The sequence below is a fragment of the Miscanthus floridulus genome, chromosome 18, assembly GCF_019320115.1.
Source record: "Miscanthus floridulus cultivar M001 chromosome 18, ASM1932011v1, whole genome shotgun sequence".
In the NCBI taxonomy this organism is placed as follows: domain Eukaryota; kingdom Viridiplantae; phylum Streptophyta; class Magnoliopsida; order Poales; family Poaceae; genus Miscanthus; species Miscanthus floridulus.
In genome coordinates, this window is record NC_089597.1 from 131735495 (window position 1) to 131807583 (window position 72089).

Sequence of the window (72089 nt, forward strand, 5' to 3'; positions counted from 1 at the left end):
GGATCACCCCGTGGAAGGGAGAGCCCGCTGGGCGGAGTTCCCTTCGGGGGATGCGCATGGCATCGAGGGTGCCGACGTAGAGGATGTTGAGGTCGTTGCCTCCATCCATCAGCACCTTAGTGAGGTGCTTCTTATGGACGATGGGGTCGACGATGAGCGGGTAGCGTCTCGGTCTCATGACATGTGAGGGGTGGTCTCTCTGAACGAAGGTGATCGGAGATTCTGACTAGCTAAGGAAGGAGGGGACGGCCATCTTGGTGGTGTATGCCTCCCTATAGCGTACCTTGTGCTGGCGCTTGGAGCAGATGGCCTCGGATCCACCGAAGATCATGATGCATTCCTCGAGGTCGGGGAAGTTGTCCCCGTCCTTGCCTATCGCTCCCCCTTTCTTGGCTGCCGCCTCCTTCTTTTGGCCCGTCGGCCTGTCATAGGAAACATTTGAGGAGCTCACAGTCCTTGTAGAGGTGTTTGACAGGGTAGGCGTGGTTGGTGCACGGGCTATCCATGAGCTTGTTGAAGTGGTTAGGCAGGCCCTGCTAGGGCTGTTTGCCCGTGCGATCAGCTGCGGTGACCAACATGGTGTTGTCCGATAGGCGCCGGTCCTTTTTGTTCTTATTGCCCCTCTGCGTGGAGGGGCCATCATCTTGGTCGTCGCGCTTGGCCTTGCCTTTATCCCGGCCTCCGTTGAAGACCGCTCCGATCACTTCCTCGCCAGAGGCAAGGTTCGTGGCAACGTTGAGCAGGTCATGGGTGGTACGGGGCTTCAGGTAGCCAAGTTTGTGGATTAGGGACTCGCATGTCATCCCAGAGAGGAATGCACTGATGACGTCTATGTCGATGACATCAGGGAGGGAGTTGCATCGTTGGGAGAACCTGCAGATGTAATCCCTCAAGGACTCGCTGGGCTCCTGCTGGTAGCTCTTGAGGTCCCAGGAGTTCCCAGGACGGACATATGTCCCCTGGAAGTTTCCGACAAATATCCTCTTGAGGTCCACCCAGTCATGGATGCTGTCGTGCGGGAGGAATTTGAGCCATGCTCTAACATGTTCCCCTACTCAGATGGGGAGATACTGAATGATGAAAAGGTCATCATCCACCCCTCGGCTCAGTAGGCGAGCCAGAAATCTTCGAGCCATATATCGGGGGTCGTCTCCCCGATGTACTTAGCGATGTTGGTGGGTGGTCGGAAGCGCTGCGGGAACGGTGCTCTCTAGATACGCTGACTAAAGGCCCGTGGTCCTGGGCCCTCAGGGCTAGGACTCTGGTCATCTGGCCGGCGACCATGCCTGGAGCGTGTTTCACCGCTCCCCTCGATGGTTTGGCCGGGACCCATGTCGCCTGCCCTTACCGCCGCCCGGTGGATGTCATCATCATGCTAGGCGTGATGTTGGTTGTTGATGACGCTGCGAGCGTCTTGGTGCGAACCGGGCCGCTCGTGTACTGGCGGTCAGTGCAGGGTAGGCGCCAGGTCGGACCATGGCATAGCTGTTGCCTCCCGAGCCACGCTTGGCGGCTGTAGCAGTGAGCGGATGGAGCGATCCGTCTGGTGCGTCCCCACTCCCCCAGTGGGGAGAGAGGGCATGTGTCGGAGTCATGATGTGGAGCTTTCCGCCTATTGAATGGCGACGACTTCTACCAACACCCGAAGGTTCCGGTAGACCGCCCCCTCCTGGGGGTCGATAGGCTTAGGAATGCCGCGCAGAAGCATTGCAGCGGCGGTGTTCTAACTAGCCCGAGCGAACTATGGGGGTCGTTCCCCTTGTTTATGATGTCGCGCTGGACCTAGCGGGCGTGACCCTGAGCACCGCCGGCCGGGTCATCCTCATGGGGCGCAACGTGCTGTACCGAGCGCGCTGGCGCAGGCTGGTTCTACCACCATTGTCGTAGCTCCTCGGCGTGCTCTTGCGCAAGCGCGAGGGCCCCCGCACATGGGTTCAGGGGGTGTGAGTCTGTGCAGACTCTGCAAGTACCGACGGCTGTCTTGGAGAGTCCGCCATAGCGCACTCCTGGGACGGTCTGTGGCTAGGTGCCACGTCGCCGATGCTGGAGCCGTCGCTCTCTACCTCGTCATCCAGGAGTTTGTGGAAAGTGGTGGGAGGATAGCTCGCCATTCCCATGAATTCGGATGTCAGAGGGGGCGGTGCCAGCGTCCTTCGGAGCCCCCGAGCGCACGTGTCTATGGGGGATGCGAGGCTATAGGGGAACCGGTCGTACAGTGTTTGTGGTGTAGACAAAATGGTCCCCCCGGATAATCGGCGGGAGATAGTAAATAGAGAGTGAATAACAGTATGTACAGTACTCATAGCGGGGTTTGAGCAGAGAGTTTGCTCGGAATGAAGCGTGGGCGCCTCGTCGTTGAAGTCGTCGTGTGTCCCGGAGCCGATGGAGGGCGCCCCTCCGACAGGCGCCGGAATGAGTGCCTCCTCACGAAGGTGTAGTACATCGAGTCGGTCGGTGACGAAGTCCAGGATTCTGAAGGGGAAGGCCTGGGATGGCTTGAAGACGAGTGGAACCCACATCCCAACAGGTGGGAGCGCGGGAAACTCCAGTAAGCCAAAGCGAGTTGTATCGCTTGAGCTCGCCATGGCAAAGGTGGTGGAAAAGTGGGCCATCCGATGACCAAAAGTGTTGAACGTACAACGTCTTCCCCACGGAGGGCGCCAACTGTCGGTGCAGAAAGTGACCAACATATAAATATTTATAGTTTTGCCATACGTTGTGATCGGAGGTGGCCTAGCACTCAATGACACAGGGTTTATACTAGTTCAAGCAACGTGCCCTACGTCTAGTTTGAGTCGGTCGGTGACTTTATTCCTGAGCCCAGGTGCTCAAAGTTTGCAGTCCGGTCAGACTCTGGTCAGAGGGGCCAAGAGTGACGGGAGCTCTGCTATGTGCTAAGTGAACTTGACCGATATGAATGAATCGAGTTGTGTTGGAGAGAGCGCATCCCCTTTTACAGATGAAGGGGATGGTCCTTACAAGAGAGAGAGTACGTGTGCCAAGTCTTGTTGCCCACACCGTCCTTAAGAGAGAGAGAGAGAGATGATTGTAGGCACCCATAACACTGTTGATATCACTGTTGAATGTTAGATGCATGTGGGAGGTTGCGTCGTCCTCTTCCGGCATAGTAGACGTCGACGCCTGCCACACTGTTGATTCCCAGAGGCATGCAAGGGGTTTTACCATGTTCGTCTGATATGGTAAATACCGACGCCCATGACACTGTTGATGCCCAGAGGCATGTGGGGGAGCCTTACCGTATTTATCTTGGTATGGGAGTTGATGGCGCCTACAACACTATAGGGGAAAATGTCAGCACCCACAACAATGCTTGGGTTCTGTCATGCCAAAGAGGTCACAGAGTACTGTTCTACAGATGTATATGGTATGGTCCCTGGTATTGTGGTTTGACTTGTGTGCCCTGCCTTACTTTTTCTGTCTGTTTCCTGGTCCTTACCGAACGAGCGTCCCCGGTCGGTTGGTCCTAGTCGGCTCTGATTGCGTCAGTCGGAGAGGAGTAGTGAGCAGGGGTTCACCACATTCCTGGTCGGAGATGCGGGTCGGAGACGCAAGTGGTGTTTTGGCCAGGCCTTCCGGTCGGAGAGGCCATCCGGAGGTGGGCTGGAGAATGAAGCGAGCGCTCTGGTCGGAGAGGCGGGCCGGAGTCAGAAGCGGGCACCGTTCCTACTCGGCCAGGCCGTCTGGTCGGTGATTGGATCGCCCTTCTGGCCTGTCGTTTAGGTACTTGGGCCGGCCCATGAGTTGCTCGTTGTTTGCAACGTTGTCCGCTGGGCCGAGCCTTTGTTGGGATGCCGGTCTGTGAGGGACCCCGGGTTTATGAACCCGACAGGTATCATCATGCTTAGCACCACCAAGGGCAACATCGCCGAGGAGGCGGCGGCGGCAGACTCGGTAGTGGTTCAGGTTGCGGAGGAGACAGGCTCTTCTTCCACGGAGGTGGAGGACGAGGAGGAGGCATATGTTGGTGCGGCGGCACAGGACGCGGAGGCCATAGTCGATGTGGAGGAGGCTGATGGAGTTGCCGCCGCCGCCGACAGTCCGATCACGATGAGTTGGACGGAATACGTCGTGGCCTACAAGAGGCTATCCGAGTCCGAGATCAATTACATCCTGTCTCGGCCACGGAAGCCCTTCGAGTCCACGCCTGTGTACAAGGACATGGTCGCCAACAGCTCCACGACCAAGGAGGACCTCAAGCACGAGGCCACGGAGCACGAGTCCGCGGATGACACCTTATCCGAGGTGCAGGAAAGGGTGCGCCGGGAGTACGCGGAGAAGGGGTTCGTCGTGGTGGACGACGACATGATCGCCGAGAGGCTCGAATTGGAGCAACATTTCAAGGAAACATGGGCAGCGATGTTCTCTAAGCTCGGTCTGGATGATACTATGTTCGCCGAGGAGTGAGTCAGAGTGACCAAGATGATAACATCCTCCCCAAAAACAAGGAACAGAAGCCAGATGTGGAGGTTTCTATGTAATCTATCTACCCAGTTGGGGTGATTACAGACTATCTATCTTTATTTGTGTCTCTGTCTATCTTCGTCCTGTTCGTTTGGCTTATATGTCGTATTTTTTCAGTCAACGAACATTATTTTTCTCTCATAATGAATCAGCCAACGGTACTTTCAGCCATGGCTTATCAATCAAGTGAACGGGGTATTTATTAGCAACTATGGAGTATGACTCAATGAGCAGTACATATCGCATACGAGACATGCTTTTGTTGATTCATATGATGTTTGCAAGGTCTCATGCTCACCGATCATGAACGTTTGATATATCAATCTATGGTGGTTATTTGTGTACGGTCCTCTATTTATTTTTGAACGAACGGCTGTCCTCTATTTACAACACAATGCACAGTTCAGTTCTTCAATTAAAGATGTCTAGTAGTAAGCTTACACAGGATTTTATTCAGACGTGCTGCTAGAGAAACAGAGATGAAGTTCTGGTACTCGTACTGCAGCCAATTTAATACTCTGGTCTGAAATTCTGGTACTCGTACTGTAGCCAATTTAATATTCTGGTCTTTCAAGCAACAACCTGTTTGTTTGGCTGTGGCTTGTCGTAAACGATCGTAAATTTCTAGCTGAAACAGTATTTTTCTCTCATATAAACCAGCCAGCAGTACTTCTTCACGAACCAGCAACGATACAAACCAGCCAACCAAACAGGCTCCATCTCGGAAAGAGTACTGTCGGGGACCTAATACCGGGGTACCCCAGAAGGTGGAACCAATAACCATCGAACGTTAAAAACTTCTAGACGCATAAGAGCGTTGTTTCACCCCTAACTGGAATGATAGGAGCTTGGTTCCATCTCGCCCGACGCCCTTGGGGCGGGCTCGGTCTTGCCCGAGGGCCGAGGATTAGTCTCTGTCTCGCCCGACGCCTTTTCGGCGGGCTCGATCTCGCCCGAGGGCCGAGGGATAGACTCCGACTCGCCTGACACCTTTGAGGTGGCTCTGCCTCGCCCGAGGGCTCAGGGCTAGTCTCCGTCTCACCCGACGCCTTTAGGGCGGGCTCGGTCTCGCCCGAGGGCTGAGGGATAAATTCTGCCTCACCCGACCCCGGAGGGGCAGGGTCGGTCTCGCCCAGGAGATAGGGATTGGTCTCCGTTTTGCCCGATGGCAAGGAACGAGCCTCACCCTGCTCCATATCTAAAGATTGGATTCATCTTACCTGACCACTTCTCCCTGTTCCCTCAAAATGATAGAGACAGGGCAAGACAAGACGTTCGGGTCAACCGTGGCTCCAAGAACCATACCCTGCGCCCTGGCATGAAAAGTACTGCCAGAGGATGACGGGACGGGTGCTTTAGACCCTTCCGGGCGCCGCAGGGCCCGAAAGGTTGTACAGTTGCGTGCTCCTCACCCTATAGAATTGTAGGCGCCGCCTTCAGCCCTGGGACACGGAACCCGACGAAGATATACGACAACCGCTACACTCCAGAAGAAGATTTGCTATCTCCACGAACGACGGGAATTCCGTCACCACGCTATGGACCCGAGGGAGCGGCGCCCGCTTCCCGACCCCTCAGGTCCAAAGTCAGAAGGGCTTGACCTCAGCGTTACTCCGGACCCCGACCCCTCGACCCTCCGACGAAGACTCACAGGAACCAGAAGGCGTGCGGAGCAAGGCTGGGAAAGGCTAATAAGTCAAAACCACTGTACTACAGCCCATACCCTGTGCAGGGCAGCATTCTGTAATCAACCTGACACTCTACAGGGACATCGACAGTGTTGTAGGCACTTATCTTCCTTAGCACTCATCAGAATGAAGGACCAGGCCGGGTAGACGTGAGCCACAAGATTAGATAAAGCCCTCATCCTTGTAAAGCCAGCCCCTTGATCTATAAAAGGGGATGCGCTTCTCCCATAAACGAGAGACCAAACAAGACCGCGCACAGATACGCACAGTCAAGCTGCTACGAAGCTCTTGACCTCCTTTCAACCCTTCCATCAGAGACTTGGGACCAGTCCCTCTCTCGATCGTTTGTACCCCTTACTACAGACCGTTCACGGTGCTAATAACACGAGCAGCAATAAACTAGACGTAGGGACATTCGACCTGAACCAGTATAAATCTTGTGTTCTTTAGCGCACCATCCGAGCCTAACGCGCATTACTATAAATTTACTTGCCGGTGCTTGTACAAAACACCGACAGTTGGCGCGCTAGGTAGGGGAGCTTGCGCGTTCCAAATCAGGCCTCGGATGGCCACCCACGCAACCACCTGGGCCCCAGGCGCACACGTGCGTTTCAGCGACCTAGATTTCATCATCACACTAGGGGGAGAGCTGGCGCTGACTCACTCAGTCGCCCCATCTCTCCCTTCCATCAACCTCAGCCGCCTTAGGCTTGAGGGCCCGCCGGGCAACTCCCTGGGAGTCCAGCCATCAAGGGAGGCCTCTCACAACGCCACCCTATGTCCGGAAGGGTCCATACGGAGCACCCCGACAGCGTTTTCGTTCGGTCTCCGCAACGCTGCGGCGACCGTTGGCCGCCTTCTGGCGCTACGTATGGTTCAGTCACCCACGGACATCGAGTTTGTGGGGGCGATTGAGCATGATACGGAGACCCTCTACGGGCTCCTCAACGAGGAGCTAGGATCGTTCTCCAGCTTGGATTCTAGTAGGGGGAGCCACCACCCTTCCCGGGAATGCTTCATGATGCAGACCCCTGAGGGTCACGTCGAAAGTGTCTCCGAGGAAGGGGTCACCCCCACAAACAACCCTGACGGCGGATCCGGGGAAGAGATGGCCGCCCCATCTCGCCTAAGGATGGAGCAGCTGAGGGCCTACCAGCAAGAGATCGATGAGGCCGGGCAAGGGCTCGTCCGGGAGTACGCGGACATCAATCGCGAGATTGAACGCCGCAAAGACGGAGGGCGTGCGCGCGCCACGGCCCGCACCGTACTCCAAAGGATCCTCACCGACGATGGGGCCCTTCGTCACTTTGCCCGAGCCAGTCAGAACATCACCGCAGCAATCGCCCTACTGCATGGCCTTCCGGAGGCCGGGACGTCCGAGGATCGCCGTGCCCGCCGAGAAATTTGCACGTTGCTCGAGCGGGCGGCGGCACAGCAGGCGGAAAGTTCGTTGTCCCGACGACGTGAACCCGACACCAGCCAGTGCGCGCCCTCAGTGCATCCCACCAAGGACGTGTCCGTCCACCAAACACCGCCAGGCAGTAGGCAGCCCTCCACCGTCCCAGTACATCAACGCCTCGGCCGTGACCGCGACGTACGCAGCATCATCGACGCTCGGAGACGCGCCCACGGCGACGATGGAGAAGCAGCATGCCGCGGCTACCATCCCCGATGTGGCGGACGCTACGACAGCAACGAGGACCGAAGCCCGAGCCCTAGCCTACCAGGCCCTCAGGCATTCGGCCGACACATCCTCAACGCTGTGTTCCCCCTAAGGTATCGACCGCCTACCAACATTCCTAAATATTCTAGCGAAACAAATCCCGGGCTTTGGCTCGAAGACTATTGGCTTGCATGTCAGGCCGGTGGTGCGAGTGATGACAATTTCATTATTCGCAATCTCCCGCTGTTCTTGGCCGATTCGGCGCGAGCATGGCTGGAGCACCTACCGTCCAATGCTATTCAGAGTTGGGCAGATCTGATGGAGATCTTCGTGGGCAACTTCCAGGGCACGTACAAATGCCCTGGAAACCCATGGGACCTAAAGAACTGCCGCCAGAAGGCTGATGAAACCCTCCACGGGTACATCCGGCGCTTCTCTCGACAGTGCAACGAGCTCCCGAACGTCGCTGATGCCGACGTGATAGGAGCCTTTCTGTTCGGGACGACCTGCGAATCGCTGGTCCACAAGCTAGGACACAGGGGCCTGCAGACTACCAAGGAACTCCTGGACATCGCCACTAGTCACACCTCTAGAGAGGAGGCGGTCGAAGCCATCTTTGATCGCTCCGACGGAAAGACAAGGCGGGACGAGGACGCCGGTGAAGGCGCCTCCAACCGTCCCGCCAAAGGGAAAAATAAGAAGCAACGGCGCGACAACTCGCTCATGGCCGCTGCTGACCGCAAAGGTGACCGGAAGCCCACGGAGGGCACTCCGAACCACTTCGAGAAAATGCTCGAGGGGCCATGCCCGAACCACGCCTTCCCGGCCAAGCATCTATACAAGGAATGTGGCCTTATGCGCAAATACTTGGCCGGGGGCCTTAACAAGGGGGAGCAGGGGAAGGAGCCTGTTCCCACCACTGATGACACAGAGGAGAAGGACGACACCTTCCCAATGCCGACCGGCGCCCTCATGATCTTCGGAGGATCAACGACCTACGACTCCAGGCGCCGCCAGAAGGTCGCGTGTCGTGAGGTCTATACCGCCGGACCGGCCACGCCAGCCTTTCTTCGGTGGTCGGAATCCACCATAACCTTTGACCGGACCGACCATCCGGATGCCATCCCACACCCGGGAAGGTACCTGCTTGTCATCGATCCGATCGTCGGTCCAAAGCGGCTCACCAAAGTACTGATGGATGGGGGCAGCGGCCTCAACATCATGTACGCCAAGACGCTCGACGAGATGGGCGTCGACCGAATGAACCTCCGTCCCATCCGAGCACCTTTCCATGGTGTCATGCCTGGTAGGCAAGCCGTGCCACTAGGGTAGATCGACCTACCCGTCACTTTTGGGGATCGGTCCAATTACCGGACTGAGACCCTCACCTTCGATGTAGTGGGGTTCCCGGGGACTTTCCACGCCATCCTGGGGCGACCATGCTACGCGAAGTTCATGGCCGTACCCAATTATACGTACCTAAAGCTGAAGATACCGGGCCCCCGTGGGGTCATCACCATCGGCACCTCCTTCCAGCACGCTTACGAGTGTGAGGTCGAATGCTACGGACACGTATCCACAGTCATCGCCTCCGAAGAGCTCGCCACCCTCAGGGATGAGGTCATTGAAGGGACACCCGACGCAAAGAGGTCGTCCGGATCGTTCGAATCGGCAGAAGGCTCTAGGGAGGTCCTCTTGGATCCCAGCAGCTCCGAGGGCAAAAAAGTCCGTATCGGGACCGCGCTCTCCTCCGAATAGGAAAGTGCGCTCATCGACTTCCTCCGCGCCAACAAAGATATCTTTGCGTGGAAACCCTCGGATATGTCGGGCATCCCGAGGGAGGTCACCGAGCATACTCTCCAGATCCTCCCGGGCTCCAAGCCGGTGAAACAACGCCTGCGCTGCTTCGACGAGGAGAAACGCAGGGCCATCGGCGAGGAGATAGCCAAACTACTGGCCGCAGGATTCATTAAGGAAGTATACCACCCTGAGTGGTTAGCAAATCCTGTTCTTGTCTGAAAAAAGAGCGGGAAATGGAGAATGTGTGTTGATTATACCGGCCTCAACAAAGCGTGTCCAAAGGATCCGTTTCCTTTGCCACAAATAGACCAAATAGTCGATTCCACCTCGGGGTGCGAAACCCTCTGCTTCCTTGACGCGTACTCCGACTACCATCAAATCGTGATGAAAGAGTCTGACCAGTTCACGACATCTTTTATCACTCCCTTCGAATCGTTTTGCTACATTTCAATGCCATTCGGTCTGAAGAATGCTGGGGCAATGTACTAGCGCTGTATGCTTAATTGCTTCGGAGACCTCATCGGGTGAACCGTTGAGGCCTATGTCGACGACATCGTAGTCAAATCCAAGCGAGCTGACCACCTTGTCGCCGACCTTGAACAAACCTTTGCGAAACTCTGGGCAAACGACATCAAACTCAATCCCGAAAAATGTGTTTTTGGGGTCCTGAGGGGCATGCTGCTCGGCTTCATCGTCTCCGAGCGTGGCATCGAAGCCAACCCGGAGAAAATATCAGCCATCACAAGGATGGGCCTGATCCAAAACATAAAGGGGGTTCAGCGGATCACAGGGTGCCTTGCCGCCCTCAGCCGATTCATTTCACGCCTCGGCGAACGAGGACACCCCCTTTATCGACTCCTGAAGAAAACTGACCGCTTCGAGTGGACAGCCGAGGCTCAGGAGGCGCTTGACATGGTTAAACGATTTTTAACTAAACCACCGGTCCTAGTTCCTCCATGCAACGGAGAATCCCTCCTACTGTATATATCGGCCACCACCCAAGTGGTTAGCTCCGCCATAATAGTAGAGTGAGAGGAAGAGGGGCACGCCTTCCGGGTGCAGCGCCCTATATATTTCATCAGCGAGGTGTTATCCGACTCCAAAACCCGCTACTCCCAAATCCAGAAACTCCTCTACACCATCCTCATCACCAAAAGGAAGCTACACCACTACTTCGAGTCACACCCCGTGACAGTAGTGACGTTGTTCCCCCTCGGCAAGGTCATCCGTAGCCATGATGCTACGGGAAGAACCGCAAAGTGGGCACTCGAGCTGATGGATCAGGGCATTTCTTATGCCCCCCGAACGGCGATCAAATCTCAGGCACTAGCTGACTTTATCGTGGAGTGGACCGAGGTCCAGATGCCACCAGCAGCCGTCGATCAAGAGTACTGGACAATGTACTTCGACGGATCGCTGATGAAGAAGGGCACCGGAGCAGGACTAGTCTTTGTATCCCCCCTCGGGGTCCACATGAGGTACATGGTTCGGCTTCATTTCCCCTCATCAAACAATACTGTAGAATACGAAGCGCTCATCAACGGCCACGAATCGCCATCAAGCTGGGCATCCGACGCCTCGACGTCAGGGGTGACTCTTAGCTGGTCGTCAACCAGGTCATGAAAGAGTCATGCTGCCACGACACCAAGATGGAGGCATACTGTCAAGAGGTCCAACGTCTGGAGGACAAATTCGATGGCCTCGAACTCAATCACATCCCCAGGCGCCTCAACGAAGCGACCGACACGCTCACAAAAGCAGCATCCGGCCGAGAGCCAGTCCCAACAGGCGTCTTTGCCAGTGATCAACACAAACCCTCGGTACGCTATGTGGGGTCAGAACGAGCCGACGATGGCCCTTCTAGTTCGACCCCAGGGGCCAATCCGCCAACTGCTCCGCCCAACCCCGAGGTCATGGAGCTTGAAGAGGGCCCAGCAGTGGAGTCTGACCCTCCCGATGACTAGAGAACGCTTTACCTCGACTACCTCCTCCACGACATACTACCGGTAGACAAGACGGAAGCCCGACGGCTCGCACGACGCGCCAAGTCCTTCGTTCTTGTAGAGGGTGAACTCTACAAACAAAGTCACATCGGAATTCTGCAACTCTGTATCCCTAGCGAACAGGGAAAACTCCTGCTGGGCAACATCCATGGTGGAGTATGCGGTCATCATGCTGCACCAAGAACCTTGGTTGGGAATGCATTCTGACAAGGTTTCTACTGGCCCACCGCAGTAGCCGATGCCGAGCAAATTGTATGCACCTGCGAAGGGTGCCAGTACTACGCTCAGCAAACACACCTCCCGGCCCAGGCTCTCCAGATGATCCCCATCACGTGGCCCTTTGTGGTCTGGGGGCTCAACCTGGTTGGGCCACTCAAAAAGGCACCCGGGGGCTTTACCCACCTACTTGTCACCATAGACAAGTTTACAAAATGGATTGAAGCTCGACCAATATCCATGATCAAATCCGAGCAAGCTGTGCTGTTCTTCCTCGACATCATCCATCGCTTTGGAGTACCGAACTCCATCATCACAGACAATGGCACGTAGTTCACCAGTAGGAAATTCGTTTGATTATGGGATGAACAACACATCCGGATCGATTGGGCAGCCGTCGCACACCCCCGGATGAACGGGCAGGTCGAGCGCGCAAACGGCATGCTTCTTCAAGGCCTCAAACCCAGAATTTTCAACCGGCTGAACAAGTTCGGCGCACGCTGGCTCGCTGAGCTCCCGGCCGTGCTCTAGAGCCTGAGGACAACTCCTAGCCGAGCCACCGGCTACACACCCTTCTTCATGGTCTACGGTTCCGAGGCCATTCTCCCAACGGACCTCGACTATGGAGCACCAAGAATCAGAGCATACGACGAACAGGGAGCCGAGGCATCTCACCAAGACACCATGGACCAGCTGGATGAAGCCCGCGACATCGCCCTCCTCCGTTCAGCTAAGTACCAGCAAGCGTTGCGGCGGTACCACAGCCGACGGGTGAGGGGTCGAGCCTTCAACGTCGGAGACCTCGTCCTCTGTCTTGTGCAGAGCAACAAGGACCGCCACAAACTCTCCATGCCCTAGGAAGGGCCCTATGTCGTTGTGGAAGTACTTCGCCCAGGCGCCTACCGGTTAAAAACCATCAACGGTGAGGTCTTCACCAACGCCTGGAACATTGAGCAGCTACGTCGTTTTTATCCTTAAAATAAGCATACACTCTTCCTTATCAGTTTTTGTCATAATAAAACCCCGATCCTTAGTGACTTCCGACCCCTGCAAATCGCGAGGGGTCAGACCTCACTCGAGGGCTGGCATGTGGTCATAACATGTGACATATGTAATACAACTATTACGCTTGCAAAAACCTCCTGTGTTATATTTGCAAACATTCGCTAAGCTTTCCACTCTTCTCATAAATAACTCCTAAGGGCTAAGATTTTGGGAACAAATTCTGAATACAACTAGTAGGACTGCGGGAGACCTGCGCCCCAGCGGCTGCAACCTCTTTGCTTACCAGCTCATATCAGAATTGGTTCGCCCACGTTCTTAGTTTCTTACAACTTAGATTGTGAGAAGGGTCGGAGGACACTAAAACCGTTTCTACAAAAAGAGAGAAAGTTATGAAACTACTTGCCATAGGCAATAGATGAAGATTTGTTCATTTTTTGCGCAAATTCGCCACTTACAAAGTGATCTCATTATAAAAAGAACTAATATACTTGTAAATTCAGGACTGTTTACTTGGGGGCTTCCCCCATAAAACTATTCAATTACAGTCTCTGCTTAGCTTACTACAATTATTACTGCGGCCGCCGCGCCATGCTCTCCATCGGCGACGTTCGGGGCGTGTACATGGGCCAGCTCGTCTACCCCGGTCGCCGCGCCACGCTCTCCATCGGCGATGTCCGGGGCGTGTACATGGGCCAGCTCGTCTACCCTGGTCGCCGCGCCACGCTCTCCATCGGCGACATTCCGCCGCTTTGCAGGATCCTTGAAGGCATCGTCATCTGCGACGCCTCCGACAGGGCGTCTGAGGACTACGCCATCATTGCCGGCCACAACCCTGACAACGGCGTCAGGGCAGGGAACCCCTCCCGCCAAAGGAGGAGCACGGTGAACGACGGCGAAGCCAACGACGCACGGCGCCCCCCAGCGCTCTTTCTCCTTCGGCAGCAGCGACTCCTCAGCAAGGGCAGCATGCACCATCTCATCTACGTTGGATGACCTCCGACTCGACATCACGCTCCAGATTCACGAACGGATTTGTGAGTTTTTTCTCTCTCAGGCATTACTCTTCCTCACTCAGGAACCGCCACGACGCACGGATGCATTCGGCAAAAAGGAAGAAGAAGGAGAGACAGCGGCTCAGAGGCAGAAGATGAGGTGGGATGAGAACTCCCCTCCCCCTCCCTATTTAAAGAAGAGCCACTGCAGCTAAGGAAATGCGAAAGATTGGACGAAAACCCCTCTCCCTTCTCCTCTTTAAATACAAAATCAATGCTGATTGATACCTGAGGAGACACGCCGGAACTGACGGGACGCACCCCGGTCGACGAGGCATCCCCCCTGGTCAAACTGGACACTGCCCGGGTATGGCCCGCCACTGACCCACTCCGGACGCGGTAATTAAGGCGCCCACGTGGGCAGACAACCCTTCGCCTCCCCAAGCAGGACCATAGGACGATCCGACGACAGGACCTCTATGAAGCAGAGCCCTAACGGATCTCCTGGGCCAGCCATTCAGCCCAGGAGAGACGATGAACGAACATCCAAAGAAATATAAGCATCTCTGCCTTCTTACTTTACGTGTTAAAATTCATTCTCGAGCTTCCAACCCCGTCAAACGGTGGGGACATGAACATCACTCGGGGCTGCCAAGGATGTCTACCAGTCTAGACATCCTCCTCACCCGACCCCTCTGTACGCTTGAAACTAAGGGCACGACATACGGGCCTAAAACTTTGAGTAGAACTGGACGAACTAGCAGACCCTACGCCTCGGTAGCTACGATGCTTCTGTTCACCAGAAAAATCATACTCAACACCCCCCGTGTCTCCAGCTTCGACGCCTGCCTTCGCAAGAAGGGTTCGGAGGGGTCCGCCTACAGAATCTCCCCCATGGGAGAAGCTGTCAGGCTGCCCAAGTCAATTAAACGGCTCGAACCGTCACCGAGATACAAAAAACAAAGAATAGCGATTCTTATGCAGGTTACTCCAACCTCATCATCAGGGCCCGAACCCCGCACGGACATATCTGCCAAGGTAACGTTATCGACCCCGCCTTCATTTCAAATTATATTATAGATATACAAGACATCCCAACGCTTCATGTCACATCACGAAACGGTCGTTGCCTCATTCGATATAGGCGGCGACAGGCCGAGGTTCGAAGGCCGGCCCACAAAGGGCTCGAGGCCGCCTCATGTCGAACAGAGCCAGGGAGAAATAACTGAGACAAGCCCCAGCGGCCCTGCCCGACCCCGCTTAGAAGCGAACAGGGACGTCTCAACCTTTTCTCGTTCGATTCTAACCCTGAGCCAAACCCATAGAATCTCCATCGAGGAGAGGCCATCGGGCCGCCTGAGCCTGTCGAACGGCTCGGGCATCTGCCGGGAGGCGGGTTAAGAAGTTGTGGAGTGCCACCAGAGGGCTCTGCCGACCCCATCAGCAAATGATGGACCCAGATTCCACACGAACATACCCATTAGTGAGCTCGTTGAGCGCGATACTCGAGCCATCGAGGCAAGTGTCGTTTACTCAGCCCCTCCGATTGCGAAAATTGAGGATGGGGTAACACGCAAATTACGGCCGACCCCCATCAGACCCTGACAAGGCCCGAGGGCTCGAGCCAATCAATGCAGGGACATAGGTTCGAAGGCCCCACCTTGTCGAGCCCATAGAGTCCCCGGTTGGGGATTTCTGTTGGAAGACAGGGCGGGGAATAGTTCAATGTCATCCAAGGACTTCGTCGACACTGTCACCAAAACCACGGTTCCGATCTCCAGTAACCCTCGACCCCAGCAAATGCAGGGGGTCGGACCTTACTCGGGGGCTGGCTAAGGTACGGCTACCTCCTTTCTTTCTTTCGAAACAATCTCCTCGCATCAAGACCAGCGGCAAGATTCGGGGGAACAAGTTGGTAAGATCACAAAAAATCAAACAAAACGAAATTACGACGCAAAATCACGAAACCGCGTCCAGACTCGAAAATACCGACACTTGTCCACATATTACATATAAGTTGTTTTCAAAATTATTCGACTAACTACTCCTGTGGAGGGAGAACCATCTCTTTCAGATTGTCCGCCAGGTTTTTCACAAGGGGAGCAACCATCTTCTCCATTGCCTCTAGCTCTTCATCTTCGTAGGTGGACGGGAAACCTTCACTCATCGCCTTCAGGTTGATTTCCTTCTCGCAATGAGCATGGGCGACGGTGAAGGCCTGGGTGATCCTGGCGTGAAAAGCACTCTCCTCGAGCTAGCCTACCCGAGCCGTGATACCTGCGGCACGAGCCATGAGCGGGCTGGTCTCCACCAGCTCCACCACCTTCAGGGCATCAAGGACCACCCCGACCGCAGCTTGCAGGAGATTGTGCTCATCGCTCTCAGCCTGAAGGGTCCTTTGTGCATGGGCAAGCTCCTTTTCTAGCTTGACAGAGATGTTCTCAGCGCTCAACCTTCGGCTTATCGCGTCACCGAGCTCCGTTCGGAGAGAGCGGACCACCTCGACGTCCTCGTCCACCTTCTGCTGAAGGGCCATGGCCCTACTCTCGGCTTTCCGCCAGAGGTCCCGCTCCATCTCCAGCTCCTTCAGGACTTCGCCGACCTTCTCATTAGCCGTGGCATTCCTCTGCAGCAGCTCATCTCACTCCTTCTGGAGCCTGGCAATCTCCTCCCCATCCAGCTTAGACCTCGCTGACAAATCCTCGAACATCCCATGGGCCTCCTCCGCGTCCTGACGCACCTAGGCTTCCCGCTCCTGGGCGGTAGCAAGCTGGGCGGCCATGTCTACTCGTAGCCGGGCCTCCTCAGAAAGGCGATCCCTCTCTGCCTTCTGCTCGTGGAGAAATTGGGATTTATTCCGGCTACGAGCAACAAGAATCTGAAGAGGAAGAAGACTGGTATCAGAAATGCGAAAACACAAAAACATGCGAAGAAAGAAGAAAGCCTAGCAAAAACCTGAGTAGTAGGAATAACGATCTCATGGAGGGCTCCTCTGGCCTGGTCCAGGGCGTCCAGCATGGTCGAGATCCCGATGTCAAGACCCTCCCGCTCCATGCTCTCGGAATGATCATCGAGCGAGAAAAGAGCCGACGTCGGATCCTGAGCGGCCATCCACTGGAGCGGCGGCTCCCCCCGCGCAGGGGAGCGGTCTCCTCCCGACAAAGGGGCCGGGGGCGGCTCCCTCCTGACCCTATGCAGCACCACCGCCGCGCTCGAGGATCCTTCGACTGGATCCTCCTCCATCTGGGCCACTTCGAGCGCCACGGGCAGATCCACATGGGCCCCCGGTGGCGCGGATTGAACTACGCCCTCGAGCGCTACCACGGCCGTGCCCGGCTGGTCCTGGCTTGGCGCGGTCACGACCACCTCCACCGGCGGTATATGGCCTTCGTCCAGCTGTACCACGTCCGCCATGGAGGAAGCAGCCTGCTCGGTAACCTCCGCGGGCGTGGGCGCCACCACAAACACCGTTGGGTCGGCCAACGCGGCCCCGACGTCGGCACCACTCCTGCCCGAAACAGGGGTGACGGCAGGCGATGCCATCTGTCCCGCTTGAATGGCGAGGCTCTTCTTGGGCGCCAGCCCCAGGGGGTGACCCGTCCGCAAGAACCTGTACAAAGGTAATAACCATTAAGTCAAAATAGAAATGGAAAAAAGATGAAAACAGGGGAATCAGCAACTTACGTTGACATCCTCGGCCGGCGGAAGCGTTTTGGGGACGGATCCCCAGATCCCTGCCCCGACTCATCTGGGCGGGACCATTTCGAGCCTGCCCCCTGCTCCGGGGCAGGGGGGCTTACCTCGTGGAGCGCAGCACTAGAGTCGCTCCCCTCCATCGTCTCATGGGGCGCGGCACCAGAGCTGCTCCCCTCCATCGCCTCATGGGGCGCGGCATCAAAGCTGGGCGCGGCTCTAGAGCCACCCCCTCCACGATCGCCTCGGGGTCGGTGGCAGCAAGCCCGCCCTCCCCCGTCCACCGGTCCTCGGCCAGCACGCCGTGCGAAGTGATGGACTCGCCGGCCTCCACCGACCTCACCGATTCACTTCCCTCCGCGTGGAAAGGGAAGGGTCCCTGCACGGATGGGTGGCCACTTGTTAGCATGTCCTCGTCCTCCAGGACACCCCAATCCATGCCGACGGCTACCTCGTCGTCGTCATCATCGTCGTCGTCTTCATCCTCACTGCTCACGTCCTCTCCCCGATCCCGTGCCTCCTGCTTCAGTCGTTTTGCCTTCTTCATCTGCTCTCTCGCTTGCTTGTCCTGCTCGGCCACGAGTCGATTCACTGCCACCATGGCCTTGTCCTTGGGCAGCGGAACCAGACTGTCCTTAAAGACTAGCCCCCTCGGCTGGTTCCAACGACACGAAGGCAAGTATCAAAAATAGAGATTCAGAAGAAAGAAAAGAGCACGGGAGAAGAGGGCTTATGAATTCAAAGAACCCAGGTTCTGGCCGCATTGGGGGATGACCGAGCACCGGATACATGATGTCAAGGACCCTGCCTGCGGAATCCTTCATTGGCTCCGTCGCCTCCTTGATGCACTGCGCCACTTCCGAGAAAGGGAGCGCCTCGTCAACAAGCACCGTCCCCTCGAACGATATCCCGGGCATCATCCGATGCAGGGGAAGCACGCGCGCCATCAGTGGCGCCACCCTCCTCGCATGGTAGGCGCCGATAATCCCTGTCCCCTTTACACTCCGATCCTTCAGGGCTTGGAGGGCGGAAAGAAGGTCGGAGAGGTGTTTCTTGTCTTTGGACTGGACGCCCCAGCTCCATGACTCCGGAGCATCTACAATAAGGCGTCCAGTGTACCTCGGTAGGGTGGCGCTCGCATCATCCCTAACATAAAACCACTACGAGTGCCATCCCTTGTTGGATGTCGCCAGACGCATGTATGGGTAACCCCTCGACCGGGTATGGCGCAGATGAATACTGGCACATCCCATCGGCGCGTTCACATCTTTCCCCCCAATCTTCCTCTTCGACAAACTAATGTTAAAGAAATATCGCCACAGATCAAAATGGGGATCGATCCCCAGGAAACCCTCGCATAGGGCAACAAACGCTGCCATGTGTTGAACCTCGTTGGGAGTTAGATGCTGCAGCTCTACCTCATAATAATCTAGCAGCCCCCGAAGGAATCTATGCGCGGGTACCGCGAATCCCCGCTCATGGAAGATGGCGAAAGAGATGACATACCCTTCGGGCGGCACCGGCTCACCCTCGTCGCCAGGTAGCAGCCACTCCTGGACGGTGGATAGTGGGCAGAGAAGGCCACGGCGGACGAGGCCCTCCAAACGCCGTGAGGTGATGCTAGATCTGCCCCACAACTCCATTAAAACAATGGGGGAGGAGGGCAGGCGCGAGCTTGACGGCGGCTGCAACACGAGCGCAAGCCGGTCGATTGGCGGTGGATGTTTCAGAATGCAAAGGCAGAGGAGCGAAATACAGAACCCTGGGGGCGAACCCCACGGTTTTATAGGGGGCGACGGACGCGAGAAGGGCAACCATCCGCCTCGATCTCCAGGCCTACCATGCGCACCACCGCGTCACGTCGCGGGACACACGCCCGCAGTCCCTATCCTCTCACCCCGAAAATCACGGTGGATGGTTCACCTTCCCCAGGCGAATCCGGACTCTCTACCCACCTGGGAAACACAAGCCACGAAGGCCTTTTTCTCTTTGGCCCACCTAGGGCCCAAAAGCTCAGCGGCCGGCCCAACTGAGGAAGGATCCGTGAACGACCCGAAATCAAGGGCGCAAGCACCAGTTAGGTCAGCCCTGAATGAGTTCCCCGCGAACGGGATACCACGACCCTCTCAAAAAAATGTCCAGTTGACGAAAAATTAAGTCCTTCAGCCTTACCCGTGAAGGGACCGATACAACCCCCCGGGCGACTCTACTCAAATCACCCGGGGGCTCGGGGGCTACACCCATCGGGTGCGCTCGCGCCCACCCTCTGGCAAAGTAACTTCGACGAAATAAAAAAACACCCTCCAGGCCGTTCTACTCGAATCACCTAGAGGCTCGGGGGCTACTGTCGGGGACCTAATACCGGGGTACCCCAGAAGGTGGAACCAATAACCACCGAACGTTAAAAACTTCTAGACGCATAAGAGCGTTGTTTCACCCCTAACTGGAATGACAGGAGCTTGGTTCCACCTCGCCCGACGCCTTTGGGGCGGGCTCGGTCTCGCCCGAGGGCCGAGGATTAGTCTCTGTCTCGCCCGACGTCTTTTGGGCGGGCTCGATCTCGCCCGAGGGCTGAGGGATAGACTCCGACTCGCCTGACGTCTTTGAGGTGGCTCTGCCTTGCCCGAGGGCTCAGGGCTAGTCTCCGTCTCACCCGACGCCTTTAGGGCGGGCTCGATCTCGCCCGAGGGCTGAGGGATAAATTCCGCCTTGCTCGACCCCGGAGGGGCAGGGTCGGTCTCGCCCAGGAGATAGGGATTGGTCTCCGTTTCGCCCGATGGCAAGGAACGAGCCTCACCCTGCTCCATATCTAAAGATTGGATTCATCTTACCTGACCACTTCTCCCTATTCCCTCAAGATGATAGAGACATGGCAAGACAAGACGTTCGGGTCAACCGTGGCTCCAAGAACCATACCCTGCGCCCTGGCAGGAAAAGTACTGCCAGAGGATGACGTGACGGGTGCTTTAGACCCTTCCGGGCGCCGCAAGGCCCGAAAGGTTGTACAGGTGCGTGCTCCTCACCCTGTAGAATTGTAGGCGCCGCCTTCAGCCCTGGGACACGGAACCCGACGAAGATATACGACAACCGCTACACTCCAGAAGAAGATTTGCTATCTCCACGAACGACGGGAATTCCGTCACCACGCTATGGACCCGAGGGAGCGGCACCCGCTTCCCGACCCCTCAGGTCCAAAGTCAGAAGGCCTTGACCTCAGCGTTACTCCGGACCCCGACCCCTCGACCCTCCGACGAAGACTCACAGGAACCATAAGGCGTGCGGAGCAAGGCTGGGAAAGGCTAATAAGTCAAAACCACTGTACTACAGCCCATACCCTGTGCAGGGCAGCATTCTGTAATCAACCTGACACTCTACAGGGACATTGACAGTGTTGTAGGCACTTATCTTCCTTAGCACTCATCAGAATGAAGGACCAGGCCGGGTAGACGTGAGCCACAAGATTAGATAAAGCCCTCATCCTTGTAAAGCCAGCCCCTTGATCTATAAAAGGGGATACGCTTCTCCCATAAACGAGAGACCGAACAAGACCACGCACAGATACGCACAGTCAAGCTGCTACGAAGCTCTTGACCTCCTTTCAACCCTTCCATCAGAGACTTGGGATCAGTCCCTCTCTCGATCGTTTGTACCCCTTACTACAGACCGTTCACGATGCTAATAACACGAGCAGCAACAAACTGGACGTAGGGACATTCGGCCCGAATCAGTATAAATCTTGTGTCCTTTAGCGCACCATTCGAGCCTAACGGCATTACTATAAATTTACTTGCCGGTGCTTGTACGAAACACTGACAAGTACAACTCTAAGCCTCTAGCTAGAGTGTTTAGCCATACCATCTTTATTTTGACGTTTTTTAAATTACTAATTAATTATATTCATAATATCAAATAAGTACCATTAAATTTATTATGCAATATATTTTCTTACTATAACTATTTGGAATCATAATTGTTTATTTTTTTTAAACCTAGTCAAATTTAAAATAGCTTGACTTAGAGCAGTTTCTTTTTTTTTTTTTTTTGACCGAGGCAGTACTATTTTCATAAAGTAAAGTTGTAAATTTGTGTTACTATATAGGTCCAAATAGTTACTAAGTAAAACAAACCATAACCCAAAAGTCAGTGTTTATGTATAGTTAGGGCCAACTAGTTGAGGTTTTGTGATGTTTACTTTACTATTGAGGTTTTGGCATGTTTACTTTAGTAGAAAGTAGAGCGGCTGTTTTTACCTCTACAGTACCAGAATGACCGCAATGGGATTTTTCTTTGTTATTTCATCACAATTTTTTTTCCTATCATTAGAAGAATAAAAAACAATCATTGTTTTCTAATGCATCCTTCTGAAAGGTTGATTACATTAGGTACTATATCTTTTCTGCAACAACTGCTGTGAACCATTATGATTTTCAGTCATAATAACTTCCAAATTATTGTACAAACGGGTGTGTTTCTAATACTTAAGTCTTGACATTACCACAAACATATTAATAGTACGAAAGGATGACGGTTGTAAATAGAGGACAGCCGTTTGTTGTACAAGCGGGTGTGTTTCTAATACGAAAGGACGGAAGCGGCCGAAAGAATGGAGGCAGCGCGATGAAGCCACGGCCCCGGCCTTGTTCTCCTGTGTGAAACTTCCATCGAAATCGATTTTCAGGAAAGTCAGTGTCAGGTGGAGTCCACGTACGATGAGGTCAGGGTGATCGAGCCGGTAGACATGCTCCTTCAGTGATCTCACTAACTCCCTAAGCATTGAATTTACACAGCACACCACTTCCGAGCAAGACGGAGTCCGTTCTCCAGCATTGGCTTTGTTTCTAGCATCCTACCATTTCCACAATAAGAAGATGCACACACACGTAAGCATTGATGAGACTCCAACCCAAGGATGCAGCAGATAAACTCTTTTGATGATTGCACGTTCAGCAGCATACTTCGAACCCCTTCTAACTGCAGTTCTCTCCAGCGGTAACAGTGGCCTCCATCTTCATCCAGATGCAGGCAAACTGAGCATCTTGTATTGTCGGTGTTTCGAGTTACTACCGACGAGTAAATTTTTAGAATTACGCGTCTGGCTTGGATAGTATGCTTAAAGGACACGAGGTTTATATAGGTTCGGGTAGAAAGTCCCTACGTCCAGTTCGTAGCTGCTGCTCGTGTTACTAGCACTGAAAGTTTGTAGTAGGAGTTACAAACTAGCGAGAGAGAGAAATGATCCCAAGTCTCTGGTGAAAGGAATGAACGGGTGCTAAGAGCTCGATCGCTGCTCAGCCATGCGTTCGTGTCGTGCTCTTGTGCGGATATGGGTCTCGATGGATCGATTCGGCTTGAATCGGATCCTCTTTATGGGACGCCCTGTTTTCCCTTTTATAGGCCAAGGAAAAGTGTGGGTTACAGCGGAGGAAAAGAGAAGAACAAGAGAGAAGAATGCCTTCAGGATCGCCGGGTCCTTCTTCTTCTTCACGTGTATCCCGCCGGTCCTGTAGATGTCAACAGGGACGGCTCCATGTCGCGGCCTTATTCGTCACTAGCGCCATACGTAGGCGTCGTCTGCCGGTCATGGTGTTCCATTCTGTCCTAGCGGACGTCGTGGTGAACTGACGCGCCTGTCGGCGTTCGTACGAGGGTTAGGCAGAACAGCACCGGCACGCCCGACGCTGTTCTTGATGTGAATCCTCTGGTATGGTTCGTCATAGCCACGGGTTACATCGAGTCGTGCCAGTCTCTTCCCTGGTGTCAGAGTTTTGACCCAGGCCCATACGCTTGGACCTGGAGTGGTTGGCGGCGGTATGGGTCCCCGTCGGGCGAGACGGAGCACGAACCCAAGGGGTCGAACGAGACGGAGCCCGCGGCCTCGATGTTGGGCGAGACGAAGCCTGCGGCCTCGAGGTCAGACGAGACGGAGCCCGCGTCCTTGGGGTCGGGCAAGACGAAGCCCGCACCCGAGGGGTCGGGCGAGACGGAAACCGCGTCCTTGGGGTCGGACGAGACGAAGCCCGCACCCAAGGGGTCGAGCGAGGCGGAAATCGCGGCCTCGATGTCGGGCGAGACGGAGCCCGCACTCGAGGGGTCGGGCGAGGCAGAAACCGCGTCCTTGGGGTCGGGCGAAGCAGAGCTCGCGGCCTTGGGATCGAGCGAGACAGAGCCCGCATCCAAAGGGTCGGGCGAGGCAGAGCCCGCCCCTAGAGGTCGGGTGAGGCGGAGCCCACACACCTAGGGGTCGGTTGAAGCTGTAGTCACGCTCTTGACTGCTCGGATGAATCAATGTTGATGACCATTAGCTCCTCCTCTTCGGCTACCCTAGTATCAGTCCCCGACAGTAGCCTTCGAGCCTGCGGAGGAGTAGAATACTCCTTCGGAGGCTTTTTCAAATGGGAGGACTCTGAGGGCCTTGTCCTTCTTTTGACGCCCACGGCGTGTTCTAGGGACGGTGACTCTCTTTCATCGTGATCGGACCCCTCGAGCATATAGCCGTGAGATTTGGTGGGTCAAAAAAGGTCTTTCCTGATTTTGACCCCTACGGGGGTCTGTCGTTCTACGACCACACATTCTGTCTCCTTGCGAGTCCAACTTTCCTCGAGCCCCCGCCCATAGCAGGGGTCCGGTCGAGGATCGGCTCGTCTTTGTGATCGTCTTCCCTCAAACGTTTTTTCTGATAAAAACGGAGGGGCTGAGCCGTGTCATGATTTTCCCCTATGGACGAATCATGGTGCTTGGTGAGCTGTTAACGGGCTAGTCCAACATTGTTCTTGATGTGAATCTTCAGGTATGGCCCATCATGGCCACGGGTTACATCGAGTCATGCCAGTCTTTTTCCTGGTGTCAGAGTTTAGACCCAGGCCCATACGCTTTGTGGCAGAACCGCCCGAAATAACACGCTTTCAGAGGCGCTCGTCTTCCACTAGACACTAAGCACCTCGAAAGGGAGCTATATCAAACAGTTCTGTCGAGCACACTCCATGGGAGAACCCAAAAATCTATATTTTTCAATAGGATCATAAATGTGAGAATAAAGCTTACAACATTTTAGCCATTCTTACATCACTTTCCATGCAACATCAGAGTATATTATTTATTGTTTATAACAACAGAATATAATCATGTTATCAGAGTTTCAGCAGAAATAAAATCATTTAATGACAAGTTAAACATTAACATGATGATCCGTTATATACATCATAACAGGTTATACGTTTTTCAATTGTAAAACATTTTGGGTGGAAGTTTCAAATAAACTCTATGTCCGCAACGTTAAGAAAATCCTCACTGAGCCCACCAGAAGGTTTCCACACACAAGTGTCAGCTCCACATGTTCCTGTCACCTGCAACAGGGTAGAACAAACCCTGAGTACTCAATTGTACTCCGCAAGGCTTACCCGTCAGGAGAAAAAAAAAGACTCCAAGGATATGCAAGGCTATCTGGCTTGTAGGTTTTATTGCATCTGCAGGAAGCATTACTAAGCGTGTGTCCTTATATTCAATTTTATTAGCAGTCATCATTAGTTCATTAACTAACCATTCTATGTAAACATCTATGCTACTTTCAAGCAGTTGGTAAGCATTCAGAACCAGTTTTCCATCTTTCATATTCCAGTTGTTACTACGGTGCTAGATTATAGACAAGTCGCACCGCATTTTGCGGCGATTCGTGAATCAATGTTGCCTAGCTGGGTACCCTGAAACAAATGCCCCGCTTGTACCCTAGGCACAAGCAGGACCAACCCACTCTCCTATCGAGGGGTCTAGGTCTCCGTCCAAACTTGGACTCTAAGCCCCCACACCTGAGTCCCAGACTCAGTGTGGTGCTTAGACCTCCACCACCCCCGCCTCCAATCAGTCGGTCCGAAAAGAGCCAGAACCCACGACAAGAGAGCAACGAGCCTTCCCTGCTCCCATAAATAAGTATGTTCTCAGGATAATAAGTCTGTGACCTGACTAGAATCCAATGCAACGGTCGGTCCTTAACCGACATAGGTAGAACAAGTGCAATCCGAGCCTCGCTCGAATGCCTAACCAAGTTCAGATCCAAAATACCATTCCGTCCGGTCTCCAATTATCATTTATATATATTCCATATGATAGTAATATAATAACAATAATAATATCTTTTCTATCTCTCGCGAGTGACAGACAATCACTCGACTTCTACCGGACCGGAGTCCTGTAGCATACAATCTACACGATCATGTCATACTATTAAGACTCATATGATATATATATATATATATATATATATATATATATATATATATATATATATATATATATATATATATATATATATATATATATATAAAAGTGGGTTTCATTCAACTCCTTAAACTTAATGCACAAGCATAAAATAAAGTGCAGAATAATAGGGCTTATGCACCGGGGCTTGCCTGGGTAAGATATAACCAAATATTAGCATTCCATTATGGCGACATGATCAATAAGGCACCATCTCTTCTGCTACTCTGGTCGACTCCAGATCCATCGTTATTCCTGTTATGACATTCGTGGATACACGCGGAAAATGTAATTAATCAACGGCAACCGCAACGCTTAAAATACGATTACACCGCTAGGCTAACAGGCTAGCTCTCACGACTAACGAACTAGGCGCTAATTTCCCACAATATTTTAGTTATAAAATTCCTATGTGTTTCTTTATTTCCTTTTATTTACTATATGTATAAACTAAGGCTCATTAGTTACCTCAGCAAACTAATTATTCAGAAGCTACAAAAATTACAGCGAGCACCTAATAATACGAGAAACTTATGGTGAAATTTCTAGGGTTAACACTATCACCAATTCATTACAACAATTCCTACAAATTCATATTTAACAATATTAAGTATCTCAAATTAATTAGTTAACTCCTGGGAATATCATGAAACTATGTGAATAAGATATACTAGCAGATAGATCATGATTTTAGGATTCTAACAAAATTAGTTTCACAATGTTTGAATCTCTACACAAATTTATATTGAATTTACAAATTTATTCTAGAGACTAAATTGAAAAAAGGCTTAGAAAACGAGAAGGGCTGGCGGCGGCAATTCTAGCCCAGCAACCCAACGCGGCCCGCGTGGGGCGGCCGCGTGCGTAACAGGCAAGCCCAACCAACGGCCCACGGAGGAAGTCCACGCGCGCCCAACACATTTGCAAAAGAGGGATCATACTCTCACGAATTTAACTACGTCGTGCTACACTGTTCCATCAGTCTCGACTTTTGCACAAAACACCTCGGGAAATACCGTCTTCGCAACGACCGGGTCCCCGCTGCGCCCACGCACGCCGGTGCGACTCCGACCGGCACTGCACGCCCATGCCGGCCTACAGAGACCCCCATCTACCCGCCTGTGAAGCCGACCGAGACATCCGGACCTGCGCGCGGCAGCAGAAATCGGTAGCATGTCCAACTGTGCACTAATTTCACCTATCCACGTCGACGGGGAATCCGCGTGGTGGCGCGACTGGTCCGGCGGGCCTACGCGCTAACAGAGGAGTAGCGGTGGCGGAGAAGCATCCGGAGCTTACCGCGGTCCGGGCGAAACGGAGCACGAACCCAAGGGGTCGAGCGAGACGGAGCCCGCGGCCTCGATGTCGGACGATAGCCCGCGTCGTTGGGGTCGGGCGAGACAGAGCCCACACCCGAGGGGTCGGACGAGGCGGAAACCGCGTCCTTGGGGTCGGGCGAGACGGAGCCCGCACCCAAGGGGGGCGGCGAGGCGGAAACCGCGGCCTCAATGTCGGGCGAGACGGAGCCCGCACTCGAGGGGTCGGGCGAGGCAGAAACCACGTCCTTGGGGTCGAGCGAGGCGAAGCCCGCCCCCAGAGGTCGGGCGAGGCGGAGCCTATGCACCTGGGGGTCGGTTGGAGCTGTAATCGCGCTCTTGACTGCTCTGATGAATCAATGTTGATGACTATTAGCTCCTCCTCTTCGGGTACCCTAGTATCGGTCCCCGACTCGTATCAAGCTTAACATGGTGCCTTTTGATGTTCATTTTCATAGCCAAGCTTTTATGTGTGACCCTCCAAACAAATTGCTTAATCTTTGGGGGACATGGCAGCTTCCAGATCTTCATCCATATTTCATCATGTGGATTCTTGGCAGCACGGCTGGAAGACTCACCTTGTTGTACTTTTCTTCCTTGCTCATCCAAGCTTTCAAGACCGTGGTATGCCGATTTCACAGAGAAGACCCCTTTTGAATCAAAGTGCCAGGCAATCAAATCTTCTCTATTTGGACTGATAGGTATAGCAAGAATATTAGTCGCATCTTCTTCCCAAAAAAATGTCCTTGACTAGTTCGTGATCCCAGGAACCGGTTGATGGGGTCAATCAGCTCCGCAACCTTGGTGAGAAAGGTGGCACCTTTCGGTGTTCTCGGTGTACGACCAAGGATCCATGGATCGTCCCATATCCGAATTTGACCACGCAACAAGCTAATAGGATATCCCAGGTTCTCTCCCTGCTGTTATTTCACCATTCAGCCAAGACTTGGAACGGATATCCCAGGCTCTTCTCTCGCTGCTGTTAATTCACCATTCAGCCAAGAATGCAGAAGGCGAGCACAGAGCGACTCCGTGTACTCAATCCTAGCATTGCCAAGTTGAATAGATAAAGGTCACGATAACCCAGGGCCCCTTTCTCCTACCTGCTTGAAAGTGTTGGCCATCAAAGATAATGAATCTAATAGCCTGTGTATACCTGTGTAATCGAGTTTGCTGAGTGCCTGAATCCGCAGCAAAATGAGCACCACAGGTCCACTGCAATCAGCCGGTCACACGCAGACACATCAATCAAAAAAAAAAATCTCAAGGAATCTCATTCTTAAGTTCCAACCAGCAGAAGACCGTAGTGTGCCCGGCTTCGTTGGCCACCATTTCACATCTCGCTTACCAAACAAATGGAACCACCAAAAGTACAAAAAAAAAAGACCAATTGATAACTTAAATGAGAATACACGGCAAATAACATTGAACACAAAGGATTTAAGGACACAGAAACATGACGAAACAAGAAACTATTATTCCCAAGGACCAGCTCATCTATGCAACCAAACCAGCTAAGCACAGCAAAATTGCAATCCCACTGTCTATATTCTTCATAAGCAAAAACTAAACTCAGGTCCCATATTAGCGAATTCGTTACAGGATGGCAGCAGAAATGGAAACACAAAACATGTCCAAACTCAGCATGAATCGGGCGTCCAGAGGCACCATTCACATTTATTCTCAGCATAGACAAGCAGCTGGATGGACAGCAACCAAGGCCATTGGGATGCGATGGAAAGCAGAAACGTCTCTACTGGGTCTTGAACATGTGGCGGATCAGGTCAACGACACGGTTGCTGTAGCCCCACTCGTTGTCGTACCACGAGACAAGCTTGATGAAGTTATCGTTCAGGGCGATACCAGCCTTGGCATCGAAGATGCTCGACCTAAGTAGAAGCAGCAAAATGACAAATGAATATGGAGATTACACAAACCAACAGATGAACAGAGAACACCATCAGAATTTGACATAACTGTGCCATAAAAATCAGTTATGTCGGCTCCTAAATGATACAAAGCAAAGGCATACCTGCTGTCACCAACAAAGTCGGTGGAAACCAAATCCTCCTCCACATAGCCCATGATACCTTTGAGTGGGCCCTCAGAAGCAGTCCTGTAAAGCAATAGCAATTAAGTAAATGCTGTCATCAATCCTTACCAAAATAGATGGATCAACTACTATAAGATCAAGATAGATGCAGGAAACATAAAAAGTGAACATCAAATGTGATAGTAGAGATAAATCCAACAAGGTGGGTTATTACATTCATAGGCATTGGTTTAAAAAGAACAATACACTCACATTGACTGAATATTAAAAAATAAATGGACTAATCACTTACTTAATAGCTTTCTTGATATCCTCATAGGAGGCACCCTTCTCGATTCTGACAGTGAGGTCAACAACTGACACATCCACGGTGGGAACCCGGAAGGACATACCAGTGAGCTTGCCATTCAAATCAGGAAGAACCTTACCGACAGCCTGCAATTCATCAATATTGAAAGTCAATATACAGCAATCCATCTATAATCATCAGAATAGAATGGATATCGACTTTACACTAAAAAGAAAAATGAGGTGAACAACGACCCAAACTATAGAGGAAGTATAGGTTCAGTTAGAACTAGGATGGCAATCAACCAGGATAATGCTTAATGCTCATTTAGCTATGTAAATTAGCCATATAATAACTCATGTAGCAACAGGAAGCTACATGAATTGCACATACATATGGATTATTCATGAAGCTACATGAAACCAAAACACAGCAGAACAATAATTTAACACAATCAGCAGGCCAAGTCAGTCTGAATAAATGACCAACACTTACAAAAAGAACAAATATTAGCTCACTCCATCCAACATTGTGAATTGCTGAATTTATTATATACCTTGGCAGCACCAGTGCTGCTGGGGATGATGTTAAAGCTAGCAGCCCTGCCACCTCTCCAGTCCTTGGCTGAGGGTCCATCAACAGTCTTCTGGGTGGCTGACAGATAAGTACCACACTGTCATTATACAGCCAACTAAATGTATCTTCTCAATAATCCTGGGAGGGGAGATAGCTCGACAGCCAAAGAAAACTTACCAGTGATGGAATGAACAGTTGTCATCAGGCCCTCGATGATACCAAAGTTGTCATGGATGACCTAATTAATAACATTACACACCATTAGTAAATCAAAGTACATCAGAAGAGCAGACAACTAAAAAGATCACCCAAATAAAGGGGAGGGGGCGGGTGTCACACACCTTGGCAAGGGGAGCAAGGCAGTTTGTTGTGCAGCTAGCATTGGAAACAATGTTAATAGCTGAGGTGTACTGGTCCTCATTGACACCAACAACGAACATGGGTGCATCTTTGCTTGGGGCAGAAATAACAACCTTCTTGGCACCACCCTATATAATAATTAAAAAAAAGGAAAATACAGCTGTCAGAAACATCCAAATTAACAGGGAAATTTACAAGGCTCAAGGCGATCTGACAAGTAAGGCAGCAAAGTATAGAGAGTACATGGGTGTATTAGATCCTAGTCATAACACTAAATCATCTTGTCTGTCAATTTCTAGATTCTCTATAAAGACTCCAGTAACTCTTATTATAACAACAAAACTAACATTAGGGGCCTGATTGGTTGGCTTCCAATTCTTGCCTAGCCAAAGCCATGGCATGCCAAAATTTGTAGTCATCAATTGGTTCATTGCCAAAGAATTGGCACACCAATGTTTATGGCCAAAGTTTTGGCAAATCTCTAGAAAGTTCTTAAACTGCATATAAAAGAGAAAAATTGGCAAGCCTTGATTTTGGCAGTCAACCAAATGCACACCTATGCTTTTTGCCCTAACTTCATGAGTGGGGTCTGGGGAAGGGAAAAACCGAGGCTTGCCATGATTTTGGTTGGGCAAAAATTGGTAGCCAACCAATCAGGCCCTAGACAACTACTATGCAAAACCAAAACCTCAGGTTGTTACAGCTTATCAGAAGCATACAACCAATTGAATTATACTGAAGGTAGTGTACATCCAAGCTCTGCCTGGATGCAGGTTGTGAGTTTGCAAGCTGTACTAATAAGAAAGTTTTCTGGTGAAAATTAGGACACGATTTGCTAAACCCAAATACTAGGTAGCCATCACTCAATTTGTCCACCGCACGTACATGACCACACAAATGCATATAGTCAGGAATTGGGAATAAAATGATACGCAGACAACCTGCAAACATTCTGAAACAGCCATAGGATCATGAAGCAGCAATTATACCTTCAAGTGAGCCGCAGCCTTATCCTTATCAGTGAAGACACCAGTGGACTCCACGACATAGTCGGCACCAGCCTCACCCCACGGGATCTCCTCAGGGTTCCTGTAGAATCGCAGCAGTTCAGACATTAGCTCACAGCTTGAAGACAAACTCAACCCATCCATGAGAGAAGCAGGAGAGGGGAGTACCTGATACCAAAGACGGTGACCGGCTTCTGACCGAAGAGGAGGGTCTTGGAGTCCTTGACGGTGATGTCACTGTGCTTCCAGTGGCCATGCACGGTGTCATACTTGAACATGTAGGTCTACGCAAGATGGGGAGCACATAAACCATGAGCACAGCACACAGATTTTCAAAATTCAGAAACTGAAGTAAGCACCAAATCTACGACACCTCAAGGCGCTCAAGCTGATACTTATACTGACAGTGACAGTATAATATGTTGTAATAGAGCAACAGAACCAATAGATGCCCCAGATCTACGGAGAGGCCCAGTAAAGAATTGAAGCTAAACGACTCCGAACGCCACGATTAACTGAATCGAGCATGCTGGCTGACGGATCGGTGCTAAACCCAACCTAAAACCTTGTAAACCACCAGATCTACTCATGGCACGGAACAAACGCAACAGATCGAGGCGTAACCATGTAGTCCGTGGTGATGAAGGGGTCGTTGACGGCGACCAGCTCGACATCCTCGCTCTGGAGCGCGACCCTGGCCACGAGCCTGCCGATCCTTCCGAAACCTGAGCAAAATCACACACGCAGACGCAGGGAGAATCAGTCAGAAGACTCCAAACCCGACAAACCGAGCAGGAAGAACTAGATTCGGGTAGAAACTCACCGTTGATTCCGATCTTGATCTTGCCTGCATCCAGAAATCCATCCAGCAAAAATAAAAAAAAAGTCAGCAAAACCCCTTTGGTCAGATCTCAGAACGGAGCAGGAGGGAGCAGCAGCTACTAGATGGAGAAACCGAGAAACCCGACGCGGGATCCGGGAGGAGCGAGGAAGTACCCATGGCGAGTTGAGGAGCGAGGACGAGATGCTCGAGAGGAAGGAAGCGGATATGGGGTGAAGTGGACGGATGGTGGAGAGGGTTTTAGCCCTTGTGTCCGTTTAAAGCCGACGATACACGAGAGAGAAGAGAGAAGAGAGAAGACAGATTTATCTACGGGTACTATCGTGTCCGTGTTGTTCTAAAAATATATGAATAGCACGATATTAAATATCAATATTAAACTAATATTTAATCAAAAATCAAAGTTGGACAATACCCCACGCGTTGACGCGGGTCAATCAAAGATAGTGATTGGTTGAATACATGATTTTGTTGTACATGTATGAAGACTTTAAAAATATATATGAAGACTTTAGGTTAACTATCTATTATAAGCAGGTAAAGAAGAAAGGATACACCTCAAATAGGTGCTAAAATAAATTGATCCCAGTATGACACTATTTTAATCTTAAAGGAAGGATGAAACCACGAAGTGGCAAATTTGGACAATTCCATATGAGGATTCGAGCAAAGTATTCCTTTATGATGAGCTTCGACATAAGCATTAGGGATTCATTATAAATATTTGCACTATATAGGGAATATGTGACATATGATGAACTACTATGCGAAGCCAATATCATATGAATTGTTTGGTTGAAACAGCATGTCATATGCAGCACTCTTTCCAAGTGTCAATGGAATCGAAGAGCAGGAGGGGTCTGGCATACTGCAGTAATATATCTCAGTTATACCATGTCAGAAGAGACCTCAGCTGCAATGCAAAATAGATATGATATAAATATTTGGCTCGAAATGGCATGTCATATACACTATTATTCGAAGCAAGAATTAAAAAAAATTGGTCAATCGAAAAGAAGACTAAAAGAGGGGTCCAGCACAAAGCAACATCGTAATGTATGTCACATACACACTGTTAAGCCTTTACAGAGTGTGAAGACCAGAAATTTGATGACGCTATCCATATTTGAGAGGTGCTCAAAGTAAGTCCCACATCTATGTTTCAATCAGCAAGACTGTTGAGTTAAAAGTGATAAGAAATGCAGAATTATAGGAAGGAGATCAGTAACCATAAATTCACAAACACATCGCTGCAGCTCGGCTTCTGTATTTTTCTTTCTACTTTATCTGTACTGCAATTCCTTACAGAGAAGCATAATGGGGCGAGGTAAAATCTAGATCAACATGTTCTATTATTGGTCGCTACACATTGCAGGGTACCCAAGAAGTTGAGAACAGGAATAACAATCAGAACCAATAGTTGTAGTAGTACCTGAGAAAACAGATCAGCCAGGCAGGTTAGCATGCTCTGTTCAAGATCTCCAATGTTTTTATTGTTTGCATAGTGTTCTAGCAATAGATCACGGAAAGGAAGACAAAAATGAAGTGCCTGAAAAAGGACACAGTGAGATCCCACGGTATGAGGCGAACAACATCCAAAACATCTTGAACAGAGGTGGCTGCACTATATGCGAAGCAAATACGATGAAAATGGAACTATAACAATCTTCCCAAAATCAGCACCATCAAGCAATCAATCAATGAAACAAAGATTGGCAGCCAACATATGTTAGCATAGTCACCAACAACAGGGAAAACGGTAGACGACTGACAGAAAGGAGAATTTCGGTAACCTAGCAGAGGGAAACTATCACACCATGGTCATGTAGAAAAATGTGATTGATTCAGGATGGCAGTATACTAATTATGCCCTAGATATGATTTTGTTGGGAGCAACCAAGGAAACCTTGATAATACAATCAAACCATGGTCATGTAGAAAAACGTGTAGGGTCTGTACCTGGTAAGACCTTGATAATACAATCACCATGCATACTGAAGGAAGACATTGAGACACTAAGTAAATTTGATCACCTATGTTGATATGACAACATTACCTCCATGTGACTCATGTACATGAGTAGCTCTCCACTTGGGGCCTTTGGCTGTACATGAAGAAAGTACTCCACAGGTAGTTGAAGGATCAAGAACGGTGTGGTAACGCTAAATATAAATGACCAAGCAACCTGATAGAGTGCAAGTGTACACCAAGCCTGTCAAGCTGCAAAGATAACACATGTTAAGGTGTAACACAAAGCACCGAATTGACGCAGAGTTAGGGCCGAATTGCCACACTACCATTCTGTTAAAAGTTTCAGAAAGTTACCTTTTTATTGTTGTCTGCTGCAATATCCCCTTCTTCCAAAATTCAAACTTTTTACTACTATCAAATCAGCAGTGTGGTAGCAGCAACATGCAGTCTGAACTCAAGATCAAATTTTTGATGAGACACTTGAATGGTTGTGGCAGAACCGTCCGAAATAACATGCTTACGGAGGTGCTCGTCTTCCATCAGACCCTAAGCACCCCGAAAGCAAGCTACAGCGGGCGGTATCCATCGGGCACACCCCAAGGGAGAACCCGAAAGATCCATATTTTTCCCAATGATCCAATAATAAGAACGAGTTACAATACTTGTCAATTTCATACATCAGAGTTTCTTAAAAGTACATTATTACAATAACAAATGTCAGAGTGCGGAATGATAATAAGTGGAATTTAAAATAAACATCTAGCGATAAGAACGAGGATCCGTCGGAGCCCACCAGAAGAATCCTCCACACAAAGGTACTTCTCAAGCATCACCTGCAACAGGGGTAAATAAACCCTGAGTACACAATATACTCGCAAGACTTATCCGACTAGTGGGAATAATTTTTCGACTCCAAAGAATATGATAAGCTTTATGGTTTGCTAGTTTTCTTTTAGTCGAAAGCAATACTAATAGTGTGTCCTTATTTATGTTATTATTATCAGCCGTATTAAGTTATTATCTATCCAGTCTATATAAGCACATGTTTTACTTTCAAGCAAGAGTTGAGCAATCAGTTCCATTTTATCACCTTTCATCTTTCAGTTCTTACTACGGTGCTAGACCGCAGACAAGCCATACCGGATTTTTCGGCGATTCGTGAATCAATGTGCCTAGCTGGGTGCCCCGAAGACACACGTCCCGCTTGTACCCCAGGCACAAGCAGGACCAACCCATCACTCTCCTGTCCTGGGTGTCCAGGTCTCCGTCCAAACTTGGACTCCAAGCCCCCACTCCTGAGTCCTGGACTCAGTGCGGTGCAAGGACCTCCACCACCTCGCCTCCCATCAGTCGATCCGGAAAGAGCCGGATCCACGACAAGAGAGCAACAAGTCTTTCCTGCGCCCATACATAAGTATGTTCTTGGGACAATAGATTTGTGACTTGCCTAGATACTTATGCAACGACCGGTTCTTAATCGACACAGACAGAGAAAAAGTGTAACCGAGCTATGTCCTATTGGCCATAGGACACAACCCTTTACATCCACCAATACCTAAACCATATCCCTGCCCGGTCACCATTTATCTTTACACATGTTATCATGGGTGATCATATTTTTCACCTACTTGTGAGTAACGACAGGTTACTCACGCTACAGATATCCTGAGCATAGCAGCTACTCGACCGGTACTAGTAGGATTCATAGGTAGATATATTTATGGATGTAGTTTTCATAAAATTCCTGTAACGTAAATGCACATCATATATATTTAGTGATTATTAAAATAAGGGTTATGCACCGGGGCTTGCCTTGGACAGGCGATGGGTCAGCAAGATCAGCACCAAACGGCTTCGAGACTCCCTCCTGCACGAGGATCTCCTCCTCGTACTCCTCAATGACATCGTCGTACTCCTGTTCGTCGATGGGCACGAATTCTACTAGCTCGTGATCTACATGCATGAAATGATGATGCAATACTTAGTAATCTAGCAACAGCAGCTCTTAACATAAAGTACCTTGGTCTAACTACTACGCTAGTGCTACCGACCACGGTACTAAGTTATCTATTACTACTAATAACAAGTATAAAGTATGGCATTCATTAATATAGCAACTACAGATATCCTTACTCCTAATGCTGATTTACGCTATATACGATAAAGCAAGGATAATAGCTATTCTACTTATCAACCTACTCTAGGGCTACAAAATTTACAGCAAGTACCTAATAATCTAGTGAGCCTACTGTAAAATTTTCATAGCCATAACTATCACCAATCTACCACAAAATTCCTATAATTATTATTCTACATAATATTACACTCTCTAGTTTGAATTTATGACCCCATCATTATCATAGCTAACTATAATCCAACTGTACTAACAAGTAGATGGTATTTTTGCGAACCTAACAAAATTAGTCTCACTATTTTTGGACAACTACACAATTCATTACAATTTATCAAAGTTCAGCTGGAATTTAAATTGAATAAACGTTGGTAATTCGCTGAAGAATTGAAAAACGATTTCACCGCGCGGCCCGCAAGCAACGGCTCGGCCCACCCTGGCTTCCCGCCCGCGCGCAGGCGCAGCAACCGACGCGGCCCGCTTAGCGGCGCGCGACGCGGCCCACAACACGTGGCCCACCGCGGAGCCCGCGCGCAGCTGGCACATTAGGAAAGAAACCCCCATTCTTTACCCTATTCACAAAACTAATGTCACAGATTTTTCATCTAGGACCCTACTTCTATTCGAATTCGTGTTTTACGAAGTCCCTGGCCGGACTAACAGGGCCACGGCCTCACCGGCCAAACGCCGACGAGCACCGACCTTTCCGGCACACACCAGCACCCCCATGAGCATCTACGTACCATGCGTGACTGATTGAGGTAACAAATGCACAGAACGGCGCACCACGAAGGCGTGGCCGCGTGCCACGGCGGGGTCTGGCCGCGTGCCACGGCGGGGTCTGGCCGCGGTAGCTCGACGCCGGCGAAACAATCTACCCTAACACCTCTACTGCTACTTGGTGACCATCAGCGGTCTAAAAATAACCACCTTGAAGCCCTAATTGAATAGCTGTCGCGCCCAACTAAGCTGGCCACAGGAGCGGCATCAAAGCCAGTTCACCGGCGGCCGCCCCCGCGCTCCGGCGAGCCTCGGCCCTAATTGAGCCAACCATCTATCCTAGAAGCAAGAGAACCTCACCAGCGATGTGACGGATGGGCTGGGCGAAGGCACGGGGCTCGGCAAGATGGTCGCCCATGAAAACGGGGTGACTCTGGTTCCCAGCGAGCACGGCGATGGCATCTCCAGTGACCCGCGGCTCCACCGGTGAAACCACTGCACAAGCACGATAACCAAGTCAACCATTACGCAAGGCACAGCCTAATTGAAACGGCGAAGCACCACACGATGCTCTGGCCGTGCGCCCGCTCTGGAGGCCATGGTGGACCACCGCGAGGGGAACGCCCCGCCTCACCTCACTGTAGGCCAAATGAAAGCCGGAATGACTTCACTCGCACGCTAACTATCCGAGCTCATAGTGTGCATAGTTAATTGGAAAACGGTGGAGTGTGTGAGGCCAATTGTAGGGGCAACGCCTATGGACTTATGGCGGCCGGCGATGGCAAAATTTCAAACGGGCTACCCTCCCTTGTTCCACCGCCACAGTGGCCGGCTAGGCACGACACCGTCCTTCCACCCGACCACCACACATGCACGATACATAGAAAAGGGCCAGCGCATCGATTTGGCTTTGGCGTGGCTCGGCCGGCCGGCGACCTTCTAGGCGACATGACTGGCACCTTTGGCGTGGCCTCAAGCGCAAGCGTGAGAACGAGGCAAGCAGGACGAGCCCATGCGCGCGCACAGCCGATGTCAACGGGAGTAGTAGCAGGACGGCAGCGCCGGATGGTGCACAGTGCAAGCGACACGACGCGACGCGAGCAGTAGCCTCGGGCGGACGCGCTAGAGGAGGGCAGAGCAGCCAGGCATGGCCGGACCCAGCGCGCGCGCGTCGGGTGCCAAAGTAAGGCAGCAGGGGACCCTAACCGGCAGCGTAGGGCCAACACGTGGTGTGTGCGTGCGCAGGCGCGATGACGGCCGGTGCGGGAGCGTACGCGGCGTGCCAGGGCAGCAACGCGGTGCGACCAGTATGGCGAGGATAATGGCCGGGACGGCTAGTGCGGTAGCCCGCACGTGGCGTGCCCGCACAAGCGCAGCACAGGCGACGTGGCCGGTGTAGCAGCGTGCTAGGCGGTCGGTGCAGCAGTACCAGTCCGAACTGGGTGGTGACCGTGCCCCAGGCGCTGGCATGGCCCCAACCCGTGGCATGCTTGCTTTTTAAAGCCGTTCAAAAACTCAAACCCAATGATTCAAGAGTCGAACCAGCTATTCTACACTCAAGAGGGTACCTAGGACTAGCCAACCATGCCAAAACATCTCGCCACCTCTTAACCCGACCGCTCTACAAAAATTGCCAAACATGGCTTCGTCGACACATTTCAAACTTACACGAAAAGACTGAACTTTGAACGGTTTCGTGTCGAATCCTTTTTCCAAGCTACTTGATACGCTAGCTAGCGAACCTCGTCCTCGATCGCACATATTTCATCATCACCTACGAAGTTTGGGCTACCAATTTTACTACGCTCCGCCGATGCGTTCCGTAGTATTTCTGTCCGATAAAAATTCATTTAGAATACTAAACGATACAAAACGACCTGAAGGGTAACATTGGTTTCTTGTTTCCGATGAATGTTTCAAGTATCGTACATTGATTTATACTTTATGTTACACACATTTACTCATAAGTATAATGCTCATGCAGTGCTTTAGCAGAAACTGTACAATGTAACACCGAGAGTGTTACAATGGTCGCCCCAAGATTAAACACCAAATAAAGAAATTAAGATGTCAAATGCAAGGTTGTCTAGTATGTCTTTTTGTTCAGATAAAAAATGTCGGTTATTTTATTGCATTGTTGATCTTACAATGAATCTATCATGTATTTTTATTATGTAGGCATTATTGACTAAATCGACAAACAGATAACAAAAGGGCACAAAAATTCCACTTCAATGGCATCTGTGAAGGATTAAGTAATCAATTATCGAATAAGCAATGAAATAATTCTAATCTACCACCTGTCGGTGCGGGACCCATAGAATACCCCGCAAGGAAGGGAGAAGATCTAGTCTAACTAGAATTCTTCCCATATAATCTTAGTAGTAGTAGTATTCTATAATCCTACTAGGAACTCTCATTGTAAACCGACTATGACTCTGGCCTCCTGACTATATAAAGGAGGGCAAGGTTCCTAGAAACGGAGACTTTTACACAATCAATCCAACACAAAGGCTAACGCCAACTGGACGTAGGGCTATTACTCGATCACGATCGAGGATCCGAACCAGGATAAATCGACTATCTCTTGCGTTAACCGTCGAGTTATACATACGCTGAAGCTCGAACATACTGCCCTGGGTACCCCCGTGATAGGCTATCGGTGGTAAAACATCGACAGCTAGCGTGCCAGGTAGGGGCTTTCGGTGAATTTGCATCCGAGAGCTCGACGGACCTCGTCAACATGATCTTCTCGACGGGATCAACCTTCATCTTCGGTTCTTGGATCTGCGAGGCGGACGACAACGGCAAGCTTCAAGGCCGTCTCCTCGAAGATTTGGACCACCATGAAGACCTTTCTATTTCGGCGACAACGATAGATCAACTTGCCAGAAGGTTCGCACAGCTCGTGATGTTCGATCCAACTCGGATTTCGTGGCTTCGCACATCCGATTCAAACTCAGGCTCCACATCCGAGACGGAGTCTTATCCGAGTTCTTTCGAGAAACCGAGTTCTTTTCCGACAGGGCTCCGGAACGCAGCATCAACCTATCAAGAATACAACTCAGGATACATTTAGAGTTCTTTCAAGAAGTCGGGTTCTTTCCCGTTTGGACTCCACAACATGGCAATATCTTATCAGGCATAGCATGAAAGATCCCTCGATCCAGTGCTTAGAATGCCACTAAAAGGAGCTCAGGAAGGTCTCGTACTAACTATAACATCTCTAGACTGCATCGTCCACTGGCTAGGTTCTGTTCCTAAGGATAGCGGTACCCGACTAGTTGGCACGACGACGACAACAATTCTACCCTACCAAGAAGGAGACTCGATCTGCGACCTTGAAGCCTCTACTGAAGTTATCAACAACTTCGACAGTGTGGAAGCCAACACCGATAACAGAACCATTCACGCACGAGAAATATTCATGGTTCGCCATCCTCGGTCACCATTGGTCCCCCTAGAAGCACCGGACATCAGGTCATCGGATGAATCTGAGTCCAACATATCACCCTTTGCCCAAGGGCATGATGGTGAGACCGAGAATTAGAAGCAAGCTAGAGAAAGAAGAAACAAATTGAAACAAGGACGCCAATGCTGTGCTAGGCAGCGCAAGGAAGCTTGGACCAGATATGAGTCAGATCTGACCGAGTACAATAGAAGAAAATAAGAACAAGAAGTCGAAGAAAGACGTGCGGCGAATACACCCTGCAATAGGATTCGAGAAGCACTAGAAGAACTCAGAGCGACCTCACATCCCAGTGAAGAACAGGAACAGCTCCGGGATTTTCTTCGGTCAGCAGCCCTAAGGACACACGATGGAAGGACCCGCTCAAGACTACCTACCAGGTCAATATATCATGAACAGGAAGATCGAAATCAAAGGAATTCCGCTTTCAAGAGACTTGGACCAAGTGGAAGTCACAACAGAGAAAGTAGAAGGGACCATAGTCAAAACTACCAAGTCGAACAACCAAAAAAGATCAGAAGCAAAGTACCTATTTAGACAGCCCCGCAGAACTACTCTCACCCAAACAACTGTTGGCTACAAGGGGATGATGAATTAGAATACACAGAAGCTGGAACGCATGATAGATTCTCCTATTTTGCAAACAGACTTGCTTCAATACGACTACCTCACAAGTTCAAGCCATCCAACCACTCTAAATATGATGGCAAGACCGAACCAAGGCAGTGGCTCAGAATTTACTTGCAATCGATTGAACTAGCCAGAGGAGACGATGATATCAAGACCTTGTTCTTTCCCATGGCCCTAGAAACCATGCCCCTCCAATGGTTCGACAAATTGAATCCAGGGTCAATCAGAAGTTGGGAGGACTTGCAAAGAGTTTTCTGTGAAAATTTCGTGGGTATCATTACGCACCCCATCACCCACACATAATTAAAAGGACTCAAGCAGAAAGGGGGCGAAAGTCTCAAAAATTACTATCGACGATTTGGTGAACTACGTGCTCAAGTACATGACATCACCGAACGAGAAGCAATCGAAGCTTTCTCTCATGGAATCGTGGCTAGGTGGCAATTTTAGGACTTCTACAAAGAAAACCCGAGAAACAATGAAGAATTCAGACGCGCAGTAGAAAAGATGATTACTGCAGAGGAGAAGACACGAGAAAGGTTCCCGGATAGAAACAACCGAGACAACCCGGACAAGCAAAATCATCGAAACAATGGACAACAGGAAAGAAAACGTGGACCAGACAACACCGTAGCGGTGGCTGACAAATCAAGGAAGTTTTCCAAACCCAAAAGGTATGACGACATTGAAAACATGCATTGCATCTGGCACCCTAAAGCAAATCACACCATCGGAGAGTGCTACACCTTCAAAGATCGATACACAAGAAAAGATAGTAAGGGGAACACTAAAGAAGACAATCAGAAAAAAGATGAAGACAACCACAAAGACAAAGGATTTCAAAAATCCAGGGGGACAGTAGCAGTGATCTTCGCCGAGGCCCTAGATTCCAGAAGCAAACATCAAGAAAAGCTAGCTCTACGAACCATCATGGCAGCAGAATCGGCCACTCCAAGATATCTCAATTGGTCACAGTATCCAATATAGTTTTCAAGAGAAGACCAATGGACTAGTGTAGGAAACGCAGGCCATTACCCACTGGTTCTAGATCCAGCTATCGCCAGTACGACTGTCACAAAGGTATTAATCGATCGGGGAGCCGGACTCAACATCATATTTTCAGAAACGCTAAGGAAGATGGGACTACAACTCGCCAGGATGATTACACCAATGAGCACCCCTTTTTATGAGATAGTACCCGGCAAGGCAGCCATGCCACTTGGACAAATCACTCTACCGGTTACTTTTGGAACTCCATCAAACTACCGTACAGAGTTCATCAAGTTTGAAGTTGCAGACTTCGATTCATCATATCACGCAATCCTCGGGCGCCCGGCACTAGCAAAATTCATGGCAATACCGCATTACCCGTACCTATTGCTCAAGATGCCAGGGCCTAACGGTGTCCTTTCCCTTCGAAGTGATTTGAAGCGCGCTTTTGACTATGACGTTCAGGCAATCCAAATTGCAGCCAAAGCACAAGCCGCCAATGGTAGAAAAGAAATAGCCACCATTGCTGCAGAAATAAGCCCAAAAGAGCTAGAGATACCGGCTAAAAAGCCCAGCATCCTCACACCACCAAAAGAAGCCGACGTCAAGCAAATCGACCTGGGCACCGGTGATCCATCCAAAACGGCAACAATCAGTGCCCACCTCTCGGCAAAATAGGAACTCACGCTCACCAACTTTCTTTGGGACAACAAAGATATCTTCGCTTGGAAGCCGGCCGACATGCCAGGTGTCCCAAGAGAGTTAGCTGAGCACAGAATCGATATCAATGAAGGTTCCAAGCCTGTGAAGCAACGGCTACGACGAATCGCACCCGATAAGAAGGTAGCAATTAAAAAAGAAATCACAAAGCTAATGGTAGCCGGATTCATCAGAGAAATCCTTCATCTAGATTGGCTAGCAAACCCAGTTCTAGTACAAAAAAAGAATATAGATGAGTGGTGCATGTGCGTCGACTACACAGATCTCAACAAACACTGCCCAAAAGATCCATTCGGGCTACCACGCATTGATCAGATAGTTGACTCAATAGCAGGATCTGCACTATTATCCTTTCTTGATTGCTATTCAGGATATCACTAGATCGCATTAAGGGAACAAGACCAGAGCAAGACATCTTTCATCACTCCGTTCGGTGCTTACTGCTACAAGACCATGTCGTTTGGACTCAAGAACGCTGGCGCCACTTACCAAAGAGCTATCCAAACATGCCTTGGTGAATAGATCGGCGAAAATGTAGAAGCATACGTGGATGACGTAGTAGTAAAAACAAAGAACCCAGACACACTAATTGAAGACTTAAAGCAAACCTTCAAAAACCTAAAAAGGTGGAGATGGAAATTGAACCCAAACAAATGTGTATTCAGAGTTCCTTCAGGACAACTACTCAGATTCTTGGTCAGTCATCGTAGAATCGAAGCCAGCGCCAAGCAAATTCGAGCCATAACAGAGATGGGCCCTCCTCGAAGTGTCAAAGATGTGCAGAAACTAACAGGCTACATGGCGGCTCTTAATCGTTTCATATCAAGACTCAGCGAAAAAGGGTTACCTTTCTTTAAACTACTAAAGAAGACAGATAAGTTTGAGTGGACAGAAGAAGCCAACGAAGCTTTCAAAAGACTTAAGGCATACCTCACGTCCTCGCCCATTCTCACACCTCCAAAGAAATACGAAGACATGATGATGTACATTGTGGCAACTTCTACTGTGATCAGCACAACGATAGTCGTAGAAAGAGAAGAAGAAGGGCGCGTATATAAAGTACAACACCCCGTTTACTACATCAGCGAAGTACTATCAGAATAAAAAATCCGGTACCCGCATGTGCAAAAACTACTCTACGCCCTCCTGATCACTTCACGCAAGCTTCGCCACTATTTTGAAAGCCACAAGATTACCGTGGTGACAGATTTCCCACTCGGAGACATCTTACACAATAGAGACGCAACAGGGCGCATATCCAAGTGGGCAGTTGAACTTGGTGCTCCCAATATCGACTTCACCCCATGGAAGGCAATTAAATCTCAAGCCCTTGCCGATTTTGTTGTCGAGTGGACAGAAATTCAACAACCTACGTCAAATACCATCCTTGAACATTAGAAGATGTACTTTGATGGATCACTCAAGCTAGGCGGAGCTGGTGTAGGCATTCTCTTCATTTCTCCAGACGGAAAACAACTCAAGTATGTCCTTCAGATATTATGGCAAGCTACAAACAATGAAGCAGAATACGAAGCCCTAATCCACGGGCTCCGAGTGGCAATCACCCTCGGAATCAAGCGATTACTCGTATATGGCAATTCAGCAGTAGTCATCAACCAAGTCAATAAAGATTGGGACTACACCAAAGAAAACATGGGCACTTACTGTGCTAAAATACGAAAACTCGAAAAACATTTTCAAGGATTAGAAATTCTATATGTCCTGTGTGATTCAAATATTGCAGCAGACATCCTCACCAAGCTCGGATCGGACAGGGCGAAGGTCCCACCCGGCGTATTCATAGAGGAGTTATCAGCTCCCTCTATCAAACAACCCGGAGAGATAACCCCTGAACTCCTAGCTAAAGGCACCTAGATTTTGGTAATCACCACCTCATGGACCCAGGTTTTTATTGATTATATCAAAGAGAATAAGTTACTAGCAGAAAAAGAGGAGACTACCTGAGTTGTTCGCAGAAGCAAGAATTATGTCCTAGTAGGGGACAAGCTCTATAGAAGAGCCACATCATCAGGAGTACTACTAAAATGTGTCTCATTTGAAGAAGGCAAAGAGATCTTAGACGAAATACACTCAGGTTGCTGTGGAAATCATGCCGCTTCAAGAACGCTAGTTGGCAAAGCATTCCGCACCGGATTATACTGGCCAACCGCTTTGAAAGATGCAGAAGAACTCGTCAGAAAATGCAAAGGTTGTCAAATGTTCACAAGACAAGCTCATGTACCAGCTCACAATCTCATCTGCATCCCACCTGCTTGGCCTTTCTCCTACTAGGGGCTGGATCAAGTAGGACCTCTCAAGAAAGCAAAGGGCGGTTTCGAGTACATCTTTATAGCAATTGATAAGTTCACCAAGTGGATTGAATACAAACCACTCGCAAAATACAGCGCAGCCAAAGCAGTCAAGTTCATCCAAGACATTATGCACCGCTTCGGCATGCCCAATTGAATCATCATAGATTTGGGTTCTCCCTTCACAGCTACAGAATTCCAAAGTTGGGCACAGGATTGCGGCTTCGGCATAGATTACGCATCAGTCGTACATCTAGAGGCCAACGGACAGGTAGAAAGGGCTAATGGACTCATACTAGCCGGATTAAAACCAAGATTGTATGAAGAACTAGTGGACTACGGATCCAAATGGATTGAAGAATTACCCAAAGTAGTATGGGGGCTACGAACTCAAATAAGCAGAGCCACCGGATACTCACCTTTTTTCCTAGTTTACGGATCAGAAGCCGTACTACCTATCGACTTGATCTAGACGTCACCAAGGATAGAACAATATGACGAAGTAGAAGCAGAACACACCTAAAGATTGGAACTCGACAGTACAGAAGAAGTTAGAGTAAACGCTACCCTTCAATCAGCTAGATACCTCCAAGGTTTAAGACGCCACTACAACAAGAATACCCAACCTCGATCACTACAAATCGGAGACCTAGTACTAAGAAGAATACAAAAAACTGACAGACGTCATAAACTACTCAGTCCATGGGAAGGTCCTTTTATTGTCATAAAAGTCACAGGACCAGGCACGTATAAGTTGACAACTGAAGATGGAAAAGAAGTCAACAATACATGGCACATCAGCCAACTAAGAAGATTCTATGCATGAAAACAACTCAAGGAAGAATATATATATACAAGCCACAAGAGATCAACATTCATGATCAATAAAGATGGTGTTCCTCGACAACATATGTCTTATTATGCCTTTCCCCGAGATGTATTCACTAAGCATACAATGTTCATGATCAATAAAGACGGTGTTCCTCGACAACCTATGTCTTATTATGGCTTTCACCGAGTTGTTTTTACTGAGCATACCGGCCGAGAGCAAAAGAGCTAAAAAGATGCTTGAGCCCGCCGATGAGGGTAGCTAATAAGCTAACACCCGAACCAAAAAGCAAAATGGCTAATAATATGCCTGAGCATACCGGTCGAGAGCAAAAGAGCTGAAAAGATGCTTGAGCCCGCCAATGAGGATAGCTAATAAGCTAACACCCGAACCAAAAAGCAAAATGGCTAATAATATGCCTAAGCATACCGGCCGAGAGCAAAAGAGCTGAAAAGATGCTTGAGCCCGCCAATGAGGGTAGCTAATAAGCTAACACCCGAACCAAAAAGTAAAATGGCTAATAATATGCCTGAGCATACCGGCCGAGAGCAAAAGAGCTGAAAAGACGCTTGAGCCCACCGATGAGGGTAGCTAATAAGCTAACACCCGAACCAAAAAGCAAAATGGCTAATAATATGCCTGAGCATACCGGCCGAGAGCAAAAGAGCTGAAAAGATGCTTGAGCCCGCCGATGAGGGTAGCTAATAAGCTAACACCCGAACCAAAAAGCAAAATGGCTAATAATATGCCTGAGCATACCAGCCGAGAGCAAAAGAGCTGAAAAGACGCTTGAGCCCGCCGATGAGGGTAGCTAATAAGCTAACACCCGAACCAAAAAGCAAAATGGCTAATAATATGCCTGAGCACACCAGCCAAGAGAAAAAGAGTTGAAAAGATGCTTGAGCCCACCGATAAGGGTAGCTAATAAGCTAACACCTGAACCAAAAAGCAAAATGGCTAATAATATGCCTGAGCATACCGGCCGAGAGCAAAAGAGCTGAAAAGATGCTTGAGCCCGCTGATGAGGGTAGCTAATAAGCTAACACCCGCTAGTCCTAAGTCTTTTCAGTACTAACAAGATCAAGAAAGGTTGTCAACACAATGATCTACATATACCGAGTTGTTTACACGGCGCAGACAAAAGCCAGACAAGCACTCGACAAATCAAGAAAGTTTGTCAAGACAACGATCTACATATACCGAGTTGTTTGCACAGCAGCCAGACAAAGCACTCGACAAATCAAGAAAGTTTGTCAAGACAACGATCTACATATACCGAATTGTTTACATGGCAGCCAGACAAAGCACTCGACAAATCAGGAAAGTTTGTCAAGAGAATGATCTACATATACCGAGTTATTTACACGGCGCAGACGAAAGCCAGACAAGCACTCGGCAAGTCAAACGACTACTCGGAAAAATTCTGATCACTTGGACAACTCATCCAAAGAATAAACAAGGCGAAGACATCCAACCAAAGGAGACATCAATAAAAAAATAAAGAATCTTCATTCAAAAAGAAGTATAATATCCTATTACAGAAGCTGGAGCACAAAGGTCAATTACATCAAGCATCGTCATCAGGAGAAGAAATATCAATATTAAGATTATCTACAATCTTCCTAGCTAAATCTTCAACCTCAGGCTCCACCTTTTCAATGACATCCAGATATTCTTGACTCTCGGCTTTATCTGCAACCTTGGACAAAGGCACCTCCGGAGCAAGAACCTGGACCTGGGCAAGAATATTTTTGGTGCATAATTGGGCACACCTCTTCACGAACTCCTAGAAACGAGTCGGAACTTGGGGAATAAACTGAACCCAAGATTAACCATCATCTACTGGAGTCCGGAGAAGATCGGCTACTGACCGAAATGATTTCCACAAAGCATTCCAGTTCTCAGTAGCCGTCGCCAACGTGCTAGTCAAGACTTCAACAGTTTTTTGGACCTACACAAGATCCCTGTTAGCTCCACGCCTAATCAACTTGACAAGCGCGAGTTCTTCTTCAGCACGAGTAATTACCTCCTCAGCCCTGTTGTGACTATTGTGAACAAGTGTCTTCATTTCCTCAATACCCTCCGAGAGCTTCTGCTTTTCAACTCGGAGAGCTAGACCAGGCACCAAAAAACAAGTCAGCAGAAAGGGAAATTTGAATACAAAAGAAAACAAAAAAACCCGCAATACCATTGCACTCATTCTTCATGGCCTCCAAATTCTTCATGGCCTCCGAATTCTTCAAGGCCTCCTGGACAGCAGCATCCCTCTGCCTTTCTGCCTCAACCACTCGGGCACGGAGAGCCTATTCCTCCTTTTGGTGCGTTTGACGCTCGGTCTCCATCTCGGCTGAACAGAGATCAAGCTCTGTTTTTAGGGCACTAACCTCAGAAGCCAACTTTTTCTCGGTTTCCGACAAGAAAAAGAAGCCGGTATGATCCCAAGAAAAGGACTAAACAAAAAGAGAGAGGGAAAAAAGAAATAAGAACAGAAGAAAGACGAACATCCAAAGAAAGAACTTCAGAAAAACTTACCTAGAGTTTTTCCCCAAAAGAAGTCGCAAAGCTTCCCCAGGCAGCAGTCAGCTCCGACAACCGATGAGTGGCATCGAATTGTTGCACCACATCATCAGTAGCAAGAGGAGCAGAGAGAGAAGCCGGCCGATGCGAAGAAGGCAAGACCAGGGACATATCCTGGGAAGCCCCGGCTACCTCCATAGAGGGATCCACTGCCACGACCTCGGTCGCCCCCGAAACTAGCAAATCTGCAGCAGTCGGATCACCAAGGAACCCTGTCTCCCTCATAGCCACCTCGCCGACCGTACATTCCGAGTCCCGAGACTCAGTACGCAGGGGCACATCAGAAGACTAACAGGAGGTCGACGGAGGATTAAGGGAAGGCGAAGGTCTGCAAGATGATAAGGAAACTAGATGATAAGAATATGAATCAGAAAAAAGGAAAACAGAAGCAAAGAAACATAACCAGGATTCACTCACTGAGCTATCTTCCTCTTCATAAGACCCCCAAGACTAACAGAAGACCTTAAAGGGGGAACTATAGCAGCAAAAATATCACCACCACCCTGCGGCATGAGTGGCGTGGTCGGTACTGGAGCCCTAGGAGAACTCAAGCTCGTCGACCGCTTACTACAAAAGAAGAATGCCAAAGTTAGAACAAAAAGGGGTGTTCAACAACAGAGAAACAAGAAAACAACTCACCGACGCGTGATAAGGGGCACATCATCATCCTCATCTTCCTCAGTCTCCAACAAGGCAGCCACAGCACCATCTGAAAAAGGAGAAAAGTACTTGGTTAAAGGCACAAACAAACAACAAAAAGACAAAACATATTAATATGCTCACCTAGGAGCACACTACCTATAGCTTGAGTACCTAGACGAGTACTTGATTGGCGAGACTTCTTGGTAGCAGGCAAACTAGAAGAAGAACAATCCGCTCGCCCCCTCTTTACGACACTACGAGGAGCTTGAGGAACTGGACGTGGAACATATCCTACATATGCATCAAGAACTGTGGAAGAAACACCAGGAACCATCGTGGAGGTTAGAAACTTACTGGTTAAAGATGCCCCAGCAAGATTCTCCCCAGTCTCCGGAATGGCAGGGCAATCATCAAGGGGGATCGGATCAACGAAGTTACGCCCCAATTCCTATAAAAGAGTAAAACAACCAGACAAAAAAGAATAAGCAAAAGTGGAGACAGCAAAGGAAATACAAAAAGTACCCGCATAAGGAAAAACAACTCACAACAGGAGGAGGGTTGTTAGCACAATATTCAGGGACAGTATGCGGGACGACGCTTACTCCCTTCAACATCTTCTGAAGGCGCTCGAGCACCTCCTCATCAGTCAACTCAAGGGCAGGGACCATACGAGAAGGATCCTCCACCCCAGAGTACTCAAAACCGTAATTTTCTCTCTCTTTCAGAGGTTGAATACGGCGATGAAGAAAACTGGAAATGATCCCGAAGCTGGTCAAGCCTTGTTGTTTCAGAGTACATATCCTCTCAAGAAACGGCTTGATCGTCTGGAGCTCATCCATCGTCAGGAGGTTCTTTTCCCATCGGTCACTAACCACGGGACCACAACCAGAATGAACAGTAAGAGGAGGAATCATATTGGCGGCATAAAACCAGTCGGCGCGCCAATCCCTCACAGAATCAACCAAGTCATAGTCAAAGAATCTACTCTTATGACCCTGACAAAACTGAATCCCGCAGCCACCAAGAACATGGGTGTCATCGCTGCGGGGTTGGGGCTTCAGACGGAAGAAATAACAAAATAGAGAAAGAGAATGATGAATTCCAAGGAAAGTTTCACAAAGATGAACAAAAACAGAAAGATGAAAGACAACATTAGGAGTAAGATGGTTCAAGCTAATCCCAAAATAACTAAGAAATCGATGAAGAAAAGCAGAAGCAGGAAGGCAGAGTCCAGCACGGATAAAGGAGACAAAAAGAACAATCTCATCACGACCTAGAGTTGGGACCCGATGCTGGCCTAGAGCTTTCCAATCAGCAAACTCCTTGCTCTGGAGCAGACCATCACTGACAAGCTCGCGCAACTAATCCTCAGTCATAGTCAGAGCCGGCCAGATCTTCTGAGCAGCCCTCATGGCCATGAACTCTTGATTTTCAATCACAGAAAGCAACGCCTCCTCGTCTACAAAGGTTACCTGAGACTTACTCACTGATTTCTTCCTACCCATATAGTAGCGAAAGCTAAAAGGCACTAAGAATCGATGAGGCTAAGACGGCGGCGCTCAGATGACGATGACAATGGCGACGATGGAGTTTTGAAGATTAGGGTTTCAAGGCAAAAGCTGGGCAGCAAAGAAAAGAGGAAGAAAGGCCCTTAAATAGATTTTACAGCAATAAAAACGCGGCCCACCAGGCCCGTTTAAACAACGCATGAGAATGCGACGGTCCATTTATCAACACAACTGACACAGCTGAAATGACGGACGACACACTTCTACACAACGGTACAGTTCAACGGGCAGATTTCAGACTTATCCATCCAGCACCACGGTAGAATTATCATATTGCTACAAAAAGAACTCATCAACCATGAAGCAACGAAGGTTTACCTCATAAGGAACACAAGAACCTGATTCTTATAGAAAGAACTCGGGAATCTCCTAAACAACCAGGACAATATAGAATGACAACTCAGAAGACAAGATTCTTTCCATTACAAATGGCTTCAAAAAATACAAGATTACACATCTTACAAGACCCAATGAACTCGGTACTACGACAAGCAAGGTAGCAAAAAGGAACCCGGACACAACTAGGCTCTGGAACGACTACGTGTTCCAAATTGCTACTCGGCAGAACAAACCGCACTCGGCTACACTGTTTTCTTCAAAGGACGAACACAGTGCATCCAAGGCAGAAATCAGCAGCACAGCAGAACAACATGGACCAGGGGAGGCCTGCAGGCATCTATCTACCCAAGCCCGGCGTGATGCAGGATCAGGTGTTGATCTGCACCGGACAGTCGCAGACCAGGAAAGGAGGATCAACCCAGAACTGCTGGATGAAGGGACGTATCCCATATCACAAGACTTCCTCCAACTACCGCCACGTACTTCTTGGTACGATACCGCTGCGGGATTAGTCTACCTCTAATCCCTATCACAAGACTTCCTCTAGCTACGACAAGATATACAAGAACTACAAAATACGCCCGGGGGCTGCTCTACTTCACAAACTATCATATTCATGACTACGGAGATTTCAGGCCACGCAACAAGATGCTCGATGAATCAAAACAGCATACCAGGAGGGTATTTATAGACCAAAGAAAAGGGGCACATGGACCGGGAGCACCAACGGAACAAACCTAACAAAGGACACAGTGAAAAGACAGAATTCAATGAAAGAGGACTCCGGCGTGAAGGAACGGTACTCAAAAGCGAGCATATTCGGAAGAATATACCAACACTGTACAACTCGTGAATAAACAGTATTTACACTCAACCACCACCATACAACTACATCTGACAAAAGCAAACCACCAGAGATTATGCCAAGACCCAGTATCCAAGTTCTTTTTGAATAAAAGAACCCAGATATATGCTCGGGGGCTGCAACAGGAGAGGTTTTCAGTTCTTTGAACAACTCAGATTCAAGACCCTCCAACTCTTTGTTCCAAATAGCAAGAGGCTCGGGGGCTACACTCAGTGAGTGCACTTTTCCTTCAAAAAAGCGCACATCACTCAGACGACTACTTCAAAACAGGAGTTTTTCAAACAACATAAGATTCAAGACTCTCCAACTCTTTGTTCCAAATAGTAAGAGGCTCGGGGGCTACACTCAGTGAGTGCACTTTTTCTTCTTCGAAAAAGCGCACATCACCAAGAAGACTTCTTCAATACAGACCACTTCAAGGCCACACGACAAAAAGAACCCGGACCGAGCAATATCCGAGTTCTTTTTTATAAAGAACCCGAGTATATGCTCGTGAGCCCCTCGACGAAGAATCAGAGCAATTTCAAGACAAGACCCTCCAACTTTTTGTTCCAAATAGCAAGAGGCTCGGGGGCTACACCCAGATGGGAGTACTTTTAAAAAAAATACACACCACCCGAAGATCTCACGAAGCGCTACACGGTTTCGCTCAAGAAAGCACTCGGACGACGCTTGTTCCTGCTTGGCAAGACCTGAAGGAACAAGACGAGGCTTTCAGAGCTCAACCATGAAGTGCTCGGGGGCTTATCGGTGCGGGACCCACAGGATACCCCGCAAGGAAGGGAGAAGATCTAGTCTAACTAGGATTCTTCCCATGTAATCTTAGTAGTAGTATTATTCTATAATCCTACTAGAAACTCTCATTGTAAACCGACTAGGACTCTGACCTTCTGACTATATAAAGGAGGGCAGGGTTCCTAGAAACGGAGACTTTTACACAATCAATCTAACGCAAAGGCTAACGTCAACTGGACGTAGGGCTATTACTCGATCACGATCGAGGGTCCGAACCAGGATAAATCGACTGTCTCTTGCGTTAACCGTCAAGTTCTGCATACGCTGAAGCCCGAACATACTGCCCCGGGTACCCCGTGGCAGGCTATCGTTGGTAAAACATCGACACCACCTTTCAACCAGGCACCATTTTAGTTCTTCAACGAGTTGATCATGGTCCATTGTTTCTGTCATGATTTGCTTTCTATAAGAATTCCTATAATTACCTTGACTGTAGACTTTGGTTAGTGGCACAAGGCACACGTGCACAACTCGCTTCAATGTGCTTCTAATCTGTGCCGCTAGGTTCTTCTCCTCCAAGTTTTCTTTCCCAGTGCCATGCTACTCATGACCTCTGTCTTCTGGCATGACTTGATTCAGCATACTTTTGAGGACTACGTCATGGCCATAATTTTGGGTCACAATAACAGTTGCCCGAAGTCAAATATATTGATGACCCCTAAATCCAATAATGGACGGTGATGTCCTCCCTGCATCAGGTATTCAGGTTTATGTACCCATTTCTCAAGATTCTCCATGCTAGTCATCAACCCCATATGTTCCTTCATACCGATGAGCTGACTGCTAGCAAGATGATGCGGCTACCCGCTCCGGCACACGCTAGGCCACGAGACATTTTGCCGTTGGTTATTGCAAGAGGGCTTTGCTGACAGTGGCACGATGAGCTACACTGCACTGTGCTCATCAGGTGCAAAGTAGATTTAGCACAGTTGGATGTACTATTGCTGTGAATCAATTGAATAGATGCCCCAATATTAATGAGGTTTGCTGAACAACAAAATTTGCACAATGATATGGACAACTAATCTGCCTACCAGAAATCAGAATAATCGACATCTCATTCTTGCCCATTTATTACCCTTTTGCAACAAGGCCAGCCAATCCATAGACACATTCATGTCCCAAATTCAGAAAAGCAAACTTCAACCTTCACCTTGGATGTGCCACATTCTTCTTCATTCTTCCCCCTGTCAAAAATTTAGAAAAGCATAATGAAAGAATGTTCGCCAGTTAATTAGACAAGATATTTACAGTAATATGAAGCGAGCTATATTTGATCAATGTGTTTCTATAGTTAAGGTTGAAGTGGATGCATATTCTATTCGTAGTCCCAGTTTGTGCAGAAATCCAAGTGGCACTCCCTGAAAATCATCTCTAAAAAAATCCAACATAGAGTGCATGCTAAAAAAAGACAAACAAAATCGGATAGCAAACATTCAAGCAACACCACTCTGTGAGATCCCCGAGCCGGCGGAGGACGCCGACGAGGCCGGCCATGGCGACTCCATCGAGGAGCGCCTCCGGGTCATCCTGGTCAGTGGCGGATCCTGGATCTGAGACCAGGATAGTCCTGGTAAAAAAAAATCATGTGTAATACTATAAAACCAAACAAAAAGTTCGGCAAACATAGCTATAAATAAACCAAATTACGATAATACATTTAAAAGGTTCAAAACTTACATAAATACTCCCTCCATACTGGTAAAGAAAGTCGTTTAGGATATGATTTAGCATACCAAGGAGTGATTAATTAAGGGGTATTTTTCTCTGTTTTCCCTTATTAAATAGGGTTGCGGGTATCACCTATCCAATAAACTTTCGTAGCTGGACTGGTAAGCGCGCTACAGCCCGAGGCACGAGGTCCCCGGTTTGATCCCTCTTGGGCGCGTTATTTTTTTAAGAACTCGTGGATTTGCGGTGTCTTCGGCCTGGGCTGAGACGAGAGTGACCGTGGACCGGTTTCTGAAGAGTAGTAATAGAATTTTGGGTCAAATTTATGGGTAGTCCTCGGCCTACCTATGCTACCCGCTGGGTCCGCCACTGATCCTGCTCACCTAGCAGCACGTAGAGCTCCAGATCCGAGGGCCTGGGTTATCTTCCTGCCCTGAGCGAGGGAGAAGAGGCGGTGAGAAGGGAGAGGAGGCGGCGGCGTTCAGGCTTGCTTCTCCCGATGGCGACGCTGGGATCACGGGGGCTCATGCGTTCAGTGAGGGCGACGACGGCGGGAGTGCGACGGCGCGGGTGCGACGGGGAGGGAGAGGAGGCTGCGATGTTCAGGCTTGGCTTCTCCTGATGGCGGCGTGCTGGGATCGCGGTCGCGGGGGCTCGTCCGATCGGCAAGGTCCTGTTCGTTCGGCGAGGGCAATGACGGCGCGAGTGCGACGACAAGGGAGAGCACGTGCCGGCGTGGGCGACCGCGCGGAGAGGCGCGCGAGAGCGCACGGCGAGGGGCACAACCGCACGGGGGAGAGGGATCTCGCGAGGGGGAGAGAGCGATTGGAGGCGTGACTTACGCGAGCGAGGGCAGAATTTTTTTCGCACGGGCAAAGGCAGAGCGACGACCCCCAATGGTTGCGGTGATCACACTCGCGGCCCCACGCCACCACGATCGCCGCCGCAAACAACCCTTCCTTTTTACATAGCGCTGGCTTTGGCCCTGTTCGACTGGTATTAAAGCTGGATGATAAGCTGACCTTGGCTAATTTGTTGTGAAAAAAAATACTGTAGATTCTAGCTGATAAGCCGGCTGATAAGTTCAAACGAATATGCCCTTTGGTGTCGTACCCGTGGACGGAATAGTTATGAATGTTTTAGTGGTAGATAGAGATAGAGATAGAGATAAATAAATAAATAAATAAATAAATATAAAGGAGGGAAAGCGAAATGCAACTAGAGAAAGTGATTTGAAGAAAAATAAACTACGGGGGCAAATACTTCTGGAATGAGGTGCGGGGGTGACCTGTCCGTCCGCCTTTCTCCAGAAGGCGCAGCAGGCCAGGTGAGGTGCGTCGATGACGTGTAGGCCCCGTCAACGCTATGGCCCACGTGTCATTGAAAGCGACGGCCACTCCCGTAGGTGCTTTGGCTGCTTTGCTGTTGTCCGCGCGTGGTTTGTGACGCAAGAAGAAGAAAGGCATATTCCCCACTTTCTTTCTTGGGGAACAATAATACCGGTAAAGAATTCCAACTGAGTTTATTTATATTCAGAAAGAAAAAGAAAAGAAATTCAACTGGGGGAAACAAATGTCAGTATTTGAAAAGCATCGGACAAAAATTACCGTCGTCGTGTCGTGACATAAAAATGTTCAACAAAAGTCTTCACCTAGGCTAAGATCCGGTCCAAATTCAATTACCATATATTAAATAGTATACGCTAGATCAGTTGGTCTGGTTATACGCTTTGCAGCCAGAGTTCAAACCCCCTCAGTGCGGATTTATCGGGTGGAGGTGGCACGGTTTATCTGTGCGTTGAAAAAAAAAATCTCCTCGTCTGCCCCACGTCAAAGCACAGGTCTAAGGTCAGCCTAGTCTAACAGGAGCTGCGGTACCGCTGTGTATGGGTTGGGCAGAGATTCGGGGTTTTCTCGACCTGCGTGAGAAGATCTTCTTCTTAAGTACAATGCTCGGCGTTGTCTTAACTCATGGTCGAGTTTTTTTAATCAGGTGTCAATCATTATGTACATACATTGAATTAAGTAGCTATAGTACGCTTGTGCCGTCATACTGGCGACTAAGGTTTTTAGCGTGGCTTTATTTGGCTCTGGCTTTTCTAGGATGCACAGAGTAAATAGAGCCAATGAAGTGAATTAAAAAAATTATAGGTTTCAAATTTATTTTGAGAAAAACAGATAAATGGCTCGTTGCTACAATGTAGCTACTGTGGCAGAACCGTTCGAAATAGCGTACTTACGAAGGCGCTTGTCTTCCATCAGACACTAAGCACCTTGAAAGTAACTACAGCGAGCGGTGTCCGTCGAGCACACCCCAAGGGAAAACCCGAAAGATCCACATTTTTTCCAAGGATCCAATAATGAAAACGAGTTACAACACAAGTCTATCTCATACATTAGAGTTTCTTGAAAAGTACATTATTACAATACCAAATATAAAGTGCGGAATGATAAACAGCGGAATATTAAAAGATAACATCTAGCGATAAGATAATGAGGATTCCGTCTGAGCCCACCAGATGGATCCTCCACACAAGGAACTCCTCAAGCGTCACCTGCAACAGGGGTAAATAAACCCTGAGTACACAATGTACTCGCAAGACTTATCCAACAGTGGGAATACTTTCCCGACTCCAAGGAATATGCTAGGCTTTATGGTTTGCTGGTTCTCTTTTAGCAAAAAGCAATACTAATAGTGAGTCCTTATTGATACATTATTATCATCAGCCGTATTAAGTTTTCATCTAGTCAATCTATATAAGCCTGTTCTACTTTCAAGCAAGAGTTGAGCAATCAGTTCCATTTCTTCTCCTTTCAACTTTCAGTTCTTACTACGGTGCTAAACCGCAGACAAGCCGTACCGGATAACCCGGCGATTCGCGAATCAATATGCCCAGCTGGGTGCCCCGAAGACATACGCCCTGCTTGTACCCCAGGCACAAGCAGGACTAACCCACCACTCTCCTGTCCCGGGTGTCCAGGTCCCCGTCCAAACTTGGACTCCAAGCCCCCACATCCTGAGTCCCGGACTCAGTGCGGTGCAAGGACTTCCACCACCTCCTCTTCCCATCAGTCGATCCGGAAAGAGCCGGATCCGCGACAAGAGAGCAGCAAGCCTTCCCTACGCCCATACCCAAGTATGTGTTCGGGACAATAATCTGTGACTTGCCTAGAGTCATATGCAACGACCGATCCTTAATCAACACAGACAGGGAAAAAGTGTAACCGGGCTATGCCCTGTTGGCCGCAGGACACAACCCCTCACACCCACCAGTACCAAATCCACATCCCTGTCCGGTCACCATTTTCCTTTCCATTATTTCATCATGATATCATAGTTTAATCACCTATTTGCGAGTAACGACAGGTTACTCACGCTACCGATATCCTGAGCATAGCAGCTACTCGACCTGTACTAGTAGGACTCATGGTGGATATATTTATGCATGTAGCTTCCATAAAATTCCTGTAACGTAAATGCATATCATATAAATATATTCAGATCATTTAAAAATAGGGGTTATGCACCGGGGCTTGCCTTGGGCAGGCGCGGTGTCAGCAAAGTCAGTGACGAGTGGCTCCGGAACGTCCTCCTGCACGAGGATCTCCTCGTACTCTTCGATGACTTCGTCGTACTCCTGCTCGCCGAATGTCACGATCTCCAGTGGCTCGTCCTCTATATGCATACAGTGATGATGATGCAATAATTAATATATAGGCAACCGCAACTCTTAAAATAATAATACATCTACCAAGCTACTAAGCTAACTCTAATGATTAATACGCAAAGTTACCTATTATTCCCACTAAACAAGTATGAAATATTTCATGTATTATCTTAGCAACTAAAGGCATCCTTATTGTTAATATCAATTTACTATATATATAATAAAACAAGGTGCACTAGCTACCATGCATCATAAAAATTTATTCTCTAAATAACCATAACGAGCATTTCAAAATAATAAAGTAATCCTAAAGGTATCACTGAACTATACGAACTAATTACACTAACAGATAGATCATGAATTTAGGAATCTAACAAAATTTATTTCACAATCAATAAATAAATTCAAATGAGCTCTAGAGATGAAGAAAATGATATTATTGGAGAAGGATAATCACGCAATTAAACTTGTTGACTTGCACATGACTGTGGGTCTAGAATTACTATATGAGACCGCGAGTCAAGAAAATAAGAAGAAGAATGAAGGAATTCTTACAGGCTAGCTACCTTAGAATTGGATGAAGTGCCACCTACGGTGATCGATGTGCGAAGGCAATGCAAGAGGAGAGACACCAGGGAGCTTAGCAAATGCTTGCCCTGCGTGGAGCGGAGCAGAACCATATATAACACTGGTTGTGGGTGGTCATGACAAGCCAAGTAGTCAGGAAGCATGAACGAGTTGACAGGGTTGTCCTCTGACTCCGTGCCGTGTGCGGTGGTGTGGTCTTTGGTCATGAGAGAATTAATTCAAGGATGAACTTTGAGTGGTCTTGGACTTACGAGCACATAAGGACTGGAGTGTGCTTTGGGATGAACGTGCTTGGCGGTGGGGTGCTGGTTCATTCATGTAGGTCAAGGAATTAATGGGGAAGGAGACCACAGGTCAAGGAAACATTAGAGAATGAAAAGATCAATTATAGACTAGCTACCTCGGCTGATTATTGCAGCTCAGGAGAAATCGATAGACGCAGCTTTCACGGTTAAGAACAGAGAAACTTGATTCGAGAGAGGCAAGTGAGCAGCGGAGCGAAATAGCTCGGCGTATCCTTTTAAAGACAGGAGACGCAGGAATAGAAAAGCAAAGACGCGACAACGACGCGTCATAAGATTAGTGGCTAAACTAGCTTGCTTAAAGGTAATAAAGTGCCGCGGGAACGACGTGCTGCATGGATAAACAACATTTTCCACTGGCCACGTTGATTTTTCCGTGGATGAACAGTAACTTCTGCGTGTGAATAGTGGTTTCCACTCGTGAACAGTGTTTCCTGCGCTGCTACAATGCCGCCGTAGGGAAAATCTTCGCTGCTCCAGTTCTGACGTGAGGAAAAATCTGCACTGGTACCGTTCTGACATGTTGGGTGCGTGCACCGTGTTTGCAAAGCAGTGAGCGAGCGGCATGCTCGCCGGTCGAACTTGTGAGTGAGATTAATGCGTAGCGTGTGCGGCACACTATGGCAGTGGTAGCGCGTCGTGCACTGATGATTTTTCAAGGTGATTAGCAAGCGAAGTAAAGGCGGGATAATTAGAACAACGAGAGATGACAGTGGCGCGTCGCGAGATTGATGGAGATAAAAATCTTGCCAAGTGGTATGCTAATAATTAGTGAATGACAATAATTTATCATTTGACTTTGTGGCTAAGGAGCTCCCACGTGGAGAAAGATGACGTGCTGGAAGGACAACTTGGACAAGGAATAAATTAGAGCTCAATTTGAGAATTAGTGCAATAAAATTTAATTTCTCATTTACCACATGCAATAATACATAAACATGATGCTCATGACATGGTTTAATATTCTGATTAAGGCATAACACCGAGAGTGTTACAAATCTACCCCCCTAAAACAAAATCTCGACCCGAGATTTCATGTGCCTAGTGTGAGAACAAGGTAAGAAATACATTTCGACGCAGCAACTAACTATCAGAACCATTGAGGAGATGGGGGTAATGCTTCAATAGGTAACTCTCTTGTTCCCACGTGGCTTCAGCCTCAGAATGATTTTGCCATTGTACCTTGTAAAACTTTATCACTCTGTTCCTGGTCACTCTCTCCTTCTCATCCAAAATTTTTATAGGATGCTCCACATAAGATAGATCAGGTTGGAGCAGAAGTCCTTCTATTTCTACAGATTCTTCAGGAACTCGTAGGCATTTCTTCAGTTGCGAGACGTGAAATACATTGTGAACTGCCGAGAGAATTTCAGGGAGTTGGAGACGATAAGCAACGGAGCCACACTGCTGCAACACCTTGTATGGACCCACATACCGAGGGGCTAACTTGCCATGGATACCAAACCGATGTACCCCTCTCATAGGAGATACCTTGAGATACACATAATCTCCAGCTGCAAATTCTAAAGGTCTTCTTCGTTTGTCGGCGTAAGCCTTCTGTCGACTCTGAGCTGACTTCAAGTGTTCACGAATTATATTTACTTTCTCTCGAGCCTCCTTTATGAAATCCGGCCTGAAGTACCCACGGTCTCCTACCTCAACCCAGTTTAGTGGTGTCCTACACTTCTGTCCATATAAAGCTTCAAATAGTGCCATACGGATACTCTCCTGATAGCTGTTATTATAAGAAAATTCGGCCAGCTTCAAACACTGATCCCACTTCTCAGGAAAAGAGATGGTACAAGCCCGCAGCATATCCTCGAGCACTTGGTTCACCCTTTTAGTTTGACCATCAGTCTGGGGATGGTATGCCAAGCTTCTGAGAAGACGAGTACCCAAACACTCCTGGAGTTTCTCCCAGAAACGAGAGACAAAAACTGACCCTCTATCAGAGATGATGGTGAGAGGAACTCCATATAGGGTCACAATCTGATCAAAGTATAACTCTGCATACTTCTTGGCATTGTATCTAGTGTCCACCGGAAGGAAGTGGGTAGACTTGGTGAGACGGTCCACAATGACCCAAATAGAATCAAAGCCCGAGGAGGTGCGGGGTAAACCCATAATGAAATCCAGGGAAATATCCTCCCATTTCCAAACAGGAATGGGCAAGGGCTGCAGATATCCAAGAGTACGCATATGATCTGCCTTGACTCTACCACAAGTGTCACACTCCACAATGAACTGGGTGATATCTTGCTTCATGTAAGACCACCAGTATAGTTGGCGTAGATCATGGTACATCTTGTTGCTACCAGGGTGGATAGACAGCTTGGAATGATGGGCTTCTTTTAAAATCTTTCTTTTCAGCTCTTCATTGGATGGAACCACCAGCCTATCCTTGTATCTCACGACTCCCAGCTCATCAATGCTAAAATGAGGTCCACGTCCTTCAGCTAGCAACTTCTTGATGTGAGAAATCTCTTCGAGGTCTTCCTTTTGTTCCCGAATAATTTGCTCCAGCAGCTCTGAGGTCAAAGCAATCTGAGCTAGCACCTCTGTGTGGTGAAGTGACAAGGGTATATCCTCAACCTGATGCGACTTACGACTTAAGGCATCAGCTACCACATTGGCTTTTCCTGGATGATAGTGGACTTCCAAATTATAATCCTTGATCAACTCTAACCATCTCCTTTGCCTCATGTTTAACTCAGACTGAGTAAAAATATACTTAAGGCTCTTGTGGTCAGTGAAGATATGCACTTTGTTGCCCAACAAATAATGCCTCCAAATCTTCAGAGAGTGAACTACAGCAGCTAGCTCTAAATCATGGGTAGGGTAGTTCACCTCGTGCTTCTTCAGTTGGCGCGAAGCATAAGCTATCACACGCCCCTCTTGCATAAGCACACACCCCAATCCTATCTTCGAGGCATCACAGTAAACATCAAAGGGCCTCTCAATATTAGGTTGAGCCAATACAGGAGCAGTGGTCAGAAAAGTCTTTAGGGACTGAAAAGCTTCTTCACAAGCTGGACCCCAAACAAACTTAGCTTCTTTCTGGAGCAGCTTAGTCATGGGCTGGGCTATCTTGGAGAAATCGGGGATGAAATGTTGATAGTATCCAGCTAGCCCAAGGAACTGACGGATCTAGTGCATAGACCTAGGAGACTTCCAATCTAACACATCTTGCACCTTACTGGGATCTACAGAAACGCCCTCAGGTGTCAACATATGTCCCAAAAACTGCACTCGATCTAACCAAAACTCGCACTTGCTGAATTTAGCATACAGCTGGTGCTCTCTGAGTCGAGTCAGGACTATCCAGAGGTGACAGGTATGCTCTTCATCATTCTTGGAGTAGATCAAAATGTCATCAATGAACACTACCACAAACTTATCCAACTCCGGCATGAAGACTGAGTTCATCAGGTACATGAAGAAAGCCGGGGCATTGGTGAGACCGAAAGACATCACTAGGTACTCATACAACCCATACCTAGTAGAGAAAGCTGTCCTTGGTATATCCTGTGGCCTGATCTTGATCTGATGGTAGCCCGATCAGAGATCTATCTTCGAGAACACCTTGGCACCAGCTAACTGATCAAACAAAGTATCTATGCGGGGCAAGGGATACTTGTTCTTAACTGTTACCGCATTGAGGGGGCGGTAATCCACACACATCCACAGGGTACCATCCTTCTTCACGAAAATCGTTGGACAACCCCATGGTGAAGAACTTGGGCGGATGAAACCCTTGTCCATCAACCCCTCTAGTTGCTTCTTCATTTCTACCAGTTCTCTCGGAGCCATGCGGTACGGACGCCTGGAGATAGGAGCAGTACCAGGCTCAAGCTCAATAGAGAATTCTACCTCATGGTCCGGTGGCAATCCAGGAAGGTCTTCAGGGAAAACATCTGGAAACTCACATACTACTGGAATGGAGGTAAGATCAGGAACGGCTTCAGCATGGGCAGCAACAGGTAAGACCGGTTCTGAGGGTATGATGAGAGACATCCTATCCTCAGAAAATGGAAGCCGTAACTCTACACTTCTTCTCTTCATATCCAATACTACCCCATACAACCGCAACCAGCTCATTCCAAGAATAGCATCAATGCCTTGCCTAAGCATTATCATGAACTGTAGATGGTAAGTGTGGGTGGCTAATACCAAACTTACTGTATCCGTGCGGGTATTGATGAACATCTGAGAACCCGTAGTACGGATCTTATAGGCATACGGTATAGCCAATAGTGATAAGTTGTGCCGCTCTACAAACTCCATGCTCATAAAGGAATGCGATGCACCAGAATCAAACAACACCAAAGCTAGATGGGATTCGATGGTAAACATACCAGCCATAACTGTCTCCTGCTGCACAGCTTGCTGAGCATCCGTGAAGTGCACCTGACCAGATCTGCTGGGCACCTTCCTCTTGATGAAAGTCCTCTTAATCAGCCTAGAATTTGCAGATGGCTGAGACGGCTGAGCTGTCTGCTGCTGAGGACACTCCCTGGCATAGTGGCCATCCTTGCCACACTTGAAACAAGCACTAGGCTTGTTCCCAAATCCCTGACGAGGTGGAACCAGCTGTCCCTGAGTCTGCTGGGGCTGCACCTGCTGCTGAGGTGCCTTGTACTGAGTAGCAGAAGTCTGTGATGTCTGCTGGGGTGACCGGTATGGAGGCCCGCCGGATGGTTGATAGGGCCCCCGCCTAACAATCTGCACCTTCTGAGTATGGGGATGGCTGGAGGATCCAGCTGCCACCCGCTTCCGCTTCCAATCCGCCTGAGATGCTCGCTGGAAACCCTCAAGAGCAATGGCGGCGTTCATCAGAGCCCCAAAGGTCTGATAGTTCCCCAGGTACAGTTTCTCCTGAAGAGCAGGAGTGAGACCGTGAAAGAAGCGATCCCTCTTCTTGTCATCCGTGTCCACCTGACTACCAGCATACTGAGCCAAGTGGTTAAACTGGGTCACATACTCCATTACTGTCCTGCTCCCCTGACGTAGCTCCATGAACTCGGTCACCTTCTGGTGGATAACACCAGCAGGTATGAAGAACTCGCGGAAAGCGGTGGAAAACTCCTGCCATGTCGCCGGGTGATCCGGCAGCTCCGTGGCCTGGAAAGTCTCCCACCAGGCACCTGCGGACCCCAAAAGCAGTTGGGACGCAAAGTGCATCTTCTGCTCGTTGGCCACTCCGAGCAGCCGAAACTTCTGCTCCAACGTGCGAAGCCAGTGCTCCGCCTCCAACAGATCGTCCGACGGTGTGAACGTGGGCAGGTGGGTTTTGAGGAAGTCCTGGTAAGAGGACTGTCCCTCAGGACGACGAGCACCACCCTCATTCCCATTGTTGCCTCCGGGGCCTCCACGGGCGAGACCCGCGAGGGCCTATGCCATAATCTCCATGGCACGAGCTGTCTCCTGACGAGCAGCGGCTGACTCCTGGCGAGCAGCCAACAACTCCACCATGACCTCCGCAGCGGACAGCGGCGGAGGCTGTGGCGGAAAAGGCTGAGGAACCAAGGGTGGAACCTGCCGAGCTCCCTCGTTGCCACGCTCAAAGGCCTGAGCACTATCACCATGGCCCTCGTTGGCCGCTCCCGAACTGGTGCTCCCACGTCCGGACCTCAGATTCATCTATAAGAGAGACGAACCATCCATTAGAACACCTTCTCGATCAGGATCCAGGGATTAAAGAAATGGCAGCACATTTTTTTAAGGCATTCATTAAGTTAATCCTACCAATTTACTACTTTCATTATACGTGAAGGGGGATTCCTAGTTCAAGTAAGATGCTATTATATGATGCATGCTTCGACCTATACGTTCACTCAAGCCGGAATATAGCGGCGTTCATAAAATTTTCGGCACATCGCACACTCACTTTCCGTATACTAAGCGATTTCTTACGTCATGTAAGTCAGTGTACCTGCAGAAACTGATTAGATAAAACCAGTGCCGCTATCCTAGATATACCATATAGCTAGGGCTTATACTTAACTTAATCGCATCCTACTTTTCGCAAAACTTTTGTTGGTCCACTTTTAGTTTTGTAAAAGAGTGAGGAACTCGTGACCATTATTGGCTCTGGTACCAACTGTGGCAGAACCACCCGAAATAGCGTACTTACGAAGGCGCTTGTCTTCCATCAGACACTAAGCACCTCGAAAGTAACTACAGCGAGCGGTGTCCGTCGAGCACACCCCAAGGGAGAACCCGAAAGATCCACATTTTTTCCAAGGATCCAATAATGAAAACGAGTTACAACACAAGTCTATCTCATACATTAGAGTTTCTTGAAAAGTACATTATTACAATACCAAATATAGAGTGCGGAATGATAAATAGCAGAATATTAAAAGATAACATCTAGCGATAAGATAACGAGGATTCCGTCTGAGCCCACCAGATGGATCCTCCACACAAGGAACTCCTCAAGCGTCACCTGCAACAGGGGTAAATAAACCCTAAGTACACAATGTACTCGCAAGACTTATCCAACAGTGGGAATACTTTTCCAACTCCAAGGAATATGCTAGGCTTTATGGTTTGCTGGTTCTCTTTTAGCAAAAAGCAATACTAATAGTGAGTCCTTATTGATACATTATTATCATCAGCCGTATTAAGTTTTCATCTAGTCAATCTATATAAGCCTGTTCTACTTTCAAGCAAGAGTTGAGCAATCAGTTCCATTTCTTCTCCTTTCAACTTTCAGTTCTTACTACGGTGCTAAACCGCAGACAAGCCATACTGGATAACCCGGCGATTCACGAATCAATATGTCCAGCTGGGTGCCCCGAAGACACACGCCCCGCTTGTACCCCAGGCACAAGCAGGACTAACCCACCACTCTCCTGTCCCGGGTGTCCAGGTCCCCGTCCAAACTTGGACTCTAAGCCCCCACATCCTGAGTCCCGGACTTAGTGCGGTGCAAGGACCTCCACCACCTCCTCTTTCCATCAGTCGGTCCGGAAAGAGCCGGATCCACGACAAGAGAGCAGCAAGCCTTCCCTGCGCCCATACCCAAGTATGTGCTCGGGACAATAATCTGTGACTTGCCTAGAGTCATATGCAACGACCGATCCTTAATCAACACAGACAGGGAAAAAGTGTAACCGGGCTATGCCCTGTTGGCCGCAGGACACAACCCCTCACACCCACCAGTACCAAATCCACATCCCTGTCCGGTCACCATTTTCCTTTCCATTATTTCATCATGATATCATAGTTTAATCACCTATTTGCGAGTAACGACAGGTTACTCACGCTACCGATATCCTGAGCATAGCAGCTACTCGACCTGTACTAGTAGGACTCATGGTGGATATATTTATGCATGTAGCTTCCATAAAATTCCTGTAACGTAAATGCATATCATATAAATATATTCAGATCATTTAAAAATAGGGGTTATGCACCGGGGCTTGCCTTGGGCAGGCGCGGTGTCAGCAAAGTCAGTGACGAGTGGCTCCGGAACGTCCTCCTGCACGAGGATCTCCTCGTACTCTTCGATGACTTCGTCGTACTCCTGCTCGCCGAATGTCACGATCTCCAGTGGCTCGTCCTCTATATGCATGCAGTGATGATGATGCAATAATTAATATATAGGCAACCGCAACTCTTAAAATAATAATACATCTACCAAGCTACTAAGCTAACTCTAATGATTAATACGCAAAGTTACCTATTATTCCCACTAAACAAGTATGAAATATTTCATGTATTATCTTAGCAACTAAAGGCATCCTTATTGTTAATATCAATTTACTATATATATAATAAAACAAGGTGCACTAGCTACCATGCATCATAAAAATTTATTCTCTAAATAACCATAACGAGCATTTCAAAATAATAAAGTAATCCTAAAGGTATCACTGAACTATACGAACTAATTACACTAACAGATAGATCATGAATTTAGGAATCTAACAAAATTTATTTCACAATCAATAAATAAATTCAAATGAGCTCTAGAGATGAAGAAAATGATATTATTGGAGAAGGATAATCACGCAATTGAACTTGTTGACTTGCACATGACTGTGGGTCTAGAATTACTATATGAGACCGCGAGTCAAGAAAATAAGAAGAAGAATGAAGGAATTCTTACAGGCTAGCAACCTTAGAATTGGATGAAGTGCCACCTACGGTGATCGATGTGCGAAGGCAATGCAAGAGGAGAGACACCAGGGAGCTTAGCAAATGCTTGCCCTGCGTGGAGCGAAGCAGAACCATATATAACACTGGTTGTGGGTGGTCATGACAAGCCAAGTAGTCAGGAAGCATGAACGAGTTGACAGGGTTGTCCTCTGACTCCGTGCCGTGTGCGGTGGTGTGGTCTTTGGTCATGAGAGAATTAATTCAAGGATGAACTTTGAGTGGTCTTGGACTTATGAGCACGTAAGGACTGGAGTGTGCTTTGGGATGAACGTGCTTGGCGGTGGGGTGCTGGTTCATTCATGCAGGTCAAGGAATTAATGGGGAAGGAGACCACAGGTCAAGGAAACATTAGAGAATGAAAAGATCAATTATAGACTAGCTACCTCGGCTGATTATTGCAGCTCAGGAGAAATTGATAGACGCAGCTTTCACGGTTAAGAACAGAGAAACTTGATTCGAGAGAAGCAAGTGAGCAGCGGAGCGAAATAGCTCGGCGTATCCTTTTAAAGACAGGAGACGCAGGAATAGAGAAGCAAAGACGCGACAACGACGCGTCATAAGATTAGTGGCTAAACTAGCTTGCTTAAAGGTAATAAAGTGCTGTGGGAACGACGTGCTGCATGGATAAACAACATTTTCCACTGGCCACGTTGATTTTTCCGCGGATGAACAGTAACTTCTGCGTGTGAACAGTGGTTTCCCCCGCGTGAACAGTGTTTCCTGCTCTGCTACAATGCCGCCGTAGGGAAAATCTTCGCTGCTCCAGTTCTGACGTGAGGAAAAATCTGCACTGGTACCGTTCTGACATGTTGGGTGCGTGCACCGTGTTTGCAAAGCAGTGAGCGAGCGGCATGCTCGCCGGTCGAACTTGTGAGTGAGATTAATGCGTAGCGTGTGCGGCACACTATGGCAGTGGTAGCGCGTCGTGCACTGATGATTTTTCAAGGTGATTAGCAAGCGAAGTAAAGGCGGGATAATTAGAACAACGAGAGATGACAGTGGCGCGTCGCGAGATTGATGGAGATAAAAATCTTGCCAAGTGGTATGCTAATAATTAGTGAATGACAATAATTTATCATTTGACTTTGTGGCTAAGGAGCTCCCACGTGGAGAAAGATGACGTGCTGGAAGGACAACTTGGACAAGGAATAAATTAGAGCTCAATTTGAGAATTAGTGCAATAAAATTTAATTTCTCATTTACCACATGCAATAATACATAAACATGATGCTCATGACATGGTTTAATATTCTGATTAAGGCGTAACACCGAGGGTGTTACAGCTACAGTGCACAGAGGAGCCAAAGTTAGATGTAGCTCTAACCAAACAAATCCTGAAATGTGTCAATGTGTACATTCGTAATTGAGTGGAATGAAAACCAAATTAATATTGCAGGAATGCAGGTTATCTGCAGTGGTGAGGAACAGAAGAGGGTAGTTTACTAGCGGATTTGTGTGCTCACCATGATATGGCGGCTCCTGCAAGCAGCACAAAGGTATCAGGTAGGAAAGACGCTCGTGATAGCTATTTTGCACGAGTCAGACCAAGACCAATTAGACATTCAGACAACTAAACAATTCAACCTTGCATTTTATGGACCAGGCCAGCTGATCTACAGCCAACCAATCACGTCCTTTGGAGACGGTGAGGCGGTGGAGCCGCGCTTTTGCTCGTCCGTTATAGAATCACCATTTTAGGTAACAACAAGCTTGCATTGCAGGCTTAGTCAGCAGGATCTTACCGCTGCTATAGCTATTAGCTAAACCGTTGGACATGTAGCACGGAGTGCAAACTACATTTTACACGTCAGAGAGAGATAGGGAGAGATCACTCGCGTTCTTTCTTCCCTTGCCAAGGTGCCAAGCCCTAGGAGCACTCCTATGCGACGGTGACAGTCCACATGAAAACGACGTCATCGTAAATTTTTAGTTGGAATAATATTTTTTTCTCATATCAAATCAGCCAACGGTATTTCTTCACGATCCAGCGACGAACCAACCTACCCAAACGAACAAGCTGATGAGATGTCGGATGCGGCAGTCAGATGAGAATATGAGATGTGACGCCGCCCCTGCCCGTCCGTCCTCGGCTTCAGATTTCCCATAAGCACGTTCGTGGCGCTTATTAAGCAACAAATCAGCCATACATATAAGCAACAAATCAGCAGAGATTATCGATGTCGGGTCCCGGCTGCACCCTACTCGCAAGTGGCGGAAGCAGCAGCCGCCCCGCACGGCCTATGTCGACGACCTGCCCCGAGTATGGAAAACGTCCGCGTCGTGGCTCGTCGGGCTTCAAATCCTGTCGACGGCAGCAGCTGCGGCGGCGGCTCTCGCGCTCGCCGTCGGCCGGGTTTGGATTGCCTCGCGCAGGCGGCGGCATCCATACAACCAGACCAGCCGGGCGCGGGCCATGCGGATCAGGATTTGCGATCCCGGCCATTCCCAGCAAGCTCACGAGGCGCGCCTGCTGACCGCCGTCGTCGTCTTGCCTCCGGGCGGGTCGGAACGCGGCCCGTGGCCTAAGATTCTCGGCCTCCCCTGTCCCCATCCTGCTGTGGGCTTGTGGGCCTGTGGCCGTGCGTACGTCGAGCGAGGACGTATGGGAGGAGGATACACGTGTCCATCCGATTCACGGTACATTATCAATCCAAAAATAAAAAAAAGGAACCACTCAACTCTAGTAAATTCTAATTCTACCCAGTTGCAACTTTAGTCGAATTTTATCAAGCTATATTGCTTCATCGACAGAAATAACTGACAAAATGCAAGGCTCATGTTTGTCTTTGTACATTCGTTAGCATTTATTTGTCCATGACACGGTTGAAGAAATAACTGACAAAATGCAAAGGCTCATGTATAATCTTTCTTTAGACACTAGTAAATCAGATGAACAATTTACCAACGTTTGCGATCCATCTGTAAAGCCAATTGGAACCATGCATGTATATATCAGTGATTTTTTCTTGAAATTGGATATGTACTTCCTCCATTCTAAATTATAAGTCGTTTTAACTATTTTGATTCATTCATTTTGCTATGTATCTATATATATATGTTATTATATCCAGATGCATAACAAAATAGATGTACCGAAAAAGTTAAAGCGACTTATCTCTATATCTCTACAACTAAAAAGACTCGGATGTCATCGTCACCGCTAAACTAATCGTCCCACCCCACGCTAATTGCCCCGCCCCGGGCTAATTGCCCCGATCCGGAACCATCGCCCCTGCGCACGACGCCCGCGCACGACGGGCCACGATCCCCTGCGCCTCGCTTCAGCACAAGGAAAGAAAAATCCTCTCCTCGGCTCCAAATCCCGCAGTCTCGCCCTAGCGCTCGCCCTCGCCAGCCGACCTCCTCCTCGCATAGACCGTCGTCCTCGCGCACCAGCTGACCTCCGCCGTTGCGCGCCGCCCTCGCCGTCGCCCGCGGTCATCGCCATCGCGGCCGAGTCCGCCCCGCCCTCTGCCGTCTCCATGTCCCGCCGCCGCCGTCCCGCCCCTACCCCCACCACCGCCGCCGTCCTGCCCCTGCCCTATCACACTACGTCATCCACCGCCGGCCTTATCCCTTCCCGATGCTTTTTCTCGGTCACACTGTTTGGTTGGTTTCTTGGTGTCTCCAGCGAGAATGAGAAATCCGGCTTCCTCAGCCTCGTCGGCTGCTACCTCAAGTAAGTATATGCATCATCTCATGACCAAGAACTGCTCGAATGAGAGAAATGGTGATCGATCTGACCGCGTCTGCGTGCGTGCATGATCCTGCCGGCAAACTAAGGGACTGGCCTTGTTTATCCATAAAGTTTACTCACTATCATGATGTTTTGACACATGCATTGAGTATTAAATATAGACTAAAAAATAATTAATTACACAGATTGTGACTAATTTGCGGGATGGATTTTTTAAGCCTAATTAGTTCATGATTTGATAATGTGGTGCTACAGTAAACATGTGCTAATGACAGATTAATTAGGTTTAATAAATTCGTCTCGTGGATTACTGAGGACTTCTGTAATTTATTTTATTATAACTATCTGAACACTCCCATATGATACCCAGATATAACATCCGATGTGACATACCTAAACTTTAGTCCCTGAATTTAAACACACCAAGCAGACAGGGAGGAGGAGCTCATCGAGCAGGCCAAGATCCCCACGGCCACGGACGAGTTGGTGGCGCCATACCACATCCTGGAAGTGGGAAGCCCCGGCCCAAGGTGCCCACTGAATCCTTGCTGTTCTTCTGCGTATTCCTGAATCGGATGCATGGGAATGTGAATGCCAGACTGATTTGTCTAAGTAATAAATGCAAACATTAAGGCAACCAAGAAACTGCTTGACAAGCTCGCCGTGCTCAAGCTCAGCGGCGGCCTGGGGACAACCATGGGATGCACCAGCCCCAAGTAAGCCGTGTCCAGATTAGTCACTTCAGGCGTACAGGCTGTAGAAACAAATTTGCTTTTGTCTTAGTTTCATTACCTGAATTAAGCTCTAGCATTCACTTCCAATGTCGCTGGTATCCTACCTGAACATTAGTATCTTGTTCATACTTCATAGAGCTCTCAACACACTGTCTGGAACTAACAGTACTTGCAGATAGGTCATCAAAATGCACAACGGATTTACTTTCCTCGACCTCATTGTTATCCAGATCGAGGTTGGTTAAAACATCACGACTAATGCAGTGTTCCTGCAAACTTCACCACTCCATCTTGTTTCTATCTTTTATGGTGACACTTAGTGGCAACATTTTTCTCGTACAGTTACTCAACAAGAAGTATGGCAGCAATGTGGCGCTGCTTCTGATGAACTCCTTCAACACCCATGAAGACACTTGAAAGTAAATTTTCCGTTCACAAGTTGACCGAAAGCTAACAGTTATGCTTGCCCTACAGA

At 48.9% G+C, this 72089-nt stretch overlaps 1 protein-coding gene and 1 long non-coding RNA gene across 2 annotated transcripts in view; one reads left to right on the forward strand and one right to left on the reverse strand.

The window, feature by feature from the left end:
- Window positions 1-28502: 28502 nt before the first annotated feature.
- Window positions 28503-32523, reverse strand: LOC136520423 (glyceraldehyde-3-phosphate dehydrogenase 1, cytosolic-like). The gene is made up of 11 exons (XM_066513928.1): window positions 32390-32523; window positions 32217-32240; window positions 32018-32118; window positions 31562-31677; window positions 31376-31475; window positions 30368-30514; window positions 30204-30264; window positions 30007-30104; window positions 29454-29596; window positions 29141-29224; window positions 28503-28997 (listed from the first exon to the last, which is right to left on the reverse strand). Exons 1-11 carry the CDS (start codon window positions 32391-32393, stop codon window positions 28862-28864), a joined length of 1014 nt encoding a protein of 337 aa, XP_066370025.1. The 5' UTR covers window positions 32394-32523; the 3' UTR covers window positions 28503-28861.
- A 38982-nt stretch (window positions 32524-71505) lies between these two features.
- LOC136519723 (uncharacterized) overlaps window positions 71506-72089 on the forward strand; it is an 819-nt gene continuing 235 nt past the window's right edge. Inside the window, exons 1-3 of the long non-coding RNA XR_010775028.1 lie at window positions 71506-71596; window positions 71781-71850; window positions 71957-72089. The exon at window positions 71957-72089 is cut by the window's right edge and continues 49 nt beyond it. This is a non-coding gene — a long non-coding RNA (uncharacterized lncRNA). The remainder of the gene's footprint in view (window positions 71597-71780; window positions 71851-71956) is intronic.

What these genes read in the sequence shown, in the direction of transcription:
- LOC136520423 (XM_066513928.1), bottom strand. An exon ending in AACTGTTCATTCCATCACTG is followed by an intron (nt 30,105 to 30,203) that starts GTAAGTTTTCTT and finishes CTTATCTGTCAG; the next exon opens with CCACCCAGAAGACTGTTGAT. An exon ending in GACTTTGTTGGTGACAGCAG is followed by an intron (nt 28,998 to 29,140) that starts GTATGCCTTTGC and finishes GCTTCTACTTAG; the next exon opens with GTCGAGCATCTTCGATGCCA.